This window comes from Epinephelus lanceolatus, chromosome 21 (genome assembly GCF_041903045.1).
Source record: "Epinephelus lanceolatus isolate andai-2023 chromosome 21, ASM4190304v1, whole genome shotgun sequence".
NCBI classification, from domain to species: Eukaryota; Metazoa; Chordata; class Actinopteri; order Perciformes; family Serranidae; genus Epinephelus; species Epinephelus lanceolatus.
Genome location: NC_135754.1, coordinates 38585638 through 38656242, shown reverse-complemented (window position 1 = coordinate 38656242; position 70605 = coordinate 38585638). Strand labels below are relative to the sequence as shown.

The 70605-nt window shown below is 40.9% G+C and overlaps 2 protein-coding genes across 2 annotated transcripts; both read left to right on the top strand.

The window, feature by feature from the left end:
• Positions 1–21524: 21524 nt before the first annotated feature.
• Positions 21525–38109, top strand: fam171a2b (family with sequence similarity 171 member A2b). The gene is made up of 8 exons (XM_033611851.2): positions 21525–21806; positions 28413–28640; positions 31314–31406; positions 32162–32320; positions 34658–34837; positions 35126–35239; positions 35921–36047; positions 36253–38109. Exons 1-8 carry the CDS (start codon positions 21710–21712, stop codon positions 37739–37741), a joined length of 2487 nt encoding a protein of 828 aa, XP_033467742.1. The 5' UTR covers positions 21525–21709; the 3' UTR covers positions 37742–38109.
• A 4479-nt stretch (positions 38110–42588) lies between these two features.
• Positions 42589–69465, top strand: grnb (granulin b). Its single transcript, XM_033611625.2, has 17 exons — positions 42589–42726; positions 43009–43106; positions 47022–47162; positions 47556–47696; positions 50807–50920; positions 53186–53327; positions 53496–53605; positions 55345–55474; positions 55590–55681; positions 57429–57579; positions 59632–59729; positions 60137–60370; positions 63416–63652; positions 66070–66339; positions 66430–66666; positions 66992–67249; positions 68702–69465. Exons 2-17 carry the CDS (start codon positions 43104–43106, stop codon positions 68846–68848), a joined length of 2505 nt encoding a protein of 834 aa, XP_033467516.2. The 5' UTR covers positions 42589–42726; positions 43009–43103; the 3' UTR covers positions 68849–69465.
• The last annotated feature ends 1140 nt before the right edge of the window (positions 69466–70605 follow it).

The window sequence follows — 70605 nt, the reverse complement described above, 5'->3', positions numbered from 1 at the left end:
TTGAGTGTCATTCTCACATTTTAATAAATCCTGAATATTAAATAGGGATTGATTGATAGGGGAAAGGAAATTGTTTGAAATGGAAAAAAAGGAGGAAATAAGGAACATTTAGTACATTTACACATGCAGACAGTGAAGATGAATGCAAACAGCTCTTAAATGTCTTCAGTGGTGAAAGTATTCACATTATTTACTGAAGTAAAAGTAGAAACACTACGGTGTAAAAATACTTTGTCACAAGTAAAAGTCCTGCTTTAAAAGTCTTACTTGCAGAAAGCATTAAAATATACTGATACACCAAAAAGTTAAAGGACTTAGCAGAGTGGCCCATTTCTAAATCATGTTTATAGTACACACACGTTTCTCTTGTCCAAAGCTCGACTCCTTTAGGTCACATTTTTTGACACCCTCTCTGAGGCTCTTAAGACTCCCTTAAACCAAAGTCCCCTAACTGCTATCCTTGGTGTGTCTCCTCTGAAAGGCAGCTTCACCACATACCAACTAAACACATATTGTTACAGGGGAAGAGCCCAGACGCTCCTGGCACATCTTCATGGTTAAAGGATTTAATCGTAATCTTTTTATCTAATCTGTAATTTAATCTTAAATCTTTTCTCCACCTAGAAACAATAAAGGACAAGTCAGAGGATCTGTGAGAAGATCCCCCAAAACTATTGAAGCCTTTCTCTCCTGTTTTAACTCTTCTTGGCCCAATAACTATTTTTATCCTCCGTCTTTATTTCTAATTTTTTCATCTTTATCTATTTATTTGTTTATTTATTCATTCTCTTCTTCTTTATCTCTTCTGTCACTGAAAATGTAAATACAAAAGTGAGGCATGCTGCCTTGTATCAACGCTTCAGGCTGCTGCTGGTGGTGTAATGGTGTGGGGGAGATTTTCTTAGTACCAACTGAGCATGGTTTAAACACCACAGCCTACCTGAGTATTGTTGCTGAGCGTGTCCATCCCTTTATGACCACAGTGTACCCATCTTCTGATGGCTACTTCCAGCAGGATAACGCACCATGTCACAAAGCTCACATCATCTCAAACATGACAATGAGTTCACTGTACTCCAATGGCCTCCACAGTCACCAGATCTCAGTCCAATAGAGCACCTTTGGGATGTGCTGGAACGGGAGATTCTCATCATGGATCAACTGTGTGATGTCATCATGTCAATATGGACCAACATCTCTGAGGAATGTTTCCAGCACCTTGTTGAGTCTGTGACACCAAGAATTAAAAAGGGGGTCCAACCTGGTACCAGCAAGGTGTACCTAATAAAGTGGCTGGTTAGTGTACATTCGTTTGTGTTCCTTGCCTGGATTAATCTCACCTGGACCGTGCAGGCTGTGAATGCTGCATCATGTTTTCACTCTGTTCCGACAGCAGACGCCACCCTGCATCGTTGCTCTTTGGTTTTGCAGCTGTTCCTCTGCAGCACACCTGACACACATCCATGGATTTCATGACTGACTTTACACACCTACACACTCCATTGTTTATTTAAGTTAATCTCAGTTAAACTAAATCTTCGTGTGTGGACTTGTGACATTCACTTTATATTATTTTGTCTTGAAGCTTGTCATTCAAACCACTCGTTGAAAACTTTGTTTCTAAGCTGAAATTAAATTAAATTTCTTCTTTGGTAATAAATCCCTTTTCTGCCTCCAGGCAAGGAGACACCTATATTGAACTTTTTTCTATTTTTTTCGATGCACTTGTTCAGGTTTTGGAGCAACACTTCTTAAACTTTTTATTTTTTTATCTTAAAGGGTGAAACACGTGGGCAGAGGTCAGTTTGATCCTTGTGTCTGTTTCTCTCTGAGCACGTATGATCTCTTGAGACCGGCTATTAAGGTTACACAACTTCACTGTAAGTAGGACGGATACATTTGTCTTATCCTTCATTTAGAGAAACTTCCTTTCAGCATTGTTGAGTGTCATTCTCACATTTTAATAAATCCTGAATATTAAATAGGGATTGATTGATAGGGGAAAGGAAATTGTTTGAAATGGAAAAAAAGGAGGAAATAAGGGAAACGTAGTGCCACACTTACACGTGAAGACAAATGAAAAGTGTCTTCAATAAAAGAAAAGAAAAGAGTAAAAGTAGAAATACTACAGTGCAAGAATACTTTGTTACCTGGCACCTGACCAGTGCCTAAAAAGGTTGGATACCATTGTGCTGTACGATTTATCACCATCTGTGGAAACCTTGTTCGTCACTGTTCACTGTACGCAGCTGCTCAGCACTGTTTATTTGTCACTTTCACATTGGTTGGTTTTTGTGTGACACTTCCTGTTTGACGCGGTTCAAACTTCTCTGTGTACGTACTGGTGTTAAAACCATAAACCAACATGGCCGGCACTCTCACAGTGTTTTCTTCATGTTGGCCCTAAAAATAGAGCTAGACAAAAAGCTTTTGAATGTGCTGCTCCTTCTTCTCAGAATTACTGACAGACAGATTATATTATTATGGGATGCTAGAGGACAGAGGGAAGAGCACTCTTGGTCAGTGTGTGATTGCTCCTCAGATTCTCACTGAAATCATTTTAGAAAATTGTCCATTTATCTTTTTTAAGGATGTCCTTGAGAGCTTTTTACCTTTATTCAATTAGACAGACAGACAGCAAGGCCCATGGGCTGGAATTGAACCTGCAGCCGCTGTGGCGATGACATGGACTGGTTTTGGGTTTTTTAAAACCATTTTTTTTATTGAATATTTAAACATTAAACGTGAACAGTAACATTTCAACAAAGAAAATAAGTACAATATCCCAGACCCTGGCAAGAAGAAAAAAATAAATAAATAAAATAAAATAAAATAGAATAGAATAAAATAAAATAGAATAGAATGAAATAATGTAAAATAGAATAGAATAGAATAAAATAAAATAGAATAGAATGAAATAAAATAGAATAAAATAGAATAGAATAAAATAAAATAGAATAAAATAAAATAAAACAGAATAGAACAGAATAAAATAAAATAAGATAGAATAGAATAGAATAAAATAAAATAGAATAGAATAGAATAAAATAAGATAGAATAGAATAGAATAGAATAGAATAAAATAGAATAGAATAGAATAGAATAGAATAAAATAAGATGGAATAGAATGGAATAAAATAGAATAGAATAAAATAAGATAGAATAAAATAGAATAGAATAAAATAAAATAGAATAGAATAGAATAAAATAAGATAGAATAGAAAAGAATAAAATAGAATAGAATAAAATAAAATAAAATAGAATAAAATGAAGTAAAATAGAATAGAATAAAATAAAATAGAATAAAATGAAGTAAAATAGAATAGAATAGAATAGAATAGAATAGAATAGAATAAAATAAGATAGAATAGAATAGAATAAAATAAGATACAATAAAATAAAATAGAATAAAATAAAATAGAATAAAATGAAGTAAAATAGAATAGAATAGAATAGAATAAAATAAAATAGAATAAAATGAAGTAAAATAGAATAGAATAGAATAAAATAAAATAGAATAGAATAAAATAGAATAGAATAGAATAGAATAGAATAAAATAAGATAGAATAGAATAGAATAAAATAGAATAGAATAAAATAAAATAAAATAGAATAAAATGAAGTAAAATAGAATAGAATAGAATAAAATAAAATAAGATAGAATAGAATAAAATAAAATAGAATAGAATAGAATAAAATAAAATGAAATAGAATAAAATTAAACAAATAAGTCATTAAAATAATTAATTAATAATAAAAATACATAAATAGATAAAAGAAAAATAACCAAATTATAATCACAGCAGTGTATAATTTGCAAAAAGCTTCAAATTATTTTCAAAATCATGAGTTCATGAGTAAGTCCATATAAGGGCTCCACAAGTGAACAAAATTCTTCTTCTTCTTTAGAATATACGTCAGTCAGTCTCTCCAAAGTTGGACAGGCTGTCAGTTCCTCTGTCCACATTCCAGTGGAAGGTGTTTCCGTACTCTTCCATTAAAGTGCAGTTATCCTTCTGTCTTGCTGGAGTCCAGAGTCAATAAGCAGAGACTGCTGCAAAGTTACAGCTAAGTCCTCAGAGTGTATTTCCAATATACAGAGTCTGGCACATAAAGGAACTTTTTTTTACACTGATTAGGCTTAAACATTCAGTCACACTCTGTCAGACTTGCTGTCTTCTTCTGCACGTCACACAGACATCTGGGATATTAGGGAACAACCGTCTTTAAGTGACAGGTGTAGAAATAGGTTTGCATCAGAGCCGTTTGGATTGTAATAGCTTAAATGTTGTGTTAATAGACCTTAAAACAAGTCATTGAGGACATGGCCTCTGCACATGGGAACCTGCTCTATCAAGTGAGCGCCCTGAAAATTATACACTGATGTATTTAACTGTTCTTCTTGTGTTGCTTTTTAACTGTGTGCTTGCTCACTTGTGGTGCGTCACATTCTTAATTATCTGCTTGACTTATCTCTGTAACGGTGCCTGAGCTGCCCTCTCAGCCAGGTCGTGGTTTTAAATCTCAATGAGTCTTTTACCTGGTTTAATAAAGGATATATAATTAATGTATTTGATATTGTATAGCCTGTATGTTATATTTCATCCTCTGTCTTTGATTTTCCTTTGTTTTTTACATGTTTTTCTTTGTGTACAAATTTAATGAGCGCTGTTGAAGGGAGCCTGAGATCCAAGATTTTAATCGCCAACCACTGCCTCTCTGTGACTGTTGTGCAGCTGCTGCAAGTTGACGTACCTTAAAATTGTACTTGTTCTGCACCTGAGGGAAAAAGACAGCTTTTATTCTTAGACTTGTGAGGTGAGCTGGAGGGTTTGTATCTTTTACTTGGTGCAAACTGTCCCTTTGTGCAGTTTGATGGAGAACATGAACTCTTCTGATCTGCTCTGTAGTTTGATGTGTGTTTAAAGTGCTAATGATGCTCCAGGCTAAAGCTAGCACTTAGCATGCAGCACATCAGTGAATAACAGCAGGTGAATTTCAACATGTGTTTCCCACACACACACACAGTGGGAGGGTTGAAACTCAAAGCTCGGTGTGGATCATGTCTCCCTGCGTCGCTCTCCACAAACAAAGTGCCACTGTGATAAGCAGCGCTCACACATCAAGATTAAAGGTGAGCTGCACCTCCTGTCACATTTAATCTCACTGGGCATTCAGACATGACATGAATTCAACAAGTGTGCCATGGCAGTGACAAGTGCACCATGACAAAGGTCGCTGTCAGCAGGAAGTGCCTGCTCCAGCTCACCTCTGCCCCCTGTTGGTGGATCAGCCTCCATGCAGTCACAACATGGCAGCACCTGGAGGCTTCAGTCGAGCTCCTCACATGCATGAAATAAATAAATAACTGTGGAGAGATGAGAGGTGCAGCTCTCTCCTGTTCTCATCATCTGGTATTCAGGTGCATGTTTGTTATGCAGCAGAGTCTCAGACATTAATCAGCCTTAATGATCTCATTAAACTGTGTTGACACCCGAGGAACACAGTTACCTTCTTCTCCCACCCCCCAAAAAGTGAATTTAAAGAAGCATTAAAGTCAGAAAGTCAAACTTTATGTGTTGGACTGTGAGTCAGAGGGTGGTCTGGGACCAAACTGGGGACATCCTGAGAGGAAGTGCCCACTGGGAGCTCACCTGAGAGGAAGTGCCCACTGGGAGCTCACCTGAGAGGAAGTGCCCACTGGGAGCTCACCTGAGAGCTACAAACCTTCAAGGGCTTTTTGTTGTTGCATTTGCACCACTGACAGGAACGCTGCTGAGGTGACGTACTGTGAGGTGGCTTAAAGTTACTACAGAAACGTCACCTGGACTTCATTGTTGGTCTGTTTTCGTCCTTTTTTCATTATCAGCTGTTTAGTTGTTTGTGTTGTTTGTTGTTTACACAGCTAATTAGTTTTTAAAGATGGCAGTCACTGGTGCTGGCCTGGCTGTGTTCAGCCAATCACCGTACACCTACGTCTAGATCATGGACACCTACTGTGACATCACCCATTGGTTTGTGGAGCCTCAAATTCAGAACTTTGGCCGTCGCCATCTTGGCTTTTGGGCCTCTTTTATTTTTCCCAACTTGTTTCTTTAATAGTTGATTGAAGGCAAATTTATTTACGAATGCATCATGTGATCATGATACTGAGCTGTTTAATGTATTAGACTTTGGTGAAGGGACAGCGTGGCTAAGGGTTGTGTTATACGAAGGGCTGTTAGCGTCAACATATTAATCACGACGCATTTACGGTCTCAACTGAATGTGTTATGTTTTTTTTACCACATTAATCATGTGCTGCTATTTTCGCCTCTGTCTTTCAGAGTCTATGTGTAACAGGGTCAATTGTGCAGCAGCAATATGTGTAAAAGAAAATGCACATTAGTTATTGTGTTATAATTACACAAAGTCTGTGTAACCTTAAGTTTCTTTAATTTATATTTATTTTAGTTAATACCTGACACGTTAGGCCTCCAAGTCAGTTATGTGGATCTTTAATTTGAGACTGTAACCCCATGTTTACCATACAGTGTGACACTGCCCTCTGTAACTAGTGTCTCCGCGTCTTTTCCTCTTCTCTTTTGTTGCTGAGCTCCGTGGGAGAGGTAAGTGGCCTTGCAGTCGGGAGACATTTCTGTGTTTTAGCATCTGTTATTTGCATTTAAAAGTTTACTGGCTAGCTCAAACTTGAAGTGCTTCCGTTACACTACAACATATTTCTGTGTCATTTAATTTGTGTAGGGGCACGTTTTATGGAGGACAACATTACTGACCAGAGGATTTTGTATTTATGCTGCTTCTGTCAAATTAAATGGAGACTGCCTCCAAAGATATCCACGTCTGAGTCTCTTCCTCCAACACAACGCACACAAAGCAGAGTCAGACACCACCAGTTACATATGGACGGCTGGGTTTTAAAGCTAGGGTGATGATATTAGTATCATATGAAACTAGAAGATCTGAGGAATCCAGTGGTGCAATGTTAGCTTCATAGGATGGGGTTAAACAACACTCCAAAATTAGGCTTAATTTTGGCAAGGAAAAAATAGCATGGCTATTTTCACAGAGGTCCTTTGACCTCTCACCTCAAGATATTTGAATGTAAATGCTTCAGTTCCCATGAGTCTCCCCTTTACAGACATGTCCACTTTATGTCAGTCCCACACAGTCTGAATGCAATGTTTATGACAGATTCATGACAAATTGATGCACGGCACAGGTGTATCAGCGCAGCACTGATTTGAAACAGATAAATCTAAAAGTCAAGATCACAAATAAATTTCTTTTCATTCATTTGATTCCCAGTCAAAACACTCTGGTAAGATTTGCTTCACCTTCTTAATATGGACTGAAAATCTGTTTTGACATGCAAAATTATTGAACTTTAAAGCTGTGATAAAAAGGTGCGGTTCTTTACAGAGCAATAAAATATAAAACTTAATAAAGGACACAGATTTACTATAAAACAGTAAAGAGAAAAATAAGATTTAAATTTAATTACTAAATGATTTACAATCACCATTAAAAACAGCAAAAGTGCAAAGATAAAAAGATGATTTACAATGATGTAAAACGGGGCCGTCTGACGTCATCTGGGAGGATGCTCCAGGTTTGTTCTGCATGATAACAAAACGCTGCTTCACCGTGTTTTGCTCTGACTCTTGGGACGGTCAGTCGGCCGGCTCCAAATGTCCTCAGGGTCCTCGAAGGTTCACGTGTCACAAGCATGTCAGAGATATATTGTGGGTGCTGAGTCACAGAGTGATTTATACACAAATTTAGTGACTAATTGCTACTTGAAAAATTAAGTGTTTGACATCTTCAGTTATATGTTTATGCATTTAGCCCAGAGAAACCTGCCCTCTGCCTCTAACCTCTGCATCACTTATGCACAGGTAGGAAGGATTCAGGTTTAATGTCCTTAACGTGACAGATGTTCTCTGACATGTTCTGACGTCTGCAACGAGACTGCTGCACAGAAAACCCTTCAGTATTACTGCCTTATAAGATGCAATATTCATTGCCTTATAGAAGCTCAGTTTTAGTAAGTTTTCCAACTTTTGCCAAGAGGGAACTTTAGATATTGGTCCCTAGATTATGTTCACCCAGTTTCATGCAGATCGCTCAAACTTCCTAGGAAGAGATCCATTTGAAGTGTTTTTCAAAAAATTCAAAATGGCGGAAAATCTATATAAGCGGAAGTTATGGGTTCTTGAGGCAAATGTGTTCCTCATGAGGAGAGGCATCTCTGTGCAAAGTTTCATGTCTCTACCACATACGGGGCATGAGATATGCCCATTCAAAGTTTGACATTTCAATGGGTTGCTATAGCGCCCCCCTTTGGCCAATTGATGTAATATTGCTTCATTGGCATCCTCCCATGACCCTCTACCACTGTGCCAAATTTCACATGGATTGACCAAGTCAGTGAGGAGAAAAAATAATTAATTCAACTCAGACAAATCATGTTTTAAGTTGTTTGAATGTGAATTAGCCACATAGCGACTGACTCTGACACCCTGTATCACTTCCAGCCAATCATTTTCTTAAATATTTAAGTATGTGCAAATTCACTCATACCATATGACCATTTTATTTCACACTAAACATCATATTTATTTTCTAGTGGCCTTTTTCTTTCAGTCTGAATGTTATATCTATCTTTTGCTGTAATATTTTCCCGTCAGCGTCTGGTGCGTCTCACATGGTTCATTTCTTCCCATAGTCGATCGCATTCACTCGGCCTCATGATTAATGTGCTGAAGACGGTCAAACATCTGGCCTCAAAGGCCTCGCCTTCACTCTCCAGACGTTTGATTCAACCTGAGAGGAGACAGTTGTGCTCTCTGAACTTGACAGAGTGCCTGACCCTGCAAGTTTAATAAAAAACACTGTGTCTGAAGGGAAGCCTGCTGTGATGCAACCAGATCATGTTTGGCTCAGCACTGAAATAAAGTCCTGAAATAAACTCTAACGTCTGCTGGTTATTGACGAACTCTGGTCGTTAACCCCGTTAAAGGGTTTTTTGGGGAGTTTTTCCTGATCAGCTGTGAGGGTCATAAGGACAGAGGGATGTCGTATGCTGTAAAGCCCTGTGAGGCAAATTGTGATTTGTGATATTGGGCTTTATAAATAAAATTGATTGATTGATTGATTGATTGATCATTTATAGAGCAAATTATAATTTACATTAATGGATACTGCTGCGTATTATTAGCAATGAAAAGTGCTATTTGAACAGTGTGAAGGCAAAAAATATCATTAGAATTAGAATACTATAAGTCAGTAAATTACTCATAACCTACAACAATTAAAATTAGTTTCACTGTGTTTGAAAGAGAGACTGAATGAGTGACAGAATATTCTAAGAAGAGGTAACCACTGTAACACTTTCACTGTCCTCCATGTACCTTCCACTGTTTACTAACCTGTTTTCCGGAGCGTCCGTGAAGTCCAACATGACAAACAGAAAAAAACAGAAAGGCAAATACTCATCTGCTGCAGAGTTATGTGCAAAGCTCTGGTCCACTGGCAATGGTAAAGGAGTCTATTGCCCATTTTACGCAGGTGTGTTCAGCCTGTTCTGACAGTTCGGTCTCATTCTGAAGTCGTTGAATATTTGGGCGGTGACCTCTGCGAGAGACACCGAAGACAAAAGCCGTCCTTTCACAGTGGCTTGATACGTGGCTGTCAGTGTGTAATGGTGCATGACAGTATCAGGGGAAATGCAACAATGATGTAACTCAAAGGGGTGAAAGGTCAGAGTGAGGGGGTGGGAGGGTCCAACAATCATGACTTCACTGGGGAGGCTTTGACCCATGTTGGCTTCCTGTATGATTGTAAAGCCGAACCCTGTTGGGTTTTGTTTCTAAACCGAACCATGAGCATACTTTGGCTAAACGTCACCACGTGCTTTTGTTGTTGAAGGAAAACAACATCAAATCACGATGCTGCACCAACGTAGTACTTTTATTTTGAAAGAGACTGTATGCAAACTGTGAATACAGAAGTGTGTTTGGAAAAGACACAATGCATGTAACAGAATGAAGTTGACCAGAACATCACAACAGACACACCCAGAGTACCTTGCACATCATGTGTAGGCTTAGAGACCAAGTGAGGATGTGTTGGTTCTGACTCGTCAACAACCACCTCTTTGTCAGTGATTTCGGCGACAGAGGCCGATGCACAGAGGCACCTTTCGCGGCTGTATGATACGCACTAGGCACATCAACTTTAGAGGCCGCGAGCAACAACCCAAGTCAACAAATGCTGCCACTTTGTCAGTGAACGCTGGTGTTAGACACTGACGCAGAGAGGCACACTTCGCTGCAGTATGATACACACATGATCAGCGGCGTCACAAACTGCCACCGGCAGCTACCGTAGCATAAAGAGCTAAAGTCTGTATAGGGCAGGCGGGAAGGGAGGTGTAGGGGTCAAACTAATTCCAGACTTTCACATGTTCTTTTGTTGCCTAGAGGAAATCAATCTGGGAACAAAAGAAGTTAATGGTTTATTTTGAAAAACACTTTAAGTATGTAACAAACAGAAACTGTACATTTCCTGTGGAAATGAAAGTGTCTTTTGAAAAGACACATTACATTGTAATGAGAAACTGACATGCCAACCATGAACGTCTGAAACAAACACAGGAGGGAAGCTAGAGTTTCATATCTTGGTTTGCATTTCCATTGACTAAGTTGCCAGCTGGGATGTGTTGGTTTAAAAACTTGCACACACTTGCTAATTTCGGTGGAAATAGGGTTTTGGAGTTTTGGAGAGAAGCAAAGTCACAGTCGTTATTTAGTTTTGTCTGGTAAGAAAAGATGTTTTGTGTTGCACAAGGAGGCTAAAACTGTGAAGCGACATAAAACAGAGACTTCAGTTGTTCTCAAATGTTGAAATTTAGATGCCACTGAATATTTAGCATCAATATTTTCCTTTGACGAGCATCTGTCTGTTTTCACATAGTAAGTTTTGTTATTTCAGAAAACTTTCTTTTTCCTGTTAAAAACTGCAAATCACAAAAATCATGTCTCCAGATTTTCTTTGCTCATATGAACTTTTTTTTTTTTTAATTTTTGGATCATGTGACTGGAAGAAAGATGCCTGATTGGACAGAGGGTTTGACTGATTCCATCAACCTTTAATTTTTAGTGTCTGAATTTCAACAGAATTAAATTTAAAGATCAGAAAACGATCATTTAAATTCATTACTTGAATATTGGTCATTTGGATATTAGACACTTGAATTTTATATGAATTTGTGAATCTGACAAAAGGAAAAAAAAAAACCTTAAAAATGAAGCTTTTGGAGGGGCGGCACGGTAGTGTGGTGGTTAGCACTGTCGCATCACAGCAAGAGGGTTGCCGGCTCGATCCCGGGCGTGGGAGCCCTTCTGTGCGGAGTTTGCATGTTCTCCCTGTGTCAGCGTGGGTTTCCTCCAGGTGCTCTGACATGTTCTCCCTGTGTTAGCGTGGGTTTCCTCCAGGTGCTCTGACATGTTCTCCCTGTGTCAGCGTGGGTTTCCTCCAGGTGCTCTGACATGTTCTCCCTGTGTCAGTGTGGGTTTCCTCCAGGTGCTCTGACATGTTCTCCCTGTGTCAGCGTGGGTTTCCTCCAGGTGCTCTGACATGTTCTCCCCGTGTCAGCGTGGGTTTCCTCCAGGTGCTCTGACATGTTCTCCCCGTGTCAGCGTGGGTTTCCTCCAGGTGCTCCGACATGTTCTCCCTGTGTCAGCGTGGGTTTCCTCTAGGTGCTCCGACATGTTCTCCCTGTGTCAGCGTGGGTTTCCTCCAGGTGCTCTGACATGTTCTCCCTGTGTCAGCGTGGGTTTCCTCCAGGTGTTCTGACATGTTCTCCCCGTGTCAGCGTGGGTTTCCTCCAGGTGCTCTGACATGTTCTCCCTGTGTCAGCGTGGGTTTCCTCCAGGTGCTCTGACATGTTCTCCCTGTGTCAGCGTGGGTTTCCTCCAGGTGTTCTGACATGTTCTCCCCGTGTCAGCGTGGGTTTCCTCCAGGTGTTCTGACATGTTCTCCCTGTGTCAGCGTGGGTTTCCTCCAGGTGCTCTGACATGTTCTCCCTGTGTCAGCGTGGGTTTCCTCCAGGTGCTCTGACATGTTCTCCCTGTGTCAGCGTGGGTTTCCTCCAGGTGCTCTGACATGTTCTCCCTGTGTCAGCGTGGGTTTCCTCCAGGTACTCCAGCTTCCTCCCACAGTCCAAAGACATGCAGGTTAATTGGTGACTCTAAATTGTCCGTAGGTGTGAATGTGAGTGTGAATGGTTGTCTGTCTCTATGTGTCAGTCCTGTGATAGTCTGGTGACCTGTCCAGGGTGAACCCTGCCTCTCACCCAGTGTCAGCTGGGATAGGCTCCAGCCTATGAAGCGGTTAGAAGATGAATGAATGAATGAATGAATGAAGTTTTTGGATTTAATAACATTCAATAATAATGTTTTGTGAAAATATAAAACAAAGGATTTCAGATGGATGGGTTTCAAATTAAAGATATAACATCAGTTGTATCTAATGTCAACATTAATACTCAGTTGTTTGTATAAATTTGTGATAATTTTGTCATCCATAAAGCCATAAATAGTGTGTGTTTATACCAAACTACCTTCACTTCAGTTATTATTTCTGACCCCGGCGTTCAGGACAACACCCATCTGCTTCTGATGTATTTCACGGTTTCTTTCTAAGACAGTCATTTCAATACTTCCCTTACATGACATTTAGCCTCTGCTCATTTTCTTTACACGAGATGATTGCAGTCTTTGACACACACCATGTTTCTGCTGTCTGTTGCTCAACACCAGGAAATTTCTGGAGCATTACATGAGTACATCTACAAACTAAGGCAATACCAGTCATGTGAGGAGGCCTGCAGGAGAACAACGGCTCATTGTCCGACAAGGGAGTTTCCAGAATCTCCGTCGTCCCCTGCTGGTTCAAGGTTGCTCCTGATGTGAGTGCTGAGGAATGTCATACATGCCTTTAATTAAGGGTCTATACGTTAATCCCTGTATCTTTGGAAATCTGTGGCAGGTTTAATTTAACTTAATATGTTCCAAGCTGGCTAATTTCCAAAAGCCATTTTCTTTATGAAGCCATTAAAAAGGCATTAAAATGATAAGGACGCTACAGAGAACAAATTAAGACGTAATGAGAGGTTGTGTCTCAACCCACTTTCACTTGGGTCTTTTCTAAAAATACTTCTGGGCCATGTTTATAGTGTTTAATGCAACAAAGGCTATTGTTAACAAAATTTTGTCTGTGAAAAATGAGTCAGATGTTGGTTCCTGACTTGATTTGATGGATCAGTCATGCTGGTTGTGGTTAAAGACCAGTCACAGGACACAGACCAGGACACAGATTAAAATTAACATGCTCATTGCAACGTTACTGTTGATGCAGCTGGGTTGGAGCGAGGGGATGGCCGGTGGTGGCAGAGGGAAGAGGAGGACTGGAAAGTGGCACGGCAGGCAGAGAAATAAAAGAAGAGCAGGTTGGCAAGCAGGCAAACTGGCAGGCCGGAGGGTGAACAGGAATCCTGGAGCACAGGGAACAAACAAGCGTTAAACTTTGGGAGAAGAAGACAAAGAAAACTCCTCTCAAGGAAACTAAAGCTCGAGGCCTGAGTGTAACTACTCCACACACAGCAGCCCAGGCACAAGATCAAAATGTTGGTATTCCACATCTCTGTTAATCACTGTTATGTTACCTTTATCATATCAGCGTTTCTAAAGTGATGTAGTTGTGATTACATGTATATGAGCTGACCTCATCTTAGCTCGACTGTCATCAGGAGGAGGACAGAATGGAGGATGGTAGACGAGACAGATGCCAAGCTGCAGACCACTGTTCAAGATCAACAAACAACAACACTGCTGCCCTTCCAGAGGAGTTTGTGCCCAAATAAGATCTTCTCCTAACCATGAACATAACCACACATTAACCACAGCATTGGTAAAACTTGAAGTTTGAATATAGTCTGCAGAAATTTCCAGCATTTTCTCTTCATTCATGTGGTGTCAGAATAATCAGCAAAATTAGTTTCCAACCGGGAAACACACACACACACACACACACACACACACACACACACACACACACACACACACGGGCCCAAAGAGAGGCAAACTGAGGACATAGAGGAGACGCAGGTAGAGTGGGTCCATGACGATCTGTCGACCGGTTGGTCAACCACTTTGTTCCACAGTAAAATATCTTAAATGGATCGTCATAAAATTTGGTACAAACCCAGGCGATGAATCGATCCTCTGACTGACTGACTCCTCCAGTGCCACCAGGAAGCTTTCATGTCTTCATTGTTTATGTTACTCATTCATGTTGAATCTGTTTCCTGTTTTATTTTGTAAACTCTCTCCTCATGTGTCTTGTCTGATTTTACTTCCTGTCTTTGTGTGTTTTCGGTCACACTTGTCTTCACCAGTCTCGTTAGTCCTTCCCCATTCCCACAGTCTTCCCTTCACACCTGTCCTGTATGAGTCTTGTTTGCTCCACCCTAGTGTCCCCTCCACACCCTTGTTGTCAGCCAATCGCCATTTCCCTCCCTTTGCCGGTGTCCTCCTGCTCCAGCTGTGTCTCGTTCTTGTGATTAGTTACCTGTGTGTTTCCCTTTGTCCTTTGTCAGCTCGTCTGTGTTCATGGTGTTGCTTCCTGCCTGGTCTCCCGTGTTCAGTTTTCCAGTTTAGTTTTGGTTCTTCCTTCTCTTGGACTTTGAGTTACCTGCCTGTACTGGATGTTTTTATCAGCTTTATTAAAGCTTGCTTTATGTTTGAATTCTCAGCCTGCCTCCTGCTCTGCACCTGGGCCCCTCCTGAACATGTGACAGACATTTAATTTGTGTTTCTGATTAAAATATCAATAGCCATGTTTCCATCAGCCTGTTTAGATGCGCATCTAGAAGTATTGCATTGGAAAATTATGATGGAAACGCCAGAATTTGAATTAAAATCCCCTGATTTACACAAACTAAAATACGCTCGCTTTAGCCGGATTTTGGTTGATTCGAAAAAATGTTGATTTGCAAAACGGGGGATGGAAACAGTTATGTTCGAATTAAGTCTGACGTAGCGCATCTCTCTCCATGGTGATATCCACACTCCAGGTCGGGAAGGCGGTAATGCATTTACTGCTGGTTGCCAACCGCCAGGAAACGTAGAAGAAGAAGAATGTGAGACTTGTTTTGTTTCCGGTTCTGCGGAAAACTTGTGAGTTTGTAGTTTTCACCAAAGTCTGTACATTTAATGGAAACACACAGGATGTGTATTTCTTTTAATGCGCATTTCCCAATGATTGGAATCACTTTTGGATGGAAACACAGCTACTGCCATAAAATTTGGTCAGGACAGCCTCTTCATGCTCCCCTCAGGATAAACTGTGATAGTCGTCGTGATCCTCTGACTTTTCATGCAGCGCCATCATCAGGTCAAAATGTTAATGTGCCAAATACCTGCAAAACTAATCATTCCCATCAGCCTCAGCTGCACTGTGTGATTTGTGCCTATTAGAAAATGCAAGATGGCTAACATGTGAAATATTATACATGTTAAACATCAACATCTTACTGTGGGATTGTCATTGTCCGTTTAATTTTGGAAACACATGACGAAGAGCTGCAAAACTATTCATGGTTATATCTTATAACTAAACTCTGGTGCATGAAAAACAATTTAAATGTTCATATCTGACTAATTGTTGTTTAAAGTTCTATTCACTTATATATTTAGTAGCTTTGTGTTTGAGTTCAGCAGCTGCTTGTCAGACTTCAGGCCCACTCTGTGTTCAGTCTCGTTGGACTCTCACTAAGACGCCGCTACAGCCTCACATGCAGGTCAGTGGATCTCTGTGATGAATATCAAATACCAGCGAGCTACAAACGATAAATCTGAAAACACCTCAGCAGACTGCCAGGAGTCAAATACTTGTGCAGTATGACTTTTTAATTAAATACTAAAAATGATAAATATGACTAGCAGCTGCTGCGGCCGAGCGGTGAAAGTGGGCAGAAAGAAACCTGGAATCATCCAGAGCTCATCTCGTCTCTCAGTTTCAGCTCTGATGTGAGTAACAGACCACAGAGGCAAGTTTGATCCACGATTGAATCTGACTGTGAGCTGCTTCATCCTGCCAAAATAACAACAAGGAACATTTAATTCCCCAAACAAAGAATGCATTTATATTTAGCTTTACTGAGATATTGTCCAACATCTATTAGTGGTGAAAGTAGCAGGACTATATCAAGTTCATCCATCCATCCATTTTCAACCACTTATCCAAAGCTGGGTCACAGGGCAGCAGGCTGAGCAAAGCACCCAGACGTCCCTCTCCTCAGCGATGCTTTCCAGCTCCTCCTGGAGGACCCCGAGGTGTTCCCAGGCCAGATGAGATCTATAATCCCTCCAGTGTGTTCTGGGTCTGCCCCGGGGCCTCCTACCAGCTGGACCAGGAGGATCCTGATCAGATGTTGAACCACCTCAACATGAAGGAGCAGCGGCTCTACTCCGAGCTCCCTCCAGATGTCTGACTCCTCCCCCTATCTCTAAGGCTGAGCCCAGACACCCTACAGAGGAAACTCATTTCACACGCTTGTATCTGTGACCTCATTCTTTCGATCACTACCCAGAGCTCATGACCATAGGTGAGGGCTGGGACGTAGATGGACCAGGAAATCAAAAGATTCGCCTTCTGGCTCAGCTCCCTCTGAACCACGACGGACCAATGCAGCTCCCGCATCACTGCAGATGCCGCACCAAACTGCTGATCCATCTCACGCTCCATTCTACCCTCACTCATGAATGAAACCCAGAGATACTTGAACTCCCTCGCTTGAGGCAGTAACTCTCTCCAACCCAGAGGGAACAATCCACTGGTTTCCAGCAGAGAACCATGGCCTCAGATTTGGAGGTGCTGACTCAATTCAGTTCAACAGAACTTAATGTAACCTGAAGGAAATTCTTGTTCCAGAGAATGTTTCAAATTACAGTAACAACAATCAACCCTGACAAACCAGTAACAACCAGAACAACCAGTGGGTTCCCTGGTTCAGGGTCACACACTGGGCCTAGCCTTTAAAATAATAGAGTATAAAGTATCAGTCAAAATATTCAAACTGTATCATGAGTGCTACATCACAGGCACCTGAGGCTTAAGTTTCTTGAAGACGTTTCACCTCTCTCAAGTACGTCTGGCTGCCTACGATGTAGCACTCATGATTACCATGACCTGACTGCACTGAGAACCTTCACTGACATGAATGAATCTTTCTATATAATGATGAAAACTCTGTGTGTGTGTGTGTGTGTGTGTGTGTTCCACGTTTTTCTCCTCACTGACTTGGTCAATCCATGTGAAATTTGGCACAGTGGTAGAGGGTCATGGGAGGATGCCAATGAAGCAATATTACATCAATTGGCCAAAGGGGGGCGCTATAGCAACCCATTGAAATGTCAAACTTTGAATGGGCATATCTCATGCCCCGTATGTGGTAGAGACATGAAACTTTGCACAGAGATGCCTCTCCTCATGAGGAACACATTTGCCTCAAGAACCCATAACTTCCGCTTATATAGATTTTCCACCATTTTGAATGTTTTGAAAAACACTTCAAATGGATCTCTTCCTAGGAAGTCAAGTCAAAATATATATATATAGCACATTTAAAAACAACCTCAGTTGACCAAAGTGCTGTACAGTTCATCCAAAGAGTGAATGAATAGCAAAAACCACAAAAATTATCAATAAGATCAACAATAGGTTTAGACAATAAAACATCAACACTACAGTACAGGTTAAATACAAATAAAAGCTGTAAAAGACATATCTGTCTCAACTAGAGGTGAAAGCAAGCGAAAAGAGGTAGGTTTTTAAAAGAGATTTAAAGTGTTCCAAAGTTCGGGCTGCCCTTATATGGAATGGTAAAGTATTCCATAAATTTGGCGCCACAACGGAAAAGGCTCTGTCACCCTTGTTTTTAAGTTTAGTTCTGGGACAGGCCAGCAGCAGCTGGTTGCTTGATCTCAGTGCTCTGGCTGTCATGTGAAGCTGAACAAGCTCAGATAGATAGGATGGAGCTAAGCCATTCAGGCTTTTAAAAACAAATAATAAGATTTTAAACTGAACTCTAAACTGGACAGGGAGCCAGTGCAAGGAAGCCAGTATTGGGGTGATATGATCACATCTTTTCTTTCCTGTCAGCAGTCTGGCTGCTGCATTCTGGACAGCCTGCAGGCGTTTCAGTGACTGCTGGTCCAATCCAGCATAAAGAGAATTACAATAAACCAGACGACAGGTAATGAAAGTGTGAATTGCCCTCTCAAAATCAAGTGGAGGGAGGTAGGGCTTTGCCTTACTAAGTAGCCTTAATTGAAAGAAGCTTGATTTGACTACTGAGCTAATCTGTTTTTTAAATTTAAAGGCACAGTCAAAAATTACTCCTAGGTTCCTTGCAGCAGGGTGACAGTAGGAAGCCAATGGGCCAATGGCACTGTCATAGCCGTCTAAAAGGTCAGACTGGCCAAATAAAATAATTTCAGTTTTGGATTTGTTTAGGTTCAAGAAATTTGAAGCCATCCATGTGTGAACATCAGTGAGGCAGTTCAGCAGAGCTTGAATGGAGGCAGAGCTGTTTGTTTGAAGAGGAAGGTAGATCTGTAAGTCATCTGCAAAGCAATGAAATGTTATATTGTACTTTCTAAATATAGCGCCCAGGGGCAGCATATAAATGGAGAAGAGAATGGGGCCCAAGATGGAACCTTGAGGCACCCCACAATTGAGTGAGGATGCAGCAGATCTATACTGAGAAACTCCTTTCTGATAAATAGGATTCAAACCATTTGAGCGCTGTACCTTTAATACCTACACACAGGTCAAGACGTGATAAAAGAATCTTATGATCTACTGTGTCGAAAGCTGCAGTCAAGTCTAAGAGCACCAGAACAGCAGTGTTACCAGAATCAACAATTAAAAGCAGATCAGTAAAGACTCTTAAAAGGGCTGTTTCTGTGCTATGGCGTGCTTTAAAGCCTGACTGGAACTTTTCAGAAATGCCATTTAAGTCCAGATGCGACTGCAGTTGTTCATACACTACCTTTTCTAAGACTTTGGACAAAAAAGGGAGCTTAGAAGTTTGAGCGATCTGCATGAAACTGGGTGAACATAATCTAGGGACCAATATCTAAAGTTCCCTCTTGGCAAAAGTTGGAAAACTTACTAAAACTGAGCTTCTATAAGGCAATGAATATTGCGGAGGGCGTGGCTCATCACATAAAGGTGTATAACATCTCAAGGGTTTCACCCATCACCACGCAACTTTGTAGGCATATGACCACACATAATCTGAGGGGACCCCTCCATTATTGACCCCATCAAACAAAATGGGGGCGCTAGAGAGCTCATTTCTTATCTAGGCCTAACCGCCATATGGATTTTTACTAAACTTGGTAGATATGTAGAACAGGACGCCTCAAGGTGACTGGAGAAATTTAACTCTAATTGGCAACTGGGTGGCGCTATAACAACAGAAAAATGCTTCAAAATGGCTAAAATGCGACCGATCGCTGTGGCTCCCCCTGTGGACCAATGTTGGTGTTGTTTTCTAATGTTTGGTATGACTAAGTCATGGTATGGTATGCTGTACTCAGTGGGTATGGACTAGTATTATATAATAATGAGCAGTACTTCATCTGTGACTGATTATATTATAATACTGGATTATGTTGTCATGTTGGTTAATACGGGGCCAATTTTGACTATATTGTTGATGAGTTTAATTTATAACCAGTTCTGTTCTTGATTCGATCCCAAATCAAGATGAAACGACAAATTAAACATGTGGCAGAAAATATTTGAATTATTTATTCAGTCTGTATTTTTATCTGTTCTGAATGTTGTTTCAATTAAAGCTCCACACTGCCAGGAAAAAAAAATCAGGTCATGAAACCCTCAATTTATTGATATGTTTTTTCAGACGTAATAGTCAAATTGAAATATTCTGAGTGTCTGGCCTATTAATTATGCAGCACCGCACCATGTGCTCTTTCAATATTCTTTGGAAACTACCTCACTGTTCTCATCAATAATAACCCAACTATATATCATATTATTGGTCTTCATGTACCTTAAGTACATTTTCCTGATAATACTTCTACATTTTAAGTTCATTTTCAGTCAGGAGTTTTTGTTGTTGTTGTTTGTTTCTTTGTTTGTTTATTTACTGCTACTTTTACACCTTAGATTTGACTGAAAATATGTTCAGGTGGCTCAAAATTATACTGTTCAGCTCCACACAAATACATTTACAAATGTGTAATTATTACTAGTGATAATAATTTTCTTTGTGTATTTGTATACATATATGTGTGTGTCTGTGTGTGCACTGCATGTGTATGTGTAAGCAGTGGCCTCAGGCATTTACAGCAGGCCCTTGTGCACGCTATTATGACTCTCAGGCCCTCAGGCACGCTACTTACTTGTGATGCGCCTAAACTGGCCACCGTATAATCTTATCGTCACATGATCAGTTGGAGACTGGACACTGGATAACACCAGCAAACATGGTGTGTTGCATGGGAGAAAAATACCAAAGAAAATAAGGATTTTTTTGTTTAATCAAATCGTTTTTTGCACCTTATTTATAATTTATATTGAGAATTTTTTATATTTCATAACATTTGTTTGTTATAATCTCAGGTGGTAATCTAAATCACTCACAAGGGCCTATTTTCTTCCTAACATATAGCTGGAGGGGCCACTCTCTATGGGCCCCGGTGCAACGGCCCCGCCTGCACTGTCTATAATTACGCCCCTGTATATTTGGACTATTCTACACAATTTGTCGTAGGACACTTTTATATTTGGTACTTTAAGCTTTGGCACATTTCTACTTTCCCTCAAGTGAATTTTTGAACGCAGAACTTTTATTTTCAACTTTAATTTGTTACTTTCACTCAAAGGTCTGGTGTGTAGGGTTCAGTGGTGTCTAGAGGTGAGGCTGCAGATTGCAAAAAGCACAACAGTGTTGATTTGTCCATTCTGGCACACTGTAGAAGAACATGGCTGACTCCTGGGACCAGGACCTGCTCCTCATGTAGACATAAACGGGTCATTTTAAGGTAACACAGCAATTCTTAAATTCAGGTAAATAATCAATAATGAAAACATAGTTATAAATATCATATTACATTTACTTAATCCTACAAATCTTTAAAACCTTTAAAAGTATCTGAGTACTTCTCTACTTGAGTAAATGTATTCAGTGACATATCACCAGTCACATGTTGGAAAATATTTTCTGCAAACATTTTTAAATCTGTATTTGGTGTAATAAATAACTGTCCCGTGCATGCTGACATGTTGAGCCTCAGGATGAGGATGAGGAGGAGCAGAGCTGTGCAGAGGAAGAAGCAGCAGCAGCAGCAGTTCCACTTGAGAGCAGCAGAGGGAAACGTTGGCCTCTCTTCTCTGCGCTCAGACAATAAAAACAAGGCGAAGCCCCCACACACACACACACACACACACACACACACACACGGCAGCAGTAGCAGCATCTCATCTCAGCACCACACAAAGCTAAATGTGTGAGCAGTGACGAGCCCTCGGACCGCTGCTGCTGCTGCTGCTGCTGGGACAGATATGGACACATGGCCGCCGAGCTGCGACTAGACATGTAGGTGCAAGGATGGCAGCCAGCTCCATCTCTCGCTTGCTCCTCTTCGTGTGGATCTGCGCGCTTCGGGAGGCGCTGGCCAAATCTCTTCCAGACCAGGGAGCGTTTGGTAAGCTCGCCATACGGGGATGCAGCACAATGAGGAGATGGGAGTGGTTGGGTTTTATGGCTTTTGTCGGCAAAGCGTCGATCTTTGCACCGATGCGCTGTGAGATCACTGAGCCCGAGAGGAGATGCGTTTATGGGGATGATTATCAGATCATATCCGCTGAATAATGTCGGTTTGATGCTGTATGTGCATTTATATCTCCCACAGAGGCCACACTGTGTTTGTGCTGTGATACTGTACAGATGTGAGGCCTGACACAGTCTGCTGTGATGTCAGGCCCAACCTGCTCAACACAGGCCTGCATGGGATTCAAACAATGACAGAGACACCAGGGTGAATGTTTGTCAGCCTCTGACACAACACACACATTCATGTGTTCATACACACCATCACATACATGTGCACGAGTGAAAGCATGATGCAGCAGCTGCATTAAAGCTCCTCTGTTTATGTTGTGAAGGACATTATGTAATTACTGTGCATTATTCATGCTTCAGGCTATTCTGAGCTGCTCACAGACAGGACAGGGCTGTAACTAAGTACATTTACTCAAGTACGGTCTGAAGTACTTGTACTGTAGTGTTCTGATTTGATGCTACTTTACAGGTTAATATTTCACTAATAAGACACATCATTAGCTGATACGTCACAGATGAAACTGCCCAACACAACACAAAGGAGTTTAAAGTTGCTGCAACATTTAAATTCTGACAGTAGAGATAATATTTCTTACAGCATACATGATGATAAAACACCCCGAGAGGAGCCGTCCTGCTCAGTGAGCGCTGTATTTTTAGATTGTAGTATTTTAGAAAGGATCTATATTTATGTGACAGCTTTAGTTACTGCACAGACTGTACAAACAAAACGTGATCAGTTTTTAAAATATATATATTTTGTTAAAGCTGTAGACCAGGGGTCGGTAGAGATGCACTGATACTACTTTTTCCTTCACGATACCGAGTACCGATCTGATACCAGCGCGTAAAATAAAAATGGATGGGATATGAATTGTTGTATGTCTCAACTCCTAAAATATTAAGAAATAAATACATAATAGTAGAATGAATGCCGTAAAACTTTTTATGATTATTATTATCCAGTGTTGACACAGATCAAGACACAGGTTAAAGTGCAGCCACACAGTTTGGTAAAAAGACATTTAAAGGCTACAGTAGAATGCTTTTTAAACTCCACTCTATTTCCATTTCGTTTGCCTGTAGCGTGCGTATACGTAATGACGTGAGGCGTTACGTGGTATCGGATTGGTCATAGGCTGTACTCGCCGATACCCGATACCGCATTTTAGGCAGTATCGGAGGCATTTCCAATACTGGTATCGGTATCAGTACAACTCTATTTGGTACTTTAAGTTTGCAGTGTTAGTGATGAAAGCAAACACATCTGTCCACTCACTATGAAAGTCTCTATTTCCCTCTGAGATGTTTTATTTTGTGGATTTGGAATCAGTAGCTCGCCTCACTAAGGAGACTCGAGGCTAGCTGTCACTGTTGAGATTCATATTTTAGGAAAAGGCACCAGGCCGTAGACGTGTGACGCACATACCAGACGACATGTGAAAACATTTGTTGAAAATTCAGCATATAGGCTCGTCAGTGTTTGTGATTAAGAAGTTTAACATTTCACTTTGCTAACTTATTTTTAATTCACCAGTAGATATGAGGTTGGGATGGGTTGCCATGGTGATGCGTCTCGAATCAGCAAAGAGGCTCTCAGGAAGTGACGTGGTGATTACAGCTCAGTGTGTCCGATAAGATGCATGCTACTGTTTATGTTGAAGATGGTTCACATACTGGGTATGTAGTATGTAGTATGTGATTTTTGATTTGTCCCTTCTGGGCAACTGTAGAAAAACAAGGTGGACTCCTGTGTACGATGTCGATATAAAAGGCTCACGTCCAAACGTTTTAAATGGGGTCCAGGTTAGATCATGTGACGTCACGTGGAGGTCAGCTGCGTAATTCAACTTTCCACCACTCTTGAGAGCAGCGGCCCTCACACTTGACTTTACATTTCTCTTCGCTGTGGCCATGTGTGATACCTGGCAGGAAACACCTGGTGTCAGGGAGGCCTTAGGGTTCGTTAGCTTGCTTATCGCACATGGTGTGTTCCTTCTCAGTGCATGTCTAGAAATTGTATGATTGACCTGCCATCATGAGGTGGATGAAAAAAAGTAGTATGATATATTTTGAAAGACAATCTGCGGGCCACAGTTGGTCCCCGGGCCGCACTTTGGACATGACTGTTCTCACATAATGACAACACAATGATTCTTATTCTCAGGTGATCACACAGTAAAGAACAGATAGTTTTGAATATTATATATCTGCCAGTAGCTGCCTGTAAACCCTGCACACAGTCTCTACATCAACTCCACCTGGCTGCTCCAACGTGAACACACTGCTGCTCACACAACAATAATATAACAATATAAAACATATATTGATAACAGGGTCAGTTTTCTACTTTTGACACTTGAATTAGAATTAGCTGCACTTATGCTTGAGTGATATTTTAACTAACAGACGTCTGCTGAAAACGCTCCACGTGTTTCTTTGTCTGTTAGAAGCTAATTTGGATTAAATTGGAATAGATTTTGCTCCCCAGCTGCGGCTCCACTGATTAAATCGTCAATTAATTGATACCTCAGGTGCGTTTGGGAACAGCTCAGCACTTCTCCCGAGCTGCAACAGTTCGCAGGATGTTGTGAAGCAATTATCGTCTAAAGAAATCTGCGTTTGTGCACGGCAGGAGCTGGAAAGTGATCAGTCACACGACAGAGAATCAATTGTTCACTTGTTCAAGTTTTTTAACCGTTAGGGTCAAAAATTCACGACTTAGAGCTCATTTTACTTTTTTAAACTTGTCTATAGTTTGAAACTAGTGATGAACCAATACTGCAACTTGAAGTGACGAACAACATCATCATCGGCCATTGTTTACTCAGGGAGAATGGAGTTAGCATTAAGCTCTTTTGCAGCAGTGCCCTGAATAAATGGATATATAATATACGAAAACAACCACAATAACATGATGACAGAAAGTCCATAATAACTAATAACAGCTGTGGTGTCTGGCAAGAATCATAAACAGCAGAAAAAAAATAAAATGACGAAAAGTTAAATAAATAACAAACAAATTTACACTAAACAAACTGCGAGATTAATGTTAACTGTTTTATTTGGGGTGTTTCTTTAATAGTACACTGAATTTCGGTGGATTACTTTCACTCGTTGATGGTTTTTAAACCAAACAGCAGATCAATCGAGAAAACAATCAGCAGATTAATAGATTATGAAACTAATCATCAGCTGCAGCCTTATTGTGCTTTAAGAAACCAGTGATGACGTGTAGTAGGGAAAGGTGCAGTAAGAGATAAATATTTTCTCATGTTCTCAAGTTTGAAGGATCTATCTTGACCCAGATGAGTGTTTCCTCTGAGCCTCAGGACGGTTCACACTCCACTAAACTTATATTCAGGCCTTTGAGTGGCTGAAAATTCCCAGACTCTTGATGTGACACTGTGACTCTCAGTGCTTCTGTCAATGGAGCTGCTTCAAGCCCAGATTGAGGAAGTCCTCTCCACACACACACACACACACAAGGGAGCCTTTATTGGACCAATTATGGTAATGGCTGACAGCGTTTACACAGGCACAATGGACGTGGACACACACACACACACACACACACACACATACGTGCTGTTTATGATGTAAATGCAGCCATTAGTGGTTGAAGCTCTGCACGGAGGCTTCGTCACTGGAGGCCTGCAGGGTTTACAGGGACTGAGGCGAGCCGAGTGAGGCAGCAGCAACAACAAGCAGGCTTTTTGGAAAGTCAGCGTGTATCCATGGAAACAGCCCCCCATCCCACCCACCCCACCCCACCCCCAGCATGACCCACATCCACGCTGTCCAAGAGGCAAGATGAGAAACAAAATGTTCTGGGGCTGAAAAACATGTGAGGGAGGATGAAGGGCAGGAAGGGCCACGCCATGGATTTGTGATGGGTGTGTCTGTGGTGACTGCAAGCAGCGTCATCATCATCATCATCGTCGTAATAATCCACCTCTACGGGAAGTGATTAGTCTTCAGCAGAGGTTTCTGGGAAAGACTTGAGACTAAGATACAGCAGGGTGTCTGCAGGTCCTTAACATGGCTTAAATTATATAAATATAAGGCCTAAAAAGAAATAATCTAAATTTGACTTTGTGAGGTCGGAACAATTTATCTAGTTTGATTTATCCATCTTTTGATTTATTTTTGTTAAAATGAGTTCCATATTTCTGATGTTACAAATCTTTAAACCTACAACTGAATCTAACACTGTCTGTTTTTTTTAACAGTATCTTTATTGATTTAAACAGCAGTAAGAGATGTGTCCTATCATGTCGTTCACAATAATACTGGTGGGATTTTTAATACCATATGAAAAACTCATATCGTATATATATATATATATATATGTATATATATATATATATATATATATATATATATATATATATATACATATATAGATCCCAGGGGACTTTTTTTTAGGTGTTTAAATGTGTAATTAGTGGTAAATTTTATTTAGTTGAACTATTAATAACAGAATCTGAATCTCACTCTGAGTTACTGTTGTTCACAAACTAAAGAAATGAGAGATCATTTTTATTTATTTTTTACTGAATATTTGAAGCAAACTGAAACTAGATCACTGATTTCTATGTTCTTAAATCATTGTTATTATTATTATTATTATTTTTTGTTAATTTGTCATATCGTCAAGATGATCACAAAAATACCCTCAAATATCGTGATATTATTTTAGGGCCATATCGCTCACCCCTGACAACAATAAACAAGGACACACACATACACACACACACCGGTCTGTGTACATATAGTACATCCACCAACACGCAAAGAAAGACACCTGAAAATCATAAGTCACAGGTTGAGGATCGTGTTAGCGCGATATAATACACTTAAGTTTAAGTACACGTTCACGGCTAACAAAGACACATTTGGACCCTGCACAGGTTCACTTAAACTAATGGTTCTCAAACAGTGTGACACGAGGATGACTTTGTGATAACCACACATTGTTTTTGCAATATTTAACTTGGCCTTTACAGAAAGTCATTACTGAATGTTTTTTTTTTTTTTAAATCAATGTTTAATTTTAATTAACTGTATCAGTACGTCATGTGCACCCATTTCCTCATGAAGAGGCAAACTCTAGCTGAGAAATTTAATTTGATTTAATTTAATTTAATTTTAAAAACCTTCATGGGGAACCTATTTGTTGCTGTTCATGTGAGGGAATTATAAGTGTGTGACACATCACATTATCTTGCATTATTTCCTGTTTAAATGGATGTGCTGTTGGTGCTTTGATGTCATTTTAAAATGTATAAAATTAATTCTTAATTTGTTAGTAACTGTTTCATGAGCAACAGTTAGTCTTCAATTGTCTTTTGATATTAGTAAATTAAAACTAACATTTATGTCGTGATACTCGGAGTCATAACTCAGTCAAACCTGAACACAGACATGATATATATATTTTTAAATTCAGTGTGATTTACACTTTGGGATCATATCGTTATCTCTGAGATACATTGTGAATAAACGTCTGTAAATCTGTGTAGAAGTTTCCAGAAAAAAGACCTGCTTCATGACTGCAGAACTTGCTTGAGAAACAGAACATTTTTAATCCAGTGACAGTTGTCAGAACATCAGTGGGTACAGTGCAGACAGGAGCTGCTGGTAGCTAATTCGGCACGCTGTGGATGGTGCCCATTTGCAGAAGTGTAGAAAATAATGTAGGTTAAAAAAATGATACTCAGTGTTTACGTTCCCCAAAGCCACTGGATTATGGGAACTGTAGTTCCAAAACTGAGATCATGATGATTATCCCCCAGATATAAATATAACAAAGAACATTAAGAGGAAGAAATACATTTATAACAACTTTTTTATATTGCACTTTTTGTCCTGTGTTAAAACCTGTACACATGTGCCACAGTTTTGTCTGAAGTTAAGTCCACAGTATCTCCAGGTCGACACTGTCTGTCGTCAGTTGCTGTTTAATGGCAACTTATTTTGAAGGTCCTTTCAGACGAGATCGTCACACTGCTGCATAATGATGTTGTCCTTGTGAGACAGCCAGAGGTGACTTGATAAATTGAGCCATATTCAAGTGTATTTACTGCTTTAATACTGCAGAATAATCTGACTGCACGAGACCAGTAAATCATGAAGCTCTGCTTTTGACTGAGTGGAATGAAAAATCTACGACAGAGCATTAAGTACTGTTTGTTTACTGTGAAATATTTCCTCTGGAAAAATATTCAGTCTGTTCTTCTTGGTGCGTAAACAAGCGTATTTGATCACTTACAGATAATTAACTTTAATAAGCATTGAAGTATTTTAGGAGGCAAAAAATTCACTTGTTCCATCCTCCTAAATTTGACAACAGTTTATATTTCAAGGTTTCTTAATTAATTGATCATTTGATTTTCTGTCAATCAACTAATTAGTTTATCAGCTCAGTGTAACACTACCGGACCACTCTCCCTTTCTGTTCTTACAGAGGTGCAAATCAAAGTCCAGGTGTTCGACAACAGCGACCTGTCACCACTGGCGGACGCTCAGGTGGAAGTCCATGGCAACCAAACCATCTTGGCGTCCAGCAGGGCCGGCGGCGATGGCGTCGTGAGGGTCAGCTTCCTGTACCGCACAGGAACATGGGTCATCATCACAGCCTCCAAACAAGACTACGTCACCAACTCTGTGCCCTGGCACTCCAGCCGCATCCCCTGTAAGTCACCGAGGAGGGAAATGTAGTTCATAAAGCATGAAGAGCACTCTCACCGTCATGACTCTATCGAGCTGTGAAATCTGCCTCTTAACAAGATGGCTGCAGTCGTCTCATTGGCTGGCTGTGCAGCTATTGTCTCCTCATGCAGGATCTGCAGGGCTCTTAAAATCTCACATGTAGTTTCCTCAACAAAAGGCCTTAGAGGGTTTAAAATAGTCTTAAGATAAGTGGAGTTTTCTGTATGTGCTTGCAGGCTGTTGGTGGATGTTATACATCTAGATGTGCATCAGAAAGTAGGATTGTAGTGACAGTGCTTTGAGCTGCACGAGGCAAACTGTCACTGGTTTTTGCAAGTTTTACGAGTTTTGGTTTGAGCAAAAACTTGAATTGTTTTCTGCTGCTTATCAGGTCCAGGTCACATGACTCTGATTAATGACATCATCAGGAGTTATTGTTATGTACTGCTGGGAAGTACTGAAAAAAACCTGCTATTCTTCAGGCTGTTCTGATGCAATGTTTGTACGTGTACTTACTGTAGGAAAAGTAATGCACCAGAGTTCATATTTAACCCATGTTACTGGGAAGGCTGAGATCATGTGACCAACGTGCTGATGGAAGTAAAGAAGGAAGCAGCGTAAGAGCAAAAGTCTGCGTAAGGAGGTTGGTTGAGGTGATGGGTCAAACAAACACAGGAGAAAGGTCTGGTGAGCGAGACTACTTGTTAGCTAGCTAGCTAGCTCGCACTATCTGGCGTCTGTCATCTGTCCTGTTCTGCAAAATTGTCAGACTTTTTACATTACGATAACACGCCAGCTAGTATAACTATGATGCCTCGCAATGTTAGCTGGTTAGCTAGCTAGCAGAAGTCCCCTGTCGTCTGTCGTTCATCAAACGAAGCATGATGAATGCAGCAAACGCGATCGGTAGGATGAACTCAACTGGAGACTCCATTGTAGATGCCGGATGGAAATGTAGATGGCTCGCAGCTTCCTGTTTAAAATAGTTACGTATGCGTGAACGTAACCGACGCGGTGACGTAGTGAGTGGTGTCTCAATTCCTAGGGAAAGATTTCTACCCCTACCCCTCGTTGCTTCATTTTGAGGGCCAAGGGGTAGTGGACAAGGGGGGGTATTGGGATTGGGCCAAAATGTGTTATTTTAAGGGCTCATTAATTATCCCCTTATGTATGAAAACAGAATTTCAAATGCCATAAAGGTCACTGCCCACATACCTCCATGCAGCCTTTATGTTGACAAAGATACATCCACCAGGTGGCACCAGAGGGCAGCGTCAGAAGTTTCTGACAACAACAAACAGGGCGACAGTGTTTTAACAGAGGCAGCGTTCCTCTGTCAGACCATTAAAAATATACAAGACATGTGGACACACTTTACATTTCACTAAAGTCATGATTCATTATGTTCCAAAAATTTTACAGTGTCTTAGTTGTTTGCTGCGCTTGTGCTTGAACTACGTTACACTGCATCCATGGTCTCTGGTGGTGCTGCTCTGTTTTGTCTGTAAGCTTTCAGAGAAGGTACATTTGGACAAAGTGAATGCAGAGTATGGACAGCGTAGAGATGGGAAGTGATAGGATTTTACTGATATCAATTCCCTTATCGATTCCTCCTGTGAATTTTCTGTGTAGACAAAGTAGACCTTACAGGTTTTCGGTGTCAACGACACAAGTTTTATTGAGGTTCTATTCTAAACAAGAGATAAGTGCTTGTGTAAGTAAACAAATATGAAGTTGGTCCACCGCTGTCATCTAAAATGGAACAAATGAAAGAATATTTGTACGGCATTTGTTTTCATCTACGTCAAATAACGTTACCCGACGACAAGTGCTACAGCATGTTGGTGGTGTTTCCACCCTTGCATGTAATTACGGTGCTGCATAAACTGCACGTCACGCTGTAAGAGTCTTTTTTGGTGAAGTGAAGCCACGCTTTTGCCCGCTTCTGTCTCACCGCCATTACGTCTTCTTTGTTGTTGAATCGACGTAAAGATTCGGCGTAATGAAAACAATCGATAAGGGAATCGTTAAGCATAAAGGCTAATGATGTCAATGAATTGAACCAGTTGGAACCGAACTCAATTCCCATCCCTAGGACAGAGGGCTTCTTCTGTGTCTATATATGCGTCTAACGTGTTGTGTTATGTTAAGTGTGTAACTTGTAACTAAGTAACACGACAATGCCCAACCATGATTCGTCTCCTGAAGCTAGCCTACATAATTTTCTTTTAAGTATGTAACTTTACGTAAAGTATGTAATGTAACAACACACAGCCATGTATCTCCTAACCAACAGGGGCACTAATTTGTTGAGTGCTAATTTGTTAGCTATGCTTTGAGCCGTGGTCTGAGGACATGTTGTGCTGTTCATCTATTGCTGTTGACATTTTCAAATATATGTTTTGTGCTCTGAGCACAACAAGCCGATTGCCAGCTAGTTCTGTTATATTGGAGGGAAGCCAGACATCTCCAACACTTGGCAACGTATTTTGGATTTTGGGGTGAACTGTCCCTTTAAGTTGAGCTGGTGAAAGTGTTAAATTGCATTTTGTGTGATGTTGAAAAGTCTCTCTCAGCAGAAGCTCTGTGTCAGCGTTGTTGTTACACCTGGAAATCTGTTGTATTTCATTTTAGTGTCTCTTCCTTTTGTTCTCAGTGTACGCATCAGTCAGCCTGTACCTCCTGGTGCAGAGGCCAGGAACACTTATTCTGTACGATGACGTCCTGCAGGTGCTGTCCGGGTCACCAGGTAAAAACACATTTATGTCTGAAGAAACAAGAATATTCTAAGATGAGTTGTTCACGCTCACTGATCCTGTCAGACCTGGAGCTCATGAGGGATTATTATCAGAATCTGAGGAGTTCTCTTTCTCCAGCTTTTAAAACTTATGAATCACAACAGACGATTTAACAAAATTTAAAGGTGTCGGGCGACAGCGCTCCTATTTTGTAGTCTTGGTAAAGTCAGTTTGACCCTTCAACAGTGATTCTGTCATCACATCTTAAATTAGTCTGTCTCCAGCAGAGAGTGGAGATAGATTCACACCCCTCTGCTCTCCCCTGTGTCTATTCAGGCCTCCATAGATTTCACTGCTTAACATTTGGATGACCCTGTGTTATTTGCTGCTGCTGTCACCATAGCAACAGCGGGGTACTTTTTTTTATAAATACAGCTCAGTCACATCCACCTCCCTGTATCTGTTAAACACCAGTGTGTTTACACCATGAGGATGATCTACATTTGAGAAGTTATCCCACTTTTTTAACGTTTATTTGACAGATTTTTTTAAAATATTTTTTACTGTAGTTTGTGGAACTTGTAAATAAAGAAAAGTTTATCTGCCCTTTTTCATTTCTTTAGTGTCTTAATGTTTAATGTTCACACTGTGTGAAATCCAGGATGTCTGACTTTGTGCAGTTTACTTTCTTAAATAAAAGAAGACAGAGACAGATATGAGGACACGACGTGTTTGCAGGATTTTCAGCCTGATTGTTTCTCTGCAGGAGCTCGTAACCAGCCGCTGGTGCAGCTCCAGAGGAAGTCCCTTCAGCTGCCCTCCAACTCCAACTACACGGCGCTCTCTGCTGCGCTGACCACAGCCAGGACTCAGTATGAAATCGGCGGTTTCCCGTTCCTCCTGGGCCAAGAGACCAACAGCTCAGGTTGAGAATAATCTCTTTTATTATGTTGTTTACTGAAACATCTGGGGCTGTTTGTCCTGACCTGGCCGAGGCCTGTCAGTGATGTTTTAGACAACTGTGAGCATCCAGCTTTGTGGCAGCAGTTCAGGGAAGCTGCTTCCTGTTTCACAATGTCTCAATGTTTCCCATGTACACAAAGCCAGCTCCATAAAGAAATGATTTTCCCTAGTTTGGAAGAACTTGACTGGTCTGCGCAGAGCTTTGACCTCAAACTCATCCAATAGCGACTGTGAGCCAGACCTGATCACCAGCATCAGTGCTGGACCTCATTGAAGCTCTTGTGTCTGAATGGGAGTGAATCCCTGCAGCTGGTTCAACATCTGGAGGAAAGACTGGGACCAGAAGAGTGGAGGCTGTTAGAGCAGCAGATTAATGGGATAAGATGTTCAACAATGCCATACGCAGGACTCCAAATGCACTGGTGCACACAACTAATTTTCTCAAAAGCTGTCCTGTAAAATAAATTTGAGGTGGATTACATTATTATCTCAGCAAACCTCTGAAGGAAAACATTTATTCAATTAATTTGTGAATTAAAAAATGAGGACAGTGGGCGCCTGTTTGCTCACCAGGTAGAGCAGGCACCCATTGTGTGAAGGCTGTGTCCTTGCTGCAGCAGCTGTGGGTTGAATTCAAACCTGTGGCCCTTTGTTGCATGTCATCCCTCCTTTCTCTCTCACACTATATCTGTCTATTAATTAAGGCAAAGAAGCCACTGAAAATATATTTTAAAAGGGACATTTTGAATGTGTTACCTCATCATTTGACCTCATCAAGTAATGCAGTGAAACTATTTCACATTGTATTTACAGTCATAGGAATAATAGCAAGCCTATTATGAAAGTGTTTTATCATATCAGAACGTCTTTGGTCTCATGACTTTAATTTTAATTCTTTTTATCCGCTTCAAGTACCGTAACAGTACGAATAGATGTGCATCAAAATCTAAGCCCCAGCTGGATTCTTTGTTAACGACGGCTCACTTGACGGCAGTATTTTACACGGTGTTGCTGTTGCACGTTGCTGCTCTGTCTGTGCACTGACAGCGTCACACTGTCATGGATCCTGCTGCTTTTCTCGACACGTCCTGCCCTGCCTTGCTGTGATTGGTTAGTACTTGTCATGACGACGTGTCGAGGTTAAAGTTGGTTAGGGGTGGGCAAAGAGCTCATGGTTAGAGCTAGAACCAGCCAGTCACAGCACAGTCAGTCGGGACGTGCCAAGAAAAACAGTAAGATCCGTGATAATGTGCCAGTGTCGTGTCTTTGCCTCCAGCATCAGTTATAAAAGAGAAAACAGACGTGTGGTGTGAGATCATGTGAAAAGTGTCAGCTGTTTGAGTCTCACAGTCAGTGTGTGTGTGTGTGTGTGTGTGTGTGTGTGTGTGTGAGTTGGCTGCCCTGCTCAACTTATTTTATGTTCCAAGCTACATGAACCAGTTTGTGTAGAGCTCAGATTTTACGTGCAGTACCGCCCATATGCAGGTGGTGTTTGAGCCCTGATGCTGGGTCTAACGTTCAGGTGTTCACATACTTTTAGGAATGCAGTGTAAATGTTCTTCTGCACAGAGATCTCAATTAAAGGAAGTCAAATGATGCTAATGATCATAAAAGAGACATTCACAGCTGGATGAAAATGTCGCCCAACTGTACTGAGCTAACATTATCAGCCATTATTACAGAGGCTGTATATTGATGTCCACATATAGACTTAGCTGCCAGTTTATTAGGTACAACTACTGACATTTAATGCAATAAACCCTCCATGAAGGGTGTAATGTTCAGTTTATGTTGAAACAGTTTTGTCTACCTTCATGACAACAGGATTTCTTGCAGGACTGTTTTATTTAACAGCAGTAGTCGTACTTAATAAAGGACTGAGCATAAACAACTACGAAACAAATAATAATAAGCAGAGAGGAGTTTGACTGTCTAAGAGGGAACACCCACAGTCAGCTGATTTGAGGAAGTGGTGATAGTGGGAGAGAGAGAGAGAAGTGTGAAAGGATACAGCATAAAGAAAGTCTTCCTGATTAAACTTAAGCTGAGCTTCATTATAACGTTTTATACTGTGTCATTATGTGACACAACACCTGTCAGCGATCACACAAAAGGAGTCAGAAATTAAATGTTCTGCTCACCACAGAGTCAGATACTGAGCGTTTATTACATAGTGAAAGAGTGAAGAAGAGAGTCATGTATCAGCCTCAAGTCTTGAATCATCAGGATGTAATAACACAAGATTTACAGATGTGTAAGAGAAGTGTCAGAGCTGATATCGGTGACTTCTCCTCTTCAGGTGCAGAAACAGGATGGACAGACCTGACAGCTTTGGCTGTGGTCAGCATTCAGCTCTTTGACAAAGATGGCCGTGCGATCCAGGTGTCAGATCCGATCCACGTCTCTGTGCCGCTGCCGTCCGACACCCGCAACAGGATGGCCACGAGTGTGCCTGCTTGGCTGTATCAGCCTAAGACGGGTAAGGGAGACACGTATAATCTGTCCTCCTGTATTCTCTATAGTGGAGGTGAGGGTATGAGATTCACACGGTACGATGAGCAGGTAATACGTAAAATAAAGATGAGATTTTCCGTCCAGTTTTTCCAATATCGTCGATAAGTAAATGTACACACAATGATAACTGTCAGTTTTCATATCAGGGTATACCTTGAAACCAGTATATCTCTGCAACCCTAGTTGAGGTGTTAGATTTCCTTGTGGTTCACTGTTTAATCTGTTTGTGTGATAATAATCTCCATCTCTGCAGGTCTGTGGGTCAGGAACGGGACGGGTTACATCAAAAAAGACGGCCCACAGTTTGTGTGGAACGTGGTGGTTCCTCAGATGGGATACTGGTTAGCTGCCTTCCCTTCATCTTCAGGTACCGTAACTCATCTCCACCCTCCGCTCTGCTGTTGGTGCTGTTCTGTATCTCCAGTGTTGTTGCTGTGCCAGCAGATGTTCCTGCACGTCTCCTGGGAGACAAACAGGAAACACACTGTAATGTGGTGTTGTGTTTGCTGCTGAAGGCCAGGTGTTGGTTCATAGTTTCACAAGTCGAGAGCAGCATATTGAAAATGTGAGAGGGAAATATTTTATCTGGTGTTCTTCTCATGAAGCTGCTGTGACAGAAGCATCACGTACATGGCGTTTTGTCCCCTTGTCTGAAGTTAAAATATATAACTCTAAACATTACGTTTTTTTTTTTTTTTTGCGACTAAGCAACCAATGAAATCTTACCAACTAATGACCTTTCTGGTCGTCTAACGTTTGGCCCTAACACATTTTATTTTTACTCAGTCCCACGTGCACCATTCTGCTGCCTAAATATTCACTAGAACACCAAATCTGGATTAATCCACTTTATACAGGTGACCTGTTTTTAAAGATTTCTGTCTTCATTTGAAACCAGTGAACACATCGGGCCCTATCTTTACACCAAATGCTGAAAGCTAAACTCAGATCATCATCGGCTTCTGTCCCTCCGTGTGTGCCAGTGTGCTGCAGAGTTGAAGTTTCAAAGTGATTTTTAGTCGTCTCTCTGCCGTGACTTGTCTTGCAGGATTGGGTCTGTCTCATCCAGGCTTGAGGGACATCACCACCTACCACACCCTGTTCCTGCTCTCCATCCTGGGCTCGCTGGCCCTGCTGGTGCTCATCCTGCTCTGTGTGCTGCTCTACTACTGCAGGTGTGGGGAGCGTAGGCGCAGGTCTCACACTTAGGTTTCTGTTCATAGCAAAAATGACAGAATTACAACAGTGGTTTTGGTGGTGATAAGTGCAAAAATAACTGAATGAGGGTCTAATTTTAGATTGGGCTCTTGTGATCTCGGCAGGTAGCAGGTGTTGCTTTCATTTCTTTTCACTGACCTTCAGTGTTTCTTTATCTTTCAGACGGAAGTGTTTAAAACCTCGTCGTCAGCAAGGGAAGCCCCACGTGGCCAATCTAAATGGCGCAAAGAGAGACCAGGGTACATCCACGTCACGGCTAAATCTAATCTGTGGAGGCCACGTTGAGTCCGACCCCTCCAATGATAAATCTGACATGTCCCCATCTCGAGACTACCAGAGCTCAAGGGAGGATTTAACCAAACATGTTCCAGCTCACATGCTGCGACACGCAAAGGGAAAAAATGCTTCAGGTCCTCAGCGGGGTGAAAGCTTCCCCATGAAGGTCACACGTGCCACAGAGACCAACAACCTGGACAACCCTCTGCTCCATGAAGACTACAACCGCAGCTACAGCCCCATGGAGAGCAAGGAGTCGGAATACCACCGACACCACAATGCCAATGACAATCGAGGGTACTCCTCTGATCCCCCGTCCCCGCCTCGCTTCCAAGGGTACGTGCCAAGCCAGTCTGACAAACCCCCCGAATATTCAGCAGCAGCTGCAGACAGCCTCGCCAGACCCACCTCCCTCAACACCCAGCCGGGTCAGATCATCTTCTGCAGCTCCATCGACCAGATGAAGGAGAACATGTACCGGAGCATGGTGCCGACCCTGGTCATCCCGGCACACTACATGCGCCTGCCATCCGAGTTCTCTAAAGACGGCAAAGACCAGAAGGACCAAGATAAAGACGGTGCTCAGATGGGAGGAGGCCAGCAGCACCATCACCACCACTCCCAGAAACAAGGCCAGCAGCAAGGTGGATCCCAGGGTGACGACTCGGAGGATCCGAGCTGGGCGTCCGACTCCTCCGGCGGACCCGTGACCATCCCAGTGCTCTTCAACGACTCCACCATGGCTCAGATGAACGGGGAACTGCAGGCTCTGACTGAGAAGAAGCTGCTGGAGCTGGGTGTCAAACAGCACCCAAGGGCGTGGTTCATCTCCCTGGATGGACGTAATAACGCTCACGTGCGCCACTCCTACATAGATGCTGGGAATGACCTCAGTGGCGGTGGTGGAGGTGTCGGTGGATTCTTAGGTGGTCCCAGCAGCGCCGGCCGAGACGTCAACCTGGAACCACCCCTGGAGTCCCAAGAACGCAAGTCAGGGGTTAACCGGAAGGGAAAAGACGAGCGCTGGGGGACGGGAGGACGGAAGGGCCACGGTGTCAGCAGCAGTGGTGGGAAGTGTTACTCCAAGCTGGCGTACCCCGACCACAGCGAGCCCAGCAGCAGCGAGGGACGCCCAGTGTCACCTGAAGAGAACTCCCTCACCCCTCTCCTCGATGAAGGTCCATCCTCCCGAGGATCCACCATCCCCAGGAGAGGACGCAGTCGTGTGAACAGCAGCCGCAGCAGCAACAGCGAGAACCGCCGCGACTCCATGACCAGTCCCGAGGACGATCCTGACGACAAAGACGAGAACAAGAAAAGCCCCTGGCAGAAGATCGAAGACAGGCCTCTCATGGTCTTCCACCCCAGGAAGTGAACTTACTGAACACTTTTAACAATCTTTGTGGTGAAGGGGGGAATCTATCCGCAACAAACATGGAAGAAGAGTGATGTTTTCACCGAGAGCAATCACAATAAGCACAACCACGCTTCACTGGTCCATCTTCAGGTTGTTGTTTGACCTTTGTGTTTCTGGTGAGGTGCTTTTGCACTTTCTGATTCCTCTCGTCGTCTCACTGTCAGTAAACCTCACTGAGATGATCCATCATACACTGAAACGTACCCAGTTTATTGTGAAATCTGTCACCCATCACATCACTGAACCATCGTCTGAGCCATTGCATCTACTGACTGGAAATAGCCATTTTATAGAGCAAAATATAAGAATAAAGCACTTACTAATGATTTGATAATTGATTGATTAATACTTTCTAAGTATCTGGAAGTGGATTTTTTATGGTATTGATGGGTGTTTAGATGAATTAGCTTTCATTCCCTTGTCTTACACAAAGGCTCATGTGGATGGTAGAAGCTGTGCGCCTGTGTTTCCTTGACTACTCCCCGTCTCTGAACTGTAACTAAAATAAGTTTTCTTTCAAAGCAAACAGCTTCCCAAAGCTTGAACATGTAGGAAACTTAACAGTTGTTCTGACTTTATTGTTTCTTGAGCCCCTGTGAACGGATCATGCAATCTCTAAAGTCCAACGTGCGACTTGCATTTTGCTCCTTCAGGGATGTACTTGATTTCCTCTTCCTCCTGTGCTGTGTTCATGTGTTCAAATTACTACTTATTCAGATTTGAAATGTTGAGCATCATCTCTCCGTCATCCTCTCTGTCATTGATTTATTGCCAAAATCTCTGCCTTCTCTCCTGACGTCGTTCGGTCGACAGAGATGCGATTTCTGCTGTGTAAATATAAAGATTCCCAGACGTTTTGGAAAGACCGTTTGGTTTAGAAAGGTTGCATGCATATGAATGTATGAACTAAAACAGAAGGCACCAAAAGCCCCCCACAGTTCTCCGAGCTCCTGCATAGACAACCCCTAATCACCAAGACACGTGGGTGAGTCCAAACCGCAAAAACACCACTTTACTTGAAGACTTCCCTGTTTAATATTCTACTGAGATCTGCAGGGGTTGTTTGTAGACAGGGCCTGTACCACTTCTCTCCTGTAAGTGCCTTCTTTCACATAGGATCGAGTGATAGGCATGCAGGTCCCTTTTTAAAATGCAGTTAGTCGTCACCGGGCACTAATAAGCACACTGCATTGTGGTAACAACAACAGCGTCACTCTGGGGAGCATGCCTGCCAAAACTGACAACTTTTCTCGCGGCTTTTCCGTCCTTTAATATCTTACTTTCTTGTATCTATCCTCTTTTTCACCAAACTTGTAAATGCTATGATGAACTATATGAGATTTTACGTGTATACGACGTGCATGTAACGTGTAGAATAGGGTGTTTTTAATAATTTTTTTTTTAATCGATCCAGGATGTTTGGCACAAAAAAAAGATGTGATGCACATTGAATCTCGTTGCCAAAATGAACTTGGTTAGAAGAAGAAACACTGACTTTTCCCTCAATCCAGTTCTAACAAAATTCACTTCCGGTCGTAAATGTTTACAACGATAACATACTGACCAACACGCTCCCGCTGATGCGAGCATCTCCACTGCCTACGACGCATCAACAACTGTGAAATCAATTACGTCATCTTGCAGATAAAAGCTCACCAGTTTGAAACTTGAAGATGTTCTGATGATGATGAAGTGAAGGCTGTATAAAAGTCACGCTGACTCGTTGGTCCTTTGCACCATTTGCTTGCTGTTCATACGCCTGTGTCAGTAGCCTACAGTACAAGCTGAAAATGTGATGTAATTCAAAGTCTGAAGAAAAACCATTAAGCCATGAAACGAGTCCTACTGAACTGTCGTGTCCACTGCTGTAAATGTACGTTTAACTGGGGATCAGATGTGGAATTATTATTATTATTATTATTATAATTATTATTATGAGTTGTGCAATTGTGGCTTTCCTTGCTTGTTTTTGTTTTACATGACAAAACGTGTTTTCTCTTTGGTGAACTTGTGTTTTGGACAGAGGTTTACACAAGAACTGAATCCCCGAGAGGACACATACATAAGTACAAAAACACGTGAGGGTGAGGAGGATTGAACTGTAGGCCTTCATCCTGTGCAGTAAATAACCTGCTTCATAAACCTGGTCAGTTGTTTGTAAACTGTAAATTGATTCTTTCTGTACATGAGACAAAATAGAAATAAATTTGTTCCCACGGTCAGTCAGTGTGTGAATTCTTAATTTACATCCCTGTCACACATGGCCTCAAATATTATACAAGTGTACTGTTATGTTAAATTGTTGGAGTGGCCCTTTGAACAGTGGAGGAAGAAGCGCTCAGATATTTTATTTAGGTGAAAGTAGCAATAATACTGTGCAGAAATATTCTGTTACAGTTTCTGTATTCATCTTAGTTAAGTGAAAGTGCAAAAGTATTAGGATAAAACTATACTTAAAGTACTAAAAGTAAAAGTACTCATTATGCAGAATGGCCCATTTCAGAATAATATATATATTATTATTGGATTATGTTTATTGAGGCATTCATGTGCGCTTCACTTTAATATTGCCACTGGTATATTTTAAGTAATTTAACTTGATTTATTAGCACCTTTGATACAGACATGCAGCCCAGAGTGTTTCATGGCCAAATCACAACAACACAGAGAAAAATAAATAATATAAACAAAAATAAACAGCGCTAAATAAACCGTTGCAAGGCAAAAAAATTATGTTTATAGAGCAATGAAATTTTACTGAATCAGCAGCAGTAGCTTAGTCTATAGGGACCTGGGTTGGGAACCAGCAGGTTGCTGGTTCAAGTTCCTGTTCCTGACTGGTAGCTGGAGAGGTGTCATTTTGCCTCCTGAGCACTGTCAAGATGCTCTTGAGCAAGGCACCAAACCCACTGCTGCTCAGGGTTCCTGTCCATGGGAGGCCCCTCACTCTGACATCTCTCATGCATGTGCAGGTCCTGTTTGTGTATATGTGTGTGTGTGTGTGTGTGTGTGTGTGACAACAGAGTGAAGAAACTGAATTTCCCTTCAGGGATTAATGAAGTACATTTTCTTCTTCTTTTTCTAAAACCAACAAATAAAAGTCAATAGCACAAAATGAAATAAACACCTAGAAATAATGTAAAAAAAAAAACAGCTACAACATTCCTCCATTACAAAATTATATAATACTAGTCCGTACCCACTGAGTGCACAGTTGCCCACGTACAGTTTCACATGGTGTGTGTTTGGGATACAGGTCATAGGAATTTGCAGATTAAATAGTCAACTGAACCCATTAAGAAGAGCAATGTATTCAGACAGTGTTTGAAAAACGTGGGACAGACAGAATGACTGACTGACAGAATGACACACTGACAGTTTCCGTGATTATGTACAGCATACCATACCATGACTTAGTCATACCAAACATTAGAAACAACACCAACATTGGTCCACAGGGGGAGCCACAGCGATCGGTCGCATTTTAGCCATTTTGAAGCATTTTTCTGTTGTTATAGCGCCACCCAGTTGCCAATTAGAGTTAAATTTCTCCAGTCACCTTGAGGCGTCCTGTTCTACATATCTACCAAGTTTAGTAAAAATCCATATGGCGGTTAGGCCTAGATAAGAAATGAGCTCTCTAGCGCCCCCATTTTGTTTGATGGGGTCAATAATGGAGGGGTCCCCTCAGATTATGTGTGGTCATATGCCTACAAAGTTGCGTGGTGATGGGTGAAACCCTTGAGATGTTATACACCTTTATGTGATGAGCCACGCCCTCCGCAATATTCATTGCCTTATAGAAGCTCAGTTTTAGTAAGTTTTCCAACTTTTGCCAAGAGGGAACTTTAGATATTGGTCCCTAGATTATGTTCACCCAGTTTCATGCAGATCGCTCAAACTTCCTAGGAAGAGATCCATTTGAAGTGTTTTTCAAAAAATTCAAAATGGCGGAAAATCTATATAAGCGGAAGTTATGGGTTCTTGAGGCAAATGTGTTCCTCATGAGGAGAGGCATCTCTGTGCAAAGTTTCATGTCTCTACCACATACGGGGCATGAGATATGCCCATTCAAAGTTTGACATTTCAATGGGTTGCTATAGCGCCCCCCTTTGGCCAATTGATGTAATATTGCTTCATTGGCATCCTCCCATGACCCTCTACCACTGTGCCAAATTTCACATGGATTGACCAAGTCAGTGAGGAGAAAAACGTGGAACACACACACACAGACACACACACACACACACACACACACACAGAGTTTCATCATTATATAGTAAGATATATATTCCTTATATGGCGAGCTACTTTTGGGTGAATTTCCCTCTGAGGATCAGTGAAGTCTTATTTGTTGATGTCATGTTTTGGATTCTTAAGCTGAATTTGGAAAGTAAATAAAGTTATTAATTAAATGTAGTGGAGTAAAAAGTACATTTAATTCTGAGCTGTGCTGCAGTGGGAGTGTACAGTAGCAGAAATTGTAAATACTCAGAGTAAATAGCTCTAAAAAGAACTGAGAGACTGTTTGGATAAATGTACTGACCTGAGCTGCTCTTCTTCTTCTTCTTCTTCTTCTTCTTCTTCTTCTTCTTCTTCTGAATATCCGGCAGACTATACGCAGCATTAGCGTGTTGCTAAAGTACTCAGTTACTCTCCACCACTGCCTTTAACTGTGGTGTTTAGTCAGTCATGAATATTTACTGTTAGATTAAATAAATAAATAAATACTCAGTGTGGTGAGCAGCAACGGTCAGATGTGGTGTAATATCCCTTTAACACCAAACTGCAGCGTCACGTGTGACCGTGTCATGTGATGTAATGAATTGAGAGTCACAAACAGCTTCACACAGTCTTTCTTTGTCACTCAGAGTGTTTGTGGAGCCGCTGACACTTCCCTCATACATGTTCACAGGTTGGACTCTTTGCACCGAACCGACCAGGTAAGAAAAACACACCTGTTTTACCACGAAGAAGAAAATGTCTCCGCTTGAAGTCATTCAAACCGGCTAGCTTTATTGTTAGCCACCTAGCATGCTAAGCTAATTTGTTTTTCCTTTGGGTTAGCTTGTTGTAAAGGAAGCTAACCGCTCCTCTGACGTTAGCTCGTTAATTTCAGCGAAAAGTTTCGTGTGTCCAGTTTAATTAGGTAAAGTGCTGAGTTTGTACTGCAGAGTATTATTCGCAGTGTCATGATGAGTAATGGTGTTTGTGTTCTTCTTCAGGTTGTCACAGGAGTAACGGTGACGTGATGCAGCACAGAGCTGTTTGTTAACAACAACTGAGCTCATCCTGCCTGATCATCTGTCATCTGATAATTATGGTAAAGTATTATCACTGTTAGACACATGTGTGTTTAACTGTACTCATTATTAATACAGTAACTAGCTACAGTGGTGAAGGTAACTAAGTACATTTACTCATGTAGGCTACAAAACACAAGTACAGTGCTGAGGTACTTAATTTGAGTATTTCCATTTTCTGCTACCTGATACTTCTGCTGCACCACTGTTAGAGGGAAATATTATACATTTATTTGATAACAGAAATTACGCAGCAAGTTCAGATTGATAATATAAAATATTATAATCAAGTATATATGATGTATTATCACAGGCAAATATAAAACTTTATTGATCCCTAAAGGAAACTATTCCTGTGTTGACCCATTCTGCATAATGACTACTTTTACTTCTGGCACTTTATGAACATGTTCCAATGCTAATAATTGTACTTTTACTCAGGTAAATAATTTGAATGAAGGACTTTTACTGTAGTATCACTATTGAATGTGATTTAAATGTATTATTTATTTATTGAACAGGGACAGTGCTCAGCTACGCAGCTGACCCACAGTTAGCTGTAAGATCATTTTAATCTGTAGTCCCTGAGCGGGAAACAGAGAATAATTTCTCTGCTAAAAGACACTATCATATAAAAACATAGTGACAAAATAGAACATATTCATGACACAACAGCTTCAGCAATAACAATAGTAAGACATCATCAAGTCATTGCAACAATAACAACAGCTACAACACTTAGACACTAGTGTTGTCACGGTACCAAAATTGGGACCCACAGTATGATACCAGTGAAAGTATCACGGTTCTGAGTAGTATCACGATACCACAGCGAAAATGAGGCAGATGTGCCTTTTGTCATTTATAAAAAGATAAATCACTTTTCTATAATACATCAATGATATTTCAATGGAATAAATTACTTATTGTCTTATTCATACTTCAAAAACAGCATCAATAAGTGATTAACATAGGGGGGATCAAAATAAAATAAATAAATAAAATAAGAATCAACCAGCCACCCTCCTCCCCTGACAAGTAAAGAACAGTCCCTTCATAGGTAAAGAACAGTCCCTTCATAGGTAAAGAACAGTCCCTAAAGTGCGGTGAGGTTTGTGGACTGTTACCTGCCACAAAGAGAGAAATGTGAACGACTCGTTTCTCCTCTGACACGTCACATACCTGTGTGCCGCCATGGCTCGGCTGTTCAGGTACTACTGGGCAGTCATGACACCAACAAAGAGGAAATTATTGGACCTGGAGTCGGGCTTCTCCGTTGCCGGTAAGCCGTTATCTTGCGCCGCGGAGCACTATGGCTGCTGTATTTGACAGGAATACGGCATCTGTGACCCCCGTTCAACCCACAACCGGCAAGATTCGCCTTTCGTTTCTGCTGCTGGTTGAAATCTGTACTCACACAGCGTGCTCCTGAATGATTTCTTTTGCTCGCACAAAACTATTTTTAGTTTCAAATGGAGTAAAATGCTCGCGCCGTAGAGCTCTGTGGAAAACAAATCACTGTAGCATATATAAACAAATCTAACCTACAAGTAAAAAGAAATAAATAAGAACTTTCACTGCTTAAAGATACTCAATAGCTCAGCTAATACCTGACATGTCACTGGAAAACAAACCACTGCAGCAGCATATGGAGTGCCAGGTGGCCAGCGCGCGCCGTTATTGGACAGCGCATGGACACTCACCCTCTTGTGATTGGACTTTGAACTTATCCCACAGTAGTGATGCCGTGAGGTACTCCAACATTATGGTATATGTACTGTGGAGTTTTAGTTCCACGGACATTAGGATATCACAAGATTTCATAATGTTAGATCAAGTGTTTGAGTTCATGTGTGATGGGTACATGATTAGCTGTGATTTCATCTTAAATTTAAAACCAACAAAGCTGCTGCACTGTCTGATCTCACCTGGGACTGAGTTCTAATAGTTTGTAGCACTAACAGAGACTAATCTACCAAATTCAGTAGATCTGTGCTGCACTGCACAGTCGCCTCTGTTAGTCGTCCTAGATGTCCTCCCATTGTCTGAGCGCAGTTGTAGGAGCGCTTTTAATGGAGGAGCAGCCAGACCATTAATCACTTTGCACAGTTTGCCCGGCTGAGTGCCTCCAGCCAGGCATGCATTGCTCCATATTGGATTTTCTGCCGATATCCGACATGCTGATATGTAACAACTCATTTGGCTGATAACCAATTTCAATATCGATATATCCATTTTTTCCCCACCTAATTTCAGTGGTCATCAAGTCTCTTCTGTAGTGGAATTAACATCATGTTATACATGTATATTCTTATCATGACAGTCCACCAGCAGGTGGAGACATGAAATATAATTCTTTTTAATGTATGTGTGCAAAATAAAAAATACCATGTTAGCTGATTCTGATAGTTCACGTTAAAGTCAATACCAGCCGATATCGACGACATGCTGACATCATCATGCATGCCTAATGACCACTTTTATATCTGGCACTTTAAGAACATTTTTTAATGCTAATAATTTTTTACTTCTATTTAAGTGAAATTGTGAATGCAGGACTTTGACTGTGGTATTTCTGCTTCTTCTTAAGTTAAAGATATGAGTGCTTCCATCAGTGGTTAGCTGCTGAGGCTGAGAAGGATTCAGTATCTTGGCTCCAGGACACAATAGCTGAATGTTTTATTTCTTTTTTCTACCTGCACTATTTCAAATATTGGACACTTTAACCACTAAGATAAACCCCTGATAAACTCTACAAACTGTAGCTTTGTGATTCTGCTCATGATTAGTTGAATAAAAGTGGAAACATTCCTGCACACTCTGCAGCTTACTGCTAGTATTTATTTACAACATATCTGTCAGACACAGCACTGATGCTGGGTAGATTATCTACAAACATGAGAGACAGCCAGCGGTGGAGGAAGTATTTAAATTATTTAACTATTTGAAACCTGAGCAGATTGGCTTGCTTCTTTTAAAACATGGCAAGAAAGCAATGAGAAATGAGAGATATTAACACATCATAATGAGTAACCTTAGAACATAAAAACATACCGAAAACAAGCCAAAGAAGAAAAAAAAATATATTACCTGAAAATAAACTCAAAAAAATTAAATTAGTAGTAAAAAAAACATGCTAAACATAATTTTAAATATTTGATAAGATTTCCTAGTTTTTTGATAATTTTCTAATAACACTTTCCTAATAATGCTAATTGCTTTTTTTTTCAATGTTTTCTATAGAAATCAAACCAATTTGTTGCAACGTTTTAAATAGTAAAAGGCGTCTGAACACAGCACAAGAAAATGGATGTCAATCCAGGTTTAAAGGGGTTAAAAGTTGCAATACCACAGGGTAGAAATACATAATTATAAGTCAAAGTCCTTCATTCAAAATTTCACTTAAGTAAAAATAAAAAAGTAAGAAGCAGCAAGATGTACTTAAAGTATTAAAGTAATATGTAAGTGGTACTTTAGTGTTAATATGGGGCTCGTTTTAACTACTCAGTATTCTTATGGCAGTTTAATTTGTGGATCATATTTTACCCTTCGTGCAACCCTTCAAAATGCACAATATTCCTTTAGCAAGTGATGATGCAGAAATATAAAGTAGCATAAAGTGGAAATACTCAAATAAAATATAGTGTTTGTTTAGGCTGAGGAATGCCAGAGATGTGAGTAAAAAAGGACATGAACTTTACAGGAAGGATGAGGGTTTGTTTAGTGTTGAAATCCAGTTTATCAGCAGGAATTCTTGCTGAGCTGCTGCACATTCTTACCTTTGTTATCCCTTCCCACAAAGATGTAGTTCCTCACAGCCCGAAAGAAACACAGAAACTAAGAAGATAAGAAGATGTTGACAGTAGTTTAAGATCTTTGTTGCAGCATGCTACATTGCTGACAGCCTCTCCTCTCCTCTTTTGTCTCGTGTTCAGACGCTACAGATGGGGATCTTGTTTCTGGCTCTGCTGGGCCTGAGCTCAGCACTGGTCTGTCCTGATGGAGGCATGTGTGAGGACAAAAACACCTGCTGTAAGAACAGTGTGGGAGGATACGGATGCTGTCCATTGCCACATGTGAGTTACGGCTCAGTTATGTGTTGCTGATACAGTTGAGTTAAGCTCAGTCCTGCCATTGCAAAGAATTTAAAAAATACACTAGCCTCATGGAAGAAGAACTTTGGACACAGCCTCAACACATTTCATTAAGACATGACGACAGCTGACACGAGGTCACAGCAGTCTTTTCTTCTTAATTTCTTGTTTGAGCAGCTGAAACTTTAACAAACATCTCTGCAGATACTGTGACCTCAATAACTGAGAATGTTCACAGCCTAAATAAAGAGCGTGCATGTTTGAAGGAGTCTATGTTACGTAGCTTATGGAGAATTTAAGGTGTGTACACAGTGAAGTCTGATGTCACTCTATTGTCATTCCTCACACCTCTTTTTTGTTTTAATCCCCCTGCAGGCTGAGTGTTGTTCGGACCACCTCCACTGCTGCTATGAAGGGACGGTTTGCGATCTCGTCCACGCCAAATGTGTCAATAAGACAGTTTCTCTGCCCTGGATGAGACGAGTTCCCACCAAACAGGCCCCACTCGTCCCTCAGGTAACTCTAACAAAGGGCTTCATCAAGTCAAAGGCGTGTTATATCTCTGTGTACCGTCTCCTCTGAGCTCATTAGACTTGATCTGTAGGAAGTTTGAGCTGTTTTTCGACCGTCAGTCTATGGAGCGTTACGTCCTGGCAGCCACTGATTGTTTTCTGGACGTCATCCTTTAGACATGCAAATACATTTCTTTGAAGAAAGCAGGTCAGACAGCAGCTTTGACACCAGGAGTTCTGCTGTATGTGCACTTGGTTTATTCTTATCTTTATCTGTCTTTACTCTTATCCAACACAAAACGCACAATAAGCTGTCCTTTATTGAAGTGTACTTTTAGACCTTAACACATAAAGAATTGGTACAAAGTGCAAATGAGACAAAATGACAGACGTGGCAGTGAAGAATTTCAGAAATAAAAAGGTCAAAACATTTTTGCTCTTTCAGGAAAGTGTAAGAAATAGAAATATATTATTGAACATCATCGACATAATGGAGCATTTTTTAAGTGGATGAATCCTAAAGCTCCGTGTCCACCAAAGAGTTTTTTCTCAGCTGAAAACGCCAGGTGCTACCCAGGAAACGACAAGCTAAGAGCGTGTAAGTGCTTTGGAGACGCAGCGGAAGTACATTTCAGCAGAAGGTGGAGTACTTGGTCTGAATTGGGGAAAGGCTCAAGCATGCAGGGAGAGAGAATGGACCCGCTGGTCTCTGTGCGTTCACTGGAGGAAACTTAATATATATGTACAGTATGTTAACAGATTTCACCTCCGTTGTTGTTTTTCAGCACTTGTACATGTAAGATGTGACCGTTTGTCTTTGTGGTATTTGTCCCTCCTCCACTGGGACTGAACAGCTGATGTGACAGCGACGAGCGCAGCATTTTAACCCAAAGTTGAACATTTTACAACACTCAGAAGAAAAAACATCAAACCAACAGTGCTCAGTGTAGAATTCACACACAGCACCTCGCCATCCTGCCAGCCTTTGTAGCGCAGCATAAATAGCGGCGCTCCCATTGCAAAAGCATTACAAAAATATGCTGGCCTCATTAAAAAAACACTTTGGCGGACACGGCCCCTTATTGTCTAGTGACCACCTGACCTTTCCTCTACCACCATCAGGCCACAGTTTATTTTTTGACATATTTGTCAAATAGACGTTTTTCTGTCTCCATAGGTAACTATGTGTCCTCGTCCACTCCGCTGTTATATGGGGTGCCCCAGGGCTCAATCCTTGGTCCCATTCTTTTCTCATTGTATATGCTTCCCTTGGGCCAGATAATCAGTCGTTATGGTTGTATATCCTATCATTGCTATGCGGATGACACTCAGCAATCTTTTTCAGTAAAGCCAGATGATCTTAGCAACCTAAACACTCTCCACAACTGTTTAGCTGCAATGAAGGACTGGATGTCTGTCAACTTTCTTCAGCTAAATTCTGACAAAACTGAGATTCTTATTTTTGGCCCCGACAAAAAGCCTTACACGGTTTAGCTTCTACCTTTATTTCCGAGCTGCTAAGCCCATATACTACCAAGCGGTCACTTAGGTCTTCCAACCAAAACCTGTTGGCCATACCACGTACCAAACTAAAAACCAAAGGTGACTGTGCTTTTGCTGCCCTGACATCCAGACTTTGGAACAACCTCCCCACTTCCATTAGATCAGCTGAGTCTGTTGACTGGTTCAAAAACACCTAAAAACCTACTTTTTTAGAACGGCTTACTCATAACATTTGATAAATTCAAGTGTATACTCTGGTATGCTCGCTGTGCTCGTATATATGTGTGTGTGTTGTCTGTATGTGTTCTTGAAAGTGTCTTTTATGGTCTTGGGGTCCTCTTTTCTTTGTGTCCCAATGTCAGTGTAAAGCACTTTGTAACCTGCATTAAAAAAGGTGCTATATAAATAACTATTTACTTACTTACTTACAATTTAGGGCTGGGCAACATATCGATATTATTGAAATCATGATACGAGACTAAATGTCGTCTTAGATTTTTGGATATTGTTTTATCATGAGTGTTGTCTTTTCCTGGTTTTAAAGGCTGCTTTACAGTTAAGTGATGTCATTTTCTGAACTTACCAGACTGCTCTATTATTTGCTTGTACACACTTAGTCATCATATTCACATTATTGATGATTATTTATCAAAAATCTCATTCTGTAAACATTTCATGAAAGCACCAACAGTCAGCTTTACAATTTCATCTCAGTATCGAGGTGTCAAATATTGAGATATTTGATTTTCTCTATATTGCGCAGCCCCCTTTTAAAACATTAAATTCAGATCGCCATAACATTTACTGAGCACGTTTCCTTTTATTAGCTTTTTTGTTGCTCACCTTCAGACCAAAATATAAACTTTACACAAAGGAAACAATCACCTATGAACAGCCATAGAATCTGCAGAGCTCAGTCATTCTTCAAGGAGGATATAGGCATAAAATATTTTATATACACTCTCAGTACACATTTAACATTTTTGCCGCATCATAAAAATAGCAAGACAAACAGCTTTTTTTTTTTAAGTCTGCAACTAACTATTATTTTCATTGTCAATCAATCCACAGATTATTTTCTCGACTAACTGAGTGATCAGTTTGTCTTGAAATTGTCAAAAAAGTCTGAAAGATGTCCATCACAGTTTGATAAAGCCCAATATGACGTCTTCAGATTGTTTGTTTTGTAACCAGCAGTCCAAATCCCTAAAAATATTTAGTTTGCTGTCATACAAGACAAAACAAGCAGAATATCCTAAATTTGAAAAACAAGTTCTGGGTAATGTTTGACTGTTTGCTTCACTCAATCGACAAATCATTGAATGAACTCTACAGTCTTGAGGAGCCTCTCGTAGGACGCAGCAGTTTTATTCTTGCTCACTTTTCACAGTGTTTTTTAAGTTAACGTGGTTTTGGTGTACGGTGGTACTAAATGCATTTTCATGAATAATAGATCTGGCATGAGGACTGATCTTACACTGCTTATGTTTGTAGTGTAGGAAGCTAAAATCTGTTTCCACAAGTAAATACATTTGCAGTCCTGTCTCTGACATGTTGGTCTTTGTTTTTTCTTCATTGGTATGCGTGGGCTGTGGCATGTGGTGGCTGCAGCTCGGAGAGAAGCTAAAAGCAGTCATTTGTCCGGACCAGGAGTCTGAGTGTCCCGATGACACCACTTGCTGCCAGCTTCTTGACGGCTCCTGGGGCTGCTGTCCATTAGCTAAGGTGATATACATGAAATCACACTCACACACTAAAACACAAACCCCAAAATGACTTCACACCAGGAAACACATTACACACTCTGCTGGTTAGCATTTGATGCCACCAGCTGCTCAGTTGTATAAGAAACTGTTTTATCATCTAGGACTAACTTTTAAATTTGTATTTATCAGTGCTGTCGGCCTGAAGTGATTCTGACATTCTCTAATTGAAAAAATGTGCCTATACACCGAAGTTTTAACATTTCTGCAACTAAACTATGTGTCAGTCGTTTTCAGCCCAGCGCCTTTTCCTCTACATTGTGAAAAATCTTAATCAGTCAGACCAGAACATCGCGATTTTGCTATCGCAATAATTAACGCAAATTCAACAAAAGTCCATTTTCGGGGGCATGCAATTTTTCAGAAGTCCCACGAATTTATCGCATTTTCCGGCCAACCGGAAGTCGTTGTACATGCGACATCATTTGAAACGTCATCAGACGCACCATCAAATGTGCTAATGGAACTGCAGTATGGAGAAACGCTCTGTATTGACAACAGAATGTGCACTGTGTAAATGCAGACAATATGTGTTGAATGTATTAAATGTTATGTTTACAGAAGATGTAGCTGACATGTTGTTGTACAGTCACATTGTCTGGTTTGAGAGCGACAATATTCACTCAGGATCTTTTGCAACGTTATTGGAGTCCATGTTTTGAAACTAATTAAATAAAACTAAAGAAGAGAACTATAAAAAACATGTGCAGCTATTTTTGTAATATTCAGTATGATTATTATAGCAAGTGACTACATGACTTATTTTTTTGGAGGTAGTAATTTAAAAAAAAAACTAAAAAAAATTCTCCTTTTGTCATTAGCCGCAATTTTTGTAATTTGCCGCAATTTCCATCGCAATTGGCTGCAAATTCAACATTTTTTTGCCTCGAGATCCTGAAGGGACTGATTAATAGCTTCGGCTACAGTAGTCGCCACAGCTTGAGGCTCCCTAGCTTTGCTCTGGATTCCAAATCCAAAAAAGGAAACGTTTTGGAAGGAACAGAATTAAATTGCACATGAAGAGATTTGTTTGCTTTAACCGCCAACTCTGCCAAGTTAAAGTTCCTGATAATCATAAATAGCCCACTGCAGTGTCATCTGGTGATTAAACATAATCATAAATAGATTTAATAGCCTGTGTCACCTTCATTATAATGCTCAATTTGTTTAGTGAATCTGGAAAGGTTTTTAAAATTATTTTTAGGCAAAAATGGCTCTTTTGCTAGTGAAGGTTGACGACCTCTGTACAAGGTGTTACGGTAACAGAGTGTAAGAACTAATTTCAAAATAAAAGCAACTTTCCAGTGAACTTGATGGGCAGTTTCACATTAATTCAATAGATCAATCAGTCAGTCACTCAGTCATTAATAAATAGATAAATGAAAATACATAAATAAGTTAATAAAACAAATGAATATTAAATTATTAGAAAGAGTGATAGTTTAAAAAAAACACCCGCGAACTGTATTTCAGAGAGAAATTGGCTTTCAGTCGTGTAAATAATTAGTCAAATGTAATTTCAGCAACCAGTCTTACTTCAAAATGACAGTACACCACCTCAGAGTGTCATTCAGACAATATCAATAAATTCTGATGTGGAATTTTTAAAATTAAAGCTGTCTAAAGTGTCACATACGAGCAGTGTTGCCTCTAAATTCAGATTAGTTTACGACGACAATCACACTGGTACGATCATAAAAATATTGACATACTATTAAAAGTCGTATAGTCCCCCCCCCCCCCACAGGTCATAGTAAAAAACAATCCAGTAAAATTACAGATTTAGTTGCTTCTTTAAAATGTTGGTGTTGGTAATTCTTATCCAGTGCCTGTTGAAATACCAGCTGAATACCAACTACTTAAAGCAGAAATGAAAAGCCGCCACCATCAAACTGTCACTTGTCTGTTTTGGTGACAGGGTAAAATATGGTGTTTGCTTTTTACACACTCGACAGCATCATCGGTCACAGTGCTCATGTTGAAGAGAGACATTTAACTTGATAGTAAAACAGATTTATGTCTCATTTCTACACGTATTCACAGCTAAACAAATCCATATATTACAAAAGTTTAATATCTGGTAATTCTAAATGATGGTTTGCTTGTCACACATTTGTAATCCTCTCTAACTGTCAGCGTTCAAATGGATCACCTGTACACTTTTATTATCTGCAGGAAACTGATGAGTGTTCCTGACTGTCTGAAATGATTTTCTTCTCTCGTACAGGCGGTGTGTTGTGAGGATAAACTCCACTGTTGTCCCGAGGGAACAATTTGTGATCTTGTTCACTCAAAGTGTGCGTCTCCCTCACTGGAGTCTTTCCCCATGCTGCAGAAACTGCCTGCCAGGAGGAGGGGCAGTAATGCAGGTGGGGAACTCCTCATGTAGATGGTCATGTACTCATGTCAGGTCACAGTTGTGCTTCAGTTATTCCAGCTGTTGTTGATGTTTCTTTCTCTGGTCTTCATGTTTGTTTATATGCTGATGATACTGTACTTATAACTAATGACTAATAATGATTTTTATGTGTCTGTAGCTTCTGCTGTCGGCTCAGTGACGTGTCCTGGGGGTAAAAGCAGCTGCCCAGATAGTTACACATGTTGCCTGCTCACCAGTGGAGACTACGGCTGCTGCCCCTACCCACAGGTACACATGACTCGTCGTCATTTAGGTCCATCAGTGGACTAGTCTCCTGCATGTTTCGGATATTGCTGTAATGATTAAATGATATATTTTGGTGGTTTGAGTTGAAGGTGTGAGAAAGAATAGTATCAGTAACATTGTTAACACTGTGCTACATTACAGAGAAATACAAACCGTACTAATGAACCTTCATTAATATAGGCCTATATTTTATCTCCAAGTGCACGTCACACACTGAGCGAGCCGCCTGTTAATGACGTTGTGGGCTAATGGGCATGTAGCTACTTCCATGTTTCAGATGATACGTCATGTTTGTAGTCGACCAATGAAGATGAGTTTACATATCACCTTGGGTTCGTCCTTCACCTTCTCAAAATGATCCCACACTTTGGATTTCCTGCCCGACATGTTATTAACTAGCCTGTGGAATAACCGCAGGCACCAGCCCTGGAGATTAACCTGACTCCTGTCTGACTGCTGAGCGTGGACACTTCCTGTGTCTGTCCTTTCAAAGGAAAGTCACACATGCTCCAGTCATATAGGTTTGGATTTATTTTGACAAGGTGCAGCTCCTCATAGTGTTTGACATGTTTTTGTTTTTTTTTTCTGTGACTAAGCGACCAGTGAAATCTTGCCGACTAATGACCTTTCTGGTCACTGGGACTATGTTTGTTTGTACGACCAAAACACAAATGTAAGTTCCTCAACAACAATCATAAGCAGTGGTGTAGCTGGGGAGGTGGGTGTATTACTGTGTAGATGGGAGGAGTTACTGAGGAGAAAGTGGGTTTACACTTCTATATATTCTGACAGTTGTTTGGCTGATAGGTGGATATACTGTGCACGGCCAAAAAAAGGAGGTGGGTAAACTTAGTATATCTGAATAAACCCCCTACTACACCACTTTATCATAAGAAATATCCCAAGAGAAGTGAAGAGGGAACATTTTACCAGTCTTGGCACCATTATAGGGAGAAATCCAGTTAATAATGTTTTTTTTAAAGGTAATAAATTGCTTGAATTATTGTCCGTATGTTTTTGTGTCATTGGGCCATTCACGTTCGGCTGCACTTGTTCTAAACATGACTTGAAGGCAGGATAAGACATCATGAATTTTTAATACCTACTACTTCAATAACAAGATTAAAGAAGAGACGGGATGATGCACAAATAATAACCTGTCTGTTAGACCAGAAACATTTAATATCACATATCAAATTACTTCCACACAGCCTTGTCAGTGTGCACATCTTTTCTGTGCTGCAGGTGAAACAGAACGTTACGTACTGTGGTTTTAATCATGCCACATACTAACACTTCAAGGTGCCAGACACAGAATCAAATTACCAGTAACTGTATCACACCAGAGGATACTGGAAAAACTACTTGTCGGTAGATTTTAATGTCAAAGTCAAGCACTGCTTTTAGCAGGTGGTTTTTGTATTACATCTCATTAATTTAAAATCCTCACAGTGGATCGTTGCACACTTTTATTTCATTTCACTGCTGCACAGATGATCCTACAGGGAGGACTTCAGCTTGTGAATTTAAGATGTAGCAGTAGTAACTTATGTTGCTGTGGTTTAACAGCTTTATTAGGATAAAGGTTTACGGTGTGAGACTGAAGTTGGAAATTAAAGCTGTAATACTGTACGTGGCTGGATGGATCCTTTTACACTGCCAAAATATCAAACTTTAATTCTTTTGCTCCCTCTCTGTTTGATATTTTGAAACCTGTGCAGGCCATGTGCTGCAGCGATCATCTCCACTGTTGCCCTAGCAACACAATATGTGACCTGGAGCATGGGGTCTGTAAGTCTGGAGAGATGAGTGTGCCCCTGCTGAAGAAGATCGCTGCTGTACCCAATGACGGTAAGCAGATGTTACTGAAAAGGGACTGGATGTAACTGTTGAGATTAAATTATGTGCAGGAAACAAAGCATTAATCGTTGGACCGTGTTTCTGTTCTGGTTTCTTGTTCCTGCAGTCGAGTGTCCAGACAAGAAGTCAGCGTGTCCTGACCAGACCACATGCTGCCAGATGACCATCGGCACATATGGCTGCTGTCCGATGCCCAATGTGAGTAAGCTGAACCAGCCTGGAGAGACATTACTGCCCAGACTAAACCAGGAGCTGCAGATCCTACAGTCCAAACCTCTTTTTAGAAAATATTAAAATAATAAATAATTATAAAATATTAGAAAAAATATTATAGATAATTATAAATAATTATAAAATATTAAATAAAATAATTAAAATATTAAAGATATTTTACACTTAATCAAAATGATGACTTCGTGTTGCAAAATAGTGAGAAACTTTATCAAAATGATGACTTCGTGTTACAAAATAGTGAGACACTTTATCAAAATGATGACTTTGTGTTGCAAAATAGTGAGACACTTTATCAAAATGATGACTTTGGCCCAATCCCAAACCACTCCCTACCCACTGCCACTTCACTACCGAGTGTCACTCCAAATCAAGTTACACTCGCAGCTGCGGAGGGCACTTCTGATTAAGGGGAAGTGTATGAAAGAGAAGCCAAACCATGGGACGCCCTCGCCACTCTACCGGAAGAAGGAAGCAGATGTAACCATGGATACAGACAGATGCTTTGTGAAAGCAAAATAGAGCAACGGGCTATTAAAAAAAAACATTTAAATATTAATTAAAATGAGTTAAATTAAAAAAAAAAACTTTAATAAGTCAGATAAGAGATACAGTGCAGTGTAATCAAAGTAATTAACTTGTTCATATTTTATAGACACAGTTTACACATTCACAGATGAACTTAATTAATTAATCTGGGCAATCTTACCTCCATCCCTGCTTTGCAGCATTCCTTTTTTTAGTAAAGAGACTCATTTTTAATCTGTAGATCGATTAACTGCTTTGTTTTTTCTTCTGTCCCTGTGAACACATTATTATATATTTTTTTAAAAATCATGAGAATGGGATGAGGAATTTTTTAGACAGTTTTAAATAGTTCATTTAAGCATATGGACGTGGAGGTTTTCATCTTTTGACACCAAACATTCTGTGAGTTTGTTTGAGACTGTAAAGTCAGTGTGAGGAAAACAAATGTGTGTGTTTGATCTCAAATATTTTACAAAGTAGAAAGACGGAACTCTTACATTTGTACGTTGTTTCCTCCATTGTGATGTTGCGCTTCCTGCTGGGCTCATCAGAAGCCTGCACTGATGCACACTCGCTATCTAAGGGCTGAGCAGTCCACTCGCACTCAGCGATCATTGGTTTGGGACGGCCCTTAATATGGCGGAGCTCCGCGTGACAGCGCAAACAGAGGGGGAGTGAATAGGGCGAGGGGATAGGGGCCGGTTTGGGATTGGGCCTTTGTGTTGCAAAATAGTGAGACACTTTATCAAAATGATGACTTTGTGTTGCAAAATAGTGAGAAACTTTATCAAAATGATTTAGTGTTGCAACATGGTGAGAAGTTTTAGCAAAATAATTCCTCACAGGATTTTTATTTATCACGTTGGCGTCCACAAATAAATTCTCAGAAGAACAGTAAAAAAAATATGTCATTACAAAAAAGGTTAAAAGATTATTTGTGACACAGAGGTCACTCAGTTCTACATTAACGTAAAACCTGATCGGGCTCTTGAGAATTATTTTCTTCAAATCACAGCAGCTTTTTATTGGTTTTATAGCGATATAAATAAATTAGCTCTATATGAACTGAAGCTCTGACACAAACCTGTAAACTGCACATAACTGAAGTGACAGTTCAGAGGACTCAGTCTGAAGCTGAGAGCCAATAATTCAGTGTTCATTAAGATACTGTCCTCTTTTCTTCCAGGCCGTCTGCTGCTCAGATCACATCCACTGCTGTCCTGCAGACACCCAGTGTGACCTCTCCCACAGCACCTGTGTGTCCGCCCACGGAGAGACCGCCATGACCATGAAGATCCCCGCCGCTGTGACGGAGCTGGTGGCAGTGCAGAGCAAAGGTCAGAGTTCAATGGTTTCATCTCCAGGGGAAATCCATCTTAAAGCAGAACTTGTGTTTGACTGTCCCTCTTTATTTTTAATTATTTGATTTGCATTAAATTGATTTCCCCAGCGAGTTGATCTAATGTGGGGCAGGAACTGAACAGTATCTGTTGTGTCATGGATAAGTTTAAGGCCTTTTATCTAGTCTTAAGGGGAAGCGACTCTCAGATAATTTATAGACCTCAAAGAGTGATGAATTAAATGTTACGACATGTTTTTCTTTTTGTCACACGCACTCCAGGTATTTTATTCTGAGGACTTTTTGTGTGACGTGTTGTAGTTGTTCGGTTTCTGGTCGTGATGCTGCCGTGATGTTCCTTAATAAAAGGAACAAATAATAATAATAACTTTATTTATATGGCACTTTTCCAAAGCAAGTTATAAAGATGCATGTAATGACATAAAACCAACAGATGTAAAGTGCAATAAAATACAAATAATTACAGTTAAAATAAGGAGAACTTTAATAGATGAAATTAAAAAGAACAAATGTAGTAAAAGCTCAGAATAAAGTAATTTAATAAATAAAAGCTTTTTCGTCTGATCAAAGAAAGGCTGCAGCAGTTCAGTTAATCTTTATTGATTATTCTGTAGATTATTTATTTGATTCATTGAGTTATGCTTTCATCTCTAAAATGTCAAACAATATTGAATGATGTGCGTCACAAGTTTCCACAGCCCGAGGCTTCAGTTATAAATACACAAACTGAAATTTGAGTTTGGCACAAAATGTTCGGTCTACATTTATATTTAAAAATAAATAAATAAATAAATAAATAAATAAATAAATAAATAACAGCAGTTTTCAGCTCAGCAGCAGACCAAGCAGTAAATCGTCACACCTGAGAAGCTGGAACAAATGAAGGTTTCTGCTTTATAAATGATTCAGATTATTAATTGATGATCAAAATTTGTTGCTGGTTAGTTTTCTGTCAGTTTATAGTTTTAGCGCAGACACTCAATATGAATCCTTTAGATTTAGGTTTTATTTCGCACATGCAAAACAAAAAAAATTTTTTACCAAATACCACCTGTAATCTTTTTTTTTTTTTTTTTTTTTACAGTATATGAAAGCAAATTGATTCTTAATGGATATTAAAACACAAAACTGCATAATTAGCCAAATCCTTATACTATAGACTTCTGAAGAGACTAAATTAAGGTTAGCATTGTCGCCTCACAGCAAGAGTGCTGGGGAGCCCATCTGTGCAGAGTTTGCATGTTCTCCAGTTTGCAGTTCAGAGAAGACAACACGAAATAACGATACCCAACAATATCTAGCTGATAAAATATTGATATATTGCCCCGTCCTAATGTGACTAAAGCCATTTGTGTCTCCAGAGGAAGCTGTGTGACATTGATAGATGTCCTCAAGTGATGTAACGTTACAGACCTCTGTAGCTCGCTGCTCATCTCTGCTGCAGGAGCAGGATGGAGGCTCCAGGGAGACTTAGGGCTCATTAATGCTCAGTGTTAGATACGTACAGGGACGTGGACGGAGCCGTCTGTCCGTACTCTGTGTCCATGTCGCCTATATTTATGCACGTTTTCTGAATGCTTGCAAATATGGACAAATGGGAGCAGTACCACCGGAGACTATGGGGGCAGTGTCGCCTAGATCAAGCAGGATATGACCACAGGGGGCGGCGAAGACTTTTTAAAAGAGAGATCGTGACAAGAGAGCTCCGTCCTCACAAACTACCTCTGTATAAATATATTACGACCTCCTCCAGAGTCTCCATAGTTGTTGTTGTTGTGTGAAACTTTTCACTCTGCCCTCTGGTGCCATCTGTTGGCTCCGTCTGGGCTTTCATTAAGAAGTAGTGATGGGACAGCGACATTTACAACAGCTGCATCGTGGGTAAAGTAGGCGCCCAGTTTAAACAATGAAGAAGAATGCATTTAATAAAAGACCATATCTCTGGTTCTGGTCAACAGTCTCACAGGAATGCTGCTCTTTGAAATAAAGTTTGCTCACGTGTTTACTGATAATAAAGTTTATCTTTCAGGCGGCGCTGTTCCCTGCAACGACTCTGTGGCGTGCGCCGATGGAAACACCTGCTGTAAATCGTCACAGGGAGAATGGGCCTGTTGTCCACTACCTAAGGTACCAACATACTGATGTGTGTGAGTCACACAGGCTGAGTGTGTTTGGCTCTCTGTCCAGCTGCACTGAATTACTCAACACATGACTTGTTTCCTGAGCTCATGATTCATCTAATGTCTGAGGAGTTTTGATTTTTGCCTGTCAACAAACGGACCGTCTAATCTCAGCTCAGAAATGTGCTGGAAAATTTATTGTGTTGCGACATTCGTGTGTAGAAATATAAGTCAGTATGATTAATGCAAACTGTTATTCAGTCTTGGCACGTATTCCAGTTTCATATTTATCAGTGGACGTCAACTCGGAGGAGGAGGAGGAGGAAGTTTCCTAGCGCAGACACATTATAGTAGCCGCTCAGTGATAAATATACAAAGCAGATACAACAGCATGTTTGTTTCTCCTGGCTGCAGGCTGTGTGTTGTGAGGACCACGTGCACTGTTGTCCCCACGGCACCATTTGTAACCTGGCAGCCTCCACATGTGACGATCCCTCTGGCAGCACCGTGATGCCCTGGCTCGCCAAAGTGCCCGCCTTCCCTTTGCTGAGCGACAACAGCAAGTGTGACAAGTCTACGTCGTGTCCTGGAAAATCCACCTGCTGCAAGACGGCGAGTGGAGGCTGGGCCTGCTGTCCTCTGCCTCAGGTAACGTTAGACCACAGTGATGATGCTGTTCAGACCGGCAGAGTTTTGGGACGTTTTTTGATGTCTGCCACTCGTGTTTTCCATGAGGTGGAGTGACTCACAAAAACCTTCTTCCCTCAGACTGGATGATGAACACTGTAAACATGCAGCATTTTAATACTTAACAGGACATGATGTTACGCAGTTCCCAGTTTAGGGTGTGGGTCCATATGGTGCTGTTCTCTGGCAGGAAAGTGTTGGCAGGGCTTTAGGGAGCTTCATCCCAGCGCCAGGCACTTTTTTGATGAAGTGCTGCATATGGGTTTTGTATCTATGACTGCAATATCTTGACATTAGCATTAGCTAGTTAGCTGATATAACGCTACTAGGGGTGGGGAAAAATTGATATAATGGAATATTGCTAGCCTGAGTGTCAGACTGAAGCTCCCAGAACCTTCTGGCCTCCATTGAAGGTGATTTACAAGGGGGAGGGACTTTGATTTTTCCCTAACCAATCAGTAGAGATCAACGACTCACCCAGAATCTGACGTCATTAGTATCCATGCCTCGGGGGTGCCGAAAACAAGCGAGCATTGCCCGTTTAAAATGTCTCCGTCGTCGTGCACGCCCAGCTGCATCGCCGTTAAATCCAGTTTAGCAGCTTCCTTAATTTGGTCCTCCATTAACGCGAGTAGTGGCGAAATACCTCGATAGCATCGTTAATGTGGTCTGTAGGATCTGTAGCGGTCGCCATTGTTGCTATCCTCACCAGTTACCCACCAGCACACAGCTTGACATCAGTGTGGCGCTGATTGGCTAATCGCTAGACCCGCCCCCACCCCCGGCGTTCATTGGTCCTTCCATCGTTTGGACGAGATAAATCGCAAATTCATTGCAGTATGCCAGACCAGAGATGCAAGCCTACTCAGTTGAGTGGGCGGGGTCTATGGTCTGGAACCAGGCTAGAATATTGCGTTATTTTTGCCTGGCAATATTTTAACAATACAGGGACGCTAAGTATTTTATTTTATTTTTTTAAGATTATTTTTTTAGAGGCATTTGCCTTTATTGCAGGACAGCTGGAGAGAGAGAGCAAAGTGGGAGAGGATAGGGATGACACACAGTAAAGGGTTGGAATCGAACCCAGGACAAGGCAAAGGACCGACTCTACCTGTTGAGCTAGAGGTCGCCCTGAGTATTGATTTTTTTTGTTCAATAAATTATTGATATAGCAAATACAAATTAAACGTTTGGTAGCCGACTAGAATAATAAAATCAATTGCTCTCTCAGTCCACTATATACATTTTGCTGCAATAAAAATGACTGAAGTGAAATTAACAGACTGAAAACTTAATCTTGATGAAAACACAGTTTTACTTCGGGAACGTAATAGGCAGCTGTGGCTCAGGAGGCAGAGTGGGTCGTCACTAATGGAAAGATTGGCGGTTCGATACCTGGCTCCTTCAGTCCCCATGTCAAAATATCTTTAGGCAAGATGCTGAACTTCAGATTGTGAGTGCATGTGAATGTGTAAGCTGTGTAGCTTGTATGAAATCCTTGGCCACTGTGTGAATGTGACATGTTGTGTTAAAGCACTCTGAGTGGTTAAAACACTAGAAAGGTGCTTTAGAACACATTTATCATAATTTGCAGTTGAAAAAAGGTAATAAAACACAATATATATTATCACAATACTCAGCAAACATATTTCAATCCAATCCACTTTATTTATATAGCACATTTTACAAGTGCTGCACAGAAACAGAAATAAAATACTAAAAATAGTAATATAATCAAATAAGAGCAATGAATTAAAAACGATAAATAAAAACAAATAAAATCAGACAACAAAGCAAACATCCACAGCACCTGACATATTTAAATAAAGAAAGTATCGTAATAACGTTGTATTCTGAGGCCTCTTGCACAGGTGACGAGTGCTGTGTTAAAAACACTCACCTGCAACATTCAGAGTGGATCTGCCTCCACAAATAGGCATTTCCTTTTTTGTTGTGACAGTGTCTGACTTTTATATCGTACAGCTTGGGATTGACAGTAAAGTTCAGAGATTTTTTAACTCGCTCGGAGCGTCTGCACAAAAAAGTTGCAGCGTTCTGACAAAAGACACTGGGTGGAGCGCCTTTTCTGAGCAGCTGCATACACTCTCTGCTCATTAGGAACACTTTGAAAAAGGTGCTGAGAAGGAGAACACCATGCAGACACTTATTAGATTCACCTGCTGTAAATCTTCCTCTCATGAAGTGTCTAATGTTCAGTTTGTGTTGTAACTGTTTCAGAGAGGTTTTGATTCAGCTGTATGATCAGTGTGGAGGATAAAGTTTGTGATGTGTATTTTATTGCAGGATTTATTGCAGAACTTTCATATTTTAGGCCGCATTAGTTTTAGCCAAGGGTGCCTAATAAACTGGCAGCTGATTGTTTATATTTTTTATCTGTGAAATGTTGTCATTCATGTCTCTTTTTTTGTCTAATCCTTCAACTCAACTCAACTCAACTTTATTTATAAAGCTCTTTAAAACAACCACAGCTGAAACAAAGTGCTGTACATAGGAGGTCATAAAACAACAAAACAGTGAGAATCCTTGCTTTTTACTCTTAATCTTCGGGGGTATCACAGTAGCATTATTTCACATGTGATGAGAGGCATGTGCACCTGTTGTTCACAGATGGGAACACGTGTAGTGTGTAGATTTTTATTGATAAGCAGTTAATAGTTTTTTGACTGAAACTCACATTAAAATGAAAACAAGTCAGCTATCACAGTAAAACTACTAAAAACTAACTGAACTGTTCTTTACTTTAAAGAAAGTTCCATTTAAAACAACTGCTTTCAAACTTTTAGTGTTTCACATCGTATCTAAACGAGTCACATCAATCACAGGTTTTCAGTTTTTATTAGAGCAATGAAAATGTTATAATAATATTTTTTAAAGAAGCATCAAAACAAGCCAACAATGAATATTCTGGTGTTTCACGGTGTTTGCTTTTGTGCTGCGAATCTTTATGAAACAGTATAAATGTTCTATATCCTGTGTTCCTGCCAGGCGGTGTGCTGCGACGACCACATCCACTGCTGCCCTCACAACACCATCTGCAACATGGAGGCTGAAACTTGTGACGACCCGTCAGGTCTCTTACCTTCCCTCCGCTGGGTGGAGAAGGTGTCGGCTCTGACCTCAGAGCTGGAGGATGAGAAATGTGACAAGCAGACCATGTGTCCGGGAGGCACCACCTGCTGTAAGAAGGACTCTGGACAGTGGGCCTGCTGCCCCCTACCTCAGGTCAGCAGTTTGAGGGCTTGTTGAGTGTTCAGTGTGTGAAGGTGTGTCTCTGCAGGCCAGATGACGCTGGTGTGTTTGGAGGTTCTGATGGCTGTAGGTGTGTTTGTTCTCGTAACGTGTCAGCTGGAATAGAGGCAGGAGGAGTTGTTTGAAGCTTCCAGGATGTAAAAATCCTGTTGGATAACTCACAGCAGGAACACTGTCACATCTCGGTTAGACGTGAAACTCTCCTGGTTATATCATGAGAACAAAAGATGAACAACTGTGTTAGAAACCGTCTGGTTCTTTGATAGAACGTCAAAGTTACTTGAAGCCTGTGGACGTAAAAACTGCAGGAGAGGAGTTAATTATGACTCAGAGAGAACATCCAATCACAGAGCTTAAGATTCTGCGTGCACCGCTTGCGTTTAACTGAAGACTAATAAATAAACTCTCAGCAGTTTAATTCAGTTTGCTTTCAGATTAAAATTTCGAGGTATTCATCCACTATATTGCAGAGTTCTGCACATTAAAGCTTTCTGAATTTACCTCATCTTTGATGCCATATTGTCCAGACTGGGGTTGCAGCCGTTTCAAAGTATAGTTTCAAAGTATATCGCAGTATGAAAATTGTCTTATTGTGTACTCTCACTTTTCTACGATTGTGGAGCCAAAAAAACTTGTTTTCATTCCTGTAAAGTCTCATTTATACTCCCTTTATTTATGAAAATAGACACGTCCATGTCAACGTTGTAAGCGCCACAGCTCTCATACTTCCATACGTCCTTTATGATGGCAGAGTTACAGCCAAATGATGGCACCAGAGGGCGGAGTCAAAAGTTTCAGCCAACGAGGCGACGGTGCAGGGGGTCATAATACTGTACCTTTAAACGGAGGCAGCGTTGTAGACGGTGGTCTGTGCAGCCCTTAAAAACATCACGATATGTGGACAGAGAATCCTTTTCACTGTGTTACCGATTCATTTTGTTCTGCCATTATTTAAATTTCTTTTAAATTCTAAATTTCTCCTACAGTTGTATTTTGCTTGAACTACGCTACAGTGCCTCCATGATCTCCAGTGGTGCTGCTCTGTTTTGTCCATATCCGCAAACTTTCGGAAAACATGCACAAATACAGACAAACTGAATGCAGAGTACAGACAGAAGGCTCTGTTCATCTCCACATCTAACGGTGAGCATGAATGAGCCCTACAGGTCATCGTAACAAATATTGACAGTAGCATTGTATGCCATGAAACTATGACATTTTCTGAGACAGAAAAATCTCATAGTGTTGCAACTACAGCACAGACACAATAATGAGCAGCACATTAAGAAAAATTATCAACATTTAACTCTTTAAGTTATAATTCTTTGACAGAGATATCAGGGATTTCCTGACAGTTTCAATATATAAGACGACACAAGTGTCCACACATCTTTGGCACCACTGCTGCAAAAATAAAATACAACATCACAGTTTGCATCAAACTAAAATGGAAGAAGTCTCCTTTGATCTTTTTTTCAACAACCATTCATCTGATCGACTTCACACTGTGGCAGGAGCACTGTAACAGAAGCTGTGGACGCCACGTTAATTTGGTTCCAAAGTAACACAAACTATACAGGCAGTGGTAGACCAGCAACTCCTTTTGGTCTGTGAAGTTAAATTAATGTTTGTGTCAAAGTAGTGTGGTGACTTCAAAGAGAGCGATTCAACAGTTTATGCTCCTCGTCTTACAGGGCTGATTGATGGCAAGGTGATAGATGTGACTCATTTTTTAGGTGGATAAAATTCGTTTCGCTGCTGCCCCTGAATTTTCAGATTTGAATACAGGAACACTACTGTGAAGGAATGGAATGATATAAAAACCTCTAAAAAGAATAAAGTAATGGAGCTGCCATTTAATTAATCTTTGATTAGTGTGTTAATGTTTCCAGGTTGGAATAATGTGCGTGTTTTTCCCATCCTGCTCGTCAGAGGTGTGATTCATGCTGCAGTCGTGCGTCTGACTGGCTTCTTTTCCACAAACAGACTGGCTGAGGATCACGGTTATCATTCTTATTTATCCCTCCAATAAATCAAACTGTGAATCAAAGTAGGAGCAACTAAAACTGAAGCACTAAATATAAACCTTTAGTATCATGAAAACACTCGATGTGTTTATGTGTTGAGGAACATTTGGGAAAACTTTGAAATGATAATATATTCAAAGAAGGAAAAGATTTAAAAGAGGCAAAACTGTCTGATTACTGAACGATCCAAACAGATGAGTTTATGGACAAAAGCAGAGCAGGAATGTTTCATCATCACATTCTTTGACTTGTGTGTCATTAATTTAAAGTAATGTTGCGTGAAATCTCCTCCATCTGTAAAACTGAGACACTTGCAGAGACTTCAGGTGGCATTAAGGAGCTATTTTATCTTCTTCTCTGCAGGCCGTGTGCTGTAGCGATTGTGAGCACTGCTGCCCCAAAGGCTACAAGTGTAACGTGGCTGAACAGACGTGTGACAAGCCCGGTGACCTCAGCCTGCCCTGGCTGCAGAAGATCCCGGCCCTGCAGAAGCAGAAGGAGCCCAGTCGAGCTGTTTCCAGTCCAACTGGGCCGGCCAGGAACATGTGCGACGCCCAGACCAGCTGCCCCAAAGACACCACCTGCTGCTTCATGGACAAGACCCAGAAATGGGGCTGCTGCCCTCTGCCGAAGGTACGTCGTCATTCAAACAGCCTCACATGCAGATAAAGCTAATTACATGTGAGTTTTTGAGAATTCAGAGTTGTGTCTGCTGTTCTTCAGGCTGTCTGTTGTAGTGATGGAAACCACTGCTGCCCCAGCGGTCACACCTGTGAGCCTCACCGCTCCTCCTGCTCAAGGGGACCCCATGTTGTCATACCCTGGTTCACCAAAGTGGGCGCCCTCACCGAGCCGAGCGGCGTCACGGATGTTAAATGTGACGACAAGAGCAGCTGCGCTTCAGGAACGACCTGCTGTAAACTGCAGACGGGAGAGTGGGGCTGCTGCCCGCTGGTCAAGGTCCGTACATCAGTGATGTCACACTTGTGTTTGGCTAAATTAATGTAAAATCATTTATTTTAGTTACGATGATGAAGCTCAGCTGGATTTGAAGATCTTTGAATAAACAGATCAAAAAAATTGGCTGAAATTCAGACAGTAACCCTTTCAGTGCATTTAACAAACCATTTGACTCACATTTAAGAACAAACTACAAGCAGGTGTTGCTTCAGACGTTTTTCATTTAAGATGAATAATAATGAATTCACTGTTTGACTACATGAATAAACTCAGGTCTTCTAGCGTTCACATCAGATTATAGATTCTTGTTCCGTCTCCTCTGCAGGCGGTTTGCTGTGCAGATCACGAGCACTGCTGCCCTCAGGGCTACACCTGCAACATGCAGACTGGAACATGTGAGAAGAAGAGCCATGACACGCTCGTCCTCACCCTCCCCCAAACCACAGTGGTACAGTCCAAGCCGAGAGACACAGAAGGCGACACAGACATACCATGTGACAGCACGGGGGTGTTTCGCTGCCCCGAGCAGGACACGTGCTGTAAGGTCTCAGCCACAGAGTGGGCCTGCTGCCCCTCACCCGGGGTGCGTTCACACTTTACTGACTTAAATGTTTGATTGTTTTAATGTGTGTTTTACAGTGAGACCTCGTCTGGCTCTGTCCACAGGAATGTGGACAATGTGAACATTGTGTCACATGATCCAAAGAGGCTCTGTAGCTTCGCTGTTTTCTGCCTCGCTGAACACGCTGTGTCCCTCTTCATTTGATTTTGTTCCAGTGTGTTCCTCACGTGCATGGATGGAAACTGGCAGCTTAGATATTAAATTGAATGATATGAAATTGATAGAATTGATAAAATACACATTAGAAATGGAGATGAGTCATGACAGTGGTGTTAAAATCAACTTTAAATAAAGAAACAGCTGTTCATAATGTTTCATCAGCCAACAGATGCACTACGTTTTGTCAGTAATCAGTCTGATCTGATGCTCGATACGTTATTTTTGACTCTGGGAAATATTCACAAAAATAATTCAAGACATGTAGTTTCAGATGTAAAATCAATATTTTGTGTTTCATCATCATCCTGGACTGAGTGTCGCCCAAGATGAGAATGAAACACAAACAACTCGAGCGTTTTTCCCCTCGTGCAGAATCATGATGGTTTCAGCCAAACCTTTCTCCAGCGTTGGCACAGCGCAAGATTAGTGTGCCTGGAAAAGTCATGGAATTCCACAATCTTGTTTTCCAGGCCTGGAAAAGTCATAGATTGAGTTAAATCCTTGAAAGTGTTTGAAAAGTCACGGAAATTTGTTGAGTGTAATGAAATAGTTACAGTAATCTTGGGATGCCCATAAACTCACTAAAACTAATCTGTAGAACCTCCCATGGTTAACCTTTCGCATAATGTAACATCACGGCAGATTTATTTTAAGGAGGTATAGGATGAGAAAACCTTCAAATTCCCAGCAAGATTTCTCCTGGAAAACGCTGATTTCATGAGCACAGATCAAGTCTGTACGTGTAAAGGCGTTTCTAATCAGCTTTTTACATGTGAGCATGTACATGACCAAAGGTTTCAGACAGGGAGAGGATCAGTGTGACAGCAGAGTGGCAGGATTAGAGCAAAGATCTTTACATGTATGGATTAAAACAAGTACATTGAAACTAACACAAAGTTGTCCCTATAGGTTAATTAATTAATTCAGTTTGCTCTGCAGAACATTTGAACCTAGTCACCTTGCCTTTGCTGATTTCTCCCAGTAACCCAGTTTCTTGTGTGCATGTAAACATGTTCAGTTTGAGTCTGATAGTAAGTTCCACTCTGAATTTTTATCTTTTTCTTTGACATTTGGATCTTTAAGCTGTGAAACAGCCAACTCATGCCGGGTGATATCAGCCCAGTTACAGCTGGACGCAGCATCGTTCGGGGGAAAACGGGGGAAAAAGCACCTGTACGTTCATCCCTGTGTGTTACCCAGCAGGAGCCAAACTCTGAGCATCTTAATCTAACTGATGTCATCTCCTCCTGACAGGCGGTCTGCTGCTCTGACTCCAAGCACTGCTGTCCTGCAGGATACTTCTGTGACCTGACGGCTGGAGGCTGCACCCTGCACACTCAGCTGACCTGGGACACTTTGATCGGGGACAGAAAGAAAGACTTTGTCCGACATGGACTTTAATCGCACACAAAGGTGCACTGATCTTCCTCCATCTCGACCTGCAACATCCTTCTACAGCTCATGTTGTCTCTGGACAACACTTCCTGTTTGTCCTTCATGGGAGTGTTTTTACCAAGTTTGTGCGCTCCTGGGTGTTTGTGGTGGGAGGTGTGGAGGAGAGCTGGTGGCAGTGAAGACGTTATGATGAAGTAGAAGCACTTTGGTAGGATCAGGTGACGTGACAGCCTCTCATTCACTCAGACTTGTTTTGTCATTTCAGCGTGTGTTACCTTCAAAAACAGTTTGCAGGAGTCTCAGAAAATATCACCACACTCACTTCCTGAAATTCAACATGCAGATGAGACGACCATGAGCAGCACAGTGAGGACTTACTGTGTCTCTTAAAGTATAACCTTGGCGTTATTCTATATTTTTCTTATTGTCAACAAATCCCATGAAAAGATTAAAACCAACGTTTTAGTCCGTGTCAGTAGTTTCTGACCCGGAGTCCACTGCTTCCTACCAACCTTTACAAATGGGTCACAGATATAAAGTAAGGCTGCAGCTAACGATTACACTCATTATAGGTCAGTCTGCCTGTTGTTTCCTCGATTAATCAATTTGTCAAGAAAAGAAAACTGAAAATAGTGAAACATGCCCCGCTGTGAAACTTCCCAGAGCCCAAGGTGACGTATTCTCATGTATGTAAGGTATAAGTATGTTTTATGGGACCAACAGTCCAAAAGCCAAAGCTATTAGGTTTATTATCATCATTAGGGATGAGCAAGTACATCTGTATCTGAGTGAGTGGAGTTTATACCAGGAGCGGGTGTGGTTTGAATCGAAAGTGGGTTGAACCTAAACTGAAGTTGTTATTTTAAGCCTGAAATTCATACAGATTAATCAGCAGCTGCAGTGTTTATTACCTATGAAGAGTATTTACAGAACAGCCTCAGAGTTTAGCTTCAGATCATTTTTTAGCACAAGATGAAACACAGATACCAAAACATCAGGGGTTCAGATAAAGACACTTTTTACTCGTATGATACTTGTACATTATCTTTGTCGGACACTCGTTTCATTCGAGTATTCGGCTCAATCATTTATGACAAAGAACAGATTAGACGAGATCATTCTTTATTCGTCCCACAGTGGGGAAATATGCAGCAGCAAAGGGACAGAGTGCGAACAGGAAGCATTGGTAGGAAAAAATAAAATAATCAGCAAACAGTATAAAAACACCAAGCAGTATAATAAAAAGGAAGCAAGCAACACATTCTCACATTGAGGAAACATGAAACTGCAAATGTCTGGCTTTCTTTTCTTTTTGCTTACAAAATGACTCAAATGATTATTTGATGATCAGAACAGTTGGCAAAATCATTTTCTGTCAATCAGCTCATTGACTTATCATTACAGCTGTAATATATAGTTAAACAGACACCAGAGCTTCATTCAGTGTGTGTTTCTTTGGGGTTTTGTACTAATTGAATATAATACAGATAGATGAAGGTGGTGATGGACAGGTGACCTTGATTAGCTTAAAAAATGATGTTCTTGTTTTTGTTGTAGTTGAGATACGACGGGGGATTATGGGAAAAATGAAGCACAGGGTAAAAAAATAAAATGATGTAATTATTATTTAACTTTTTCTCACAAATCTTACAGTTTCTGGGGCTTGGGAATCTCAGCAGCAGTGTTTTTTTTTCTGGGATATTTAGCGTGTGAAGTCTGACCCATGTAGGATCAATAATGCAGCTTTGAAAACATATGTAGTT

Bases quoted from the DNA above. Each gene is read 5' to 3' on its own strand.
- fam171a2b (XM_033611851.2), top strand. From the start codon at position 21,710: ATGGCAGCCAGCTCCATCTCTCGCTTGCTCCTCTTCGTGTGGATCTGC. The intron at 28,641-31,313 runs GTAAGTCACCGA...TTTTGTTCTCAG, and splicing joins GCACTCCAGCCGCATCCCCT to TGTACGCATCAGTCAGCCTG. The intron at 35,240-35,920 runs GTACCGTAACTC...CTTGTCTTGCAG, and splicing joins TGCCTTCCCTTCATCTTCAG to GATTGGGTCTGTCTCATCCA.
- grnb (XM_033611625.2), top strand. The intron at 47,163-47,555 runs GTGAGTTACGGC...ATCCCCCTGCAG, and splicing joins GATGCTGTCCATTGCCACAT to GCTGAGTGTTGTTCGGACCA. The intron at 59,730-60,136 runs GTACCAACATAC...TCCTGGCTGCAG, and splicing joins CCTGTTGTCCACTACCTAAG to GCTGTGTGTTGTGAGGACCA.